General features: G+C 34.0%; 9 protein-coding genes and 1 pseudogene across 14 annotated transcripts in view; 7 read left to right on the top strand and 3 right to left on the bottom strand.

The window, feature by feature from the left end:
- LOC143539358 (putative receptor-like protein kinase At1g80640) overlaps positions 1-1,774 on the top strand; it is a 3,192-nt gene extending 1,418 nt beyond the window's left edge. Inside the window, exons 3-10 of the mRNA XM_077032697.1 lie at positions 1-201; positions 291-423; positions 612-675; positions 769-865; positions 945-1,044; positions 1,150-1,268; positions 1,360-1,449; positions 1,529-1,774. The exon at positions 1-201 is cut by the window's left edge and continues 47 nt beyond it. Of these exons, the coding sequence (XP_076888812.1) occupies positions 1-201; positions 291-423; positions 612-675; positions 769-865; positions 945-1,044; positions 1,150-1,268; positions 1,360-1,449; positions 1,529-1,651 (927 nt within the window). The 3' untranslated portion in view covers positions 1,652-1,774. The remainder of the gene's footprint in view (positions 202-290; positions 424-611; positions 676-768; positions 866-944; positions 1,045-1,149; positions 1,269-1,359; positions 1,450-1,528) is intronic.
- Positions 1,775-10,270: 8,496 nt separating this feature from the next.
- On the bottom strand, positions 10,271-11,888 carry LOC143539357 (ethylene-responsive transcription factor ERF003-like). The gene is made up of 2 exons (XM_077032696.1): positions 11,449-11,888; positions 10,271-10,721 (listed from the first exon to the last, which is right to left on the bottom strand). The coding sequence occupies exons 1-2, from the start codon at positions 11,529-11,531 to the stop codon at positions 10,313-10,315; spliced, it is 492 nt and encodes a 163-aa protein (XP_076888811.1). The 5' UTR covers positions 11,532-11,888; the 3' UTR covers positions 10,271-10,312.
- Positions 11,889-20,772: 8,884 nt separating this feature from the next.
- LOC143539327 (uncharacterized) lies at positions 20,773-25,162 on the top strand. The gene is made up of 9 exons (XM_077032669.1): positions 20,773-20,897; positions 22,443-22,527; positions 22,655-22,729; positions 22,802-22,838; positions 22,918-23,001; positions 23,114-23,174; positions 23,260-23,366; positions 24,578-24,643; positions 24,748-25,162. Exons 1-9 carry the CDS (start codon positions 20,816-20,818, stop codon positions 24,841-24,843), a joined length of 693 nt encoding a protein of 230 aa, XP_076888784.1. The 5' UTR covers positions 20,773-20,815; the 3' UTR covers positions 24,844-25,162.
- Positions 25,163-27,854: 2,692 nt separating this feature from the next.
- LOC143539326 (deSI-like protein At4g17486) lies at positions 27,855-29,425 on the bottom strand. The gene is made up of 3 exons (XM_077032668.1): positions 29,281-29,425; positions 28,363-28,650; positions 27,855-28,211 (listed from the first exon to the last, which is right to left on the bottom strand). The coding sequence occupies exons 1-3, from the start codon at positions 29,414-29,416 to the stop codon at positions 27,988-27,990; spliced, it is 648 nt and encodes a 215-aa protein (XP_076888783.1). The 5' UTR covers positions 29,417-29,425; the 3' UTR covers positions 27,855-27,987.
- An 8,032-nt stretch (positions 29,426-37,457) lies between these two features.
- Positions 37,458-41,040, top strand: LOC143539325 (uncharacterized). Its single transcript, XM_077032667.1, has 5 exons — positions 37,458-37,519; positions 38,533-38,895; positions 40,076-40,125; positions 40,381-40,433; positions 40,515-41,040. The coding sequence occupies exons 2-5, from the start codon at positions 38,663-38,665 to the stop codon at positions 40,776-40,778; spliced, it is 600 nt and encodes a 199-aa protein (XP_076888782.1). The 5' UTR covers positions 37,458-37,519; positions 38,533-38,662; the 3' UTR covers positions 40,779-41,040.
- A 1,050-nt stretch (positions 41,041-42,090) lies between these two features.
- LOC143539324 (large ribosomal subunit protein uL30z-like) lies at positions 42,091-44,441 on the top strand. 2 transcript variants are annotated; one of them, XM_077032664.1, is made up of 6 exons: positions 42,091-42,160; positions 43,068-43,265; positions 43,408-43,505; positions 43,581-43,718; positions 43,845-43,947; positions 44,176-44,441. In XM_077032664.1, the coding sequence occupies exons 2-6, from the start codon at positions 43,083-43,085 to the stop codon at positions 44,389-44,391; spliced, it is 738 nt and encodes a 245-aa protein (XP_076888779.1). In that variant the 5' UTR covers positions 42,091-42,160; positions 43,068-43,082; the 3' UTR covers positions 44,392-44,441. The 2 variants fall into 2 exon arrangements, with proteins under 2 accessions (XP_076888779.1, XP_076888781.1); XM_077032666.1 differs by having other exon boundaries at positions 42,122-42,164.
- Positions 44,442-47,559: 3,118 nt separating this feature from the next.
- LOC143539356 (putative CCR4-associated factor 1 homolog 7 pseudogene) lies at positions 47,560-49,524 on the top strand (annotated as a pseudogene). Of its 4 annotated transcripts, XR_013136419.1 has the most exons (5): positions 47,568-47,747; positions 47,825-47,879; positions 47,957-48,011; positions 48,142-48,216; positions 48,294-48,333. The product of XR_013136419.1 is annotated as a putative CCR4-associated factor 1 homolog 7 pseudogene, transcript variant X2 (transcript). The 4 variants fall into 4 exon arrangements; XR_013136420.1 differs by lacking the exon at positions 47,825-47,879 and having other exon boundaries at positions 47,560-47,747; XR_013136421.1 differs by lacking the exon at positions 48,142-48,216 and having other exon boundaries at positions 47,560-47,747; positions 48,294-48,322.
- A 903-nt stretch (positions 49,525-50,427) lies between these two features.
- LOC143539355 (uncharacterized) lies at positions 50,428-50,772 on the bottom strand. The gene has a single exon (XM_077032695.1). It carries the CDS (start codon positions 50,770-50,772, stop codon positions 50,428-50,430), a length of 345 nt encoding a protein of 114 aa, XP_076888810.1.
- A 3,321-nt stretch (positions 50,773-54,093) lies between these two features.
- LOC143539323 (small ribosomal subunit protein eS12-like) lies at positions 54,094-55,080 on the top strand. The gene is made up of 4 exons (XM_077032663.1): positions 54,094-54,265; positions 54,359-54,653; positions 54,749-54,814; positions 54,898-55,080. Exons 1-4 carry the CDS (start codon positions 54,258-54,260, stop codon positions 54,955-54,957), a joined length of 429 nt encoding a protein of 142 aa, XP_076888778.1. The 5' UTR covers positions 54,094-54,257; the 3' UTR covers positions 54,958-55,080.
- Positions 55,081-57,492: 2,412 nt separating this feature from the next.
- LOC143539322 (uncharacterized) lies at positions 57,493-61,776 on the top strand. Its single transcript, XM_077032662.1, has 14 exons — positions 57,493-57,645; positions 58,711-58,914; positions 59,014-59,195; positions 59,267-59,393; positions 59,472-59,618; positions 59,709-59,978; positions 60,047-60,120; positions 60,201-60,252; positions 60,324-60,407; positions 60,484-60,545; positions 60,639-60,797; positions 60,906-61,070; positions 61,180-61,338; positions 61,443-61,776. The coding sequence occupies exons 1-14, from the start codon at positions 57,529-57,531 to the stop codon at positions 61,693-61,695; spliced, it is 2,055 nt and encodes a 684-aa protein (XP_076888777.1). The 5' UTR covers positions 57,493-57,528; the 3' UTR covers positions 61,696-61,776.
- The last annotated feature ends 8,157 nt before the right edge of the window (positions 61,777-69,933 follow it).

Below are 69,933 nucleotides of genomic sequence, written 5' to 3'. Positions count from 1 at the left end.
CCAAGAATCACTGGTAGAAAAGGCTCGGTAACCGATATTGACTACGAGTGGTTAAAATCTGCAACCAACTACTTTCATGAAGATAATATCGTCCGAATGGAATCATCTGGGAATATTTACAAAGCTCGGTTTAACGATCATTTTATTGCGGCTGTAAAACGGCTCCATGGTCGAGAACCTGATGCCCAAAAAGGATTCGAGGTCAATTTTGTTAACAGATAATAAACTCTTAATTGCATCACTGGTTCATTACTTAATCTTACCAATTAACTTATGTAACTTGTTTGCAGAATGAAGTAGATTGGTTAGGTAAACTCAAGCATCAAAATATCATCAATCTTTTGGGTTATTGTGTGCACGATGACACTCGGTTTTTGGTATATGAAATGATGCATCAAGGTTCTTTGGAGTTACAACTGCATGGTAATTTTTCTTTAAGTTAAAACTTAAAAGCCACACTTTTGGTAATTTGTAAAGCTGGTTGCTTTTTTCTTTAAGTTTGTTGCTTTTTTTTTAAAAAAAATATATTTTTCTCCTTTTTGCATTTTACATATTTGCACACAAAATCTAAGGTTAAATTATTTCCATTTGTGTTAATATTATACCATTAGGACCGTCTCATGGTACAGCGTTAACCTGGCTTCGGAGAATGAAAGTCGCGCTTGATATTGCTCGGTATAATTCTCTAATAATCATCTGTTATATGATCTTGTATAATTATCTCTTTTTTTTTTAAATTATTTATGTAGATTATTATTTATTTAACAGTGGACTAGAGTATCTTCATGAAAGATGCAATCCACCTGTGATTCACAAAGATCTTAAATCATCAAACATTTATCTAGATTCCAATTTCAATGCTAAAGTAAGAACCTTTATATACCAAGAATCAAATGTGCATTGATTTGAAGTCAATTTACTTAATTGCATTAAACTTATTTCAGATTTCTAATTTTGCACTTGCTACCACTGAGCTCCATGCCAATAACAAAGTTAAGCTTTCGGGTGCTTCCGGTTATTTGGCTCCCGAATACCTTTCCGAAGGTACGCTATAATGCATATTAAAGTCCCCAAAAATGTATTTCCTTTTTATTATTATTATTATTATTATTACCTTTTGTATTCATTTATCATAGTTAAATTTCACAGGTAAACTTACGGATAAAAGTGATGTATATGCGTTTGGAGTAATACTTCTCGAGCTTTTAATCGGGAGAAAACCGGTTGAGAAAATGTCACCGTCTTTATTTCAATCTATCGTCACATGGGTATGCATTTTTATCATTTATAAAATCATAACTCATTTTTTATAAAGTTAAATAAGTTTTTAAAATGCTCATTTCAATATTTCATAAACAGGCAATGCCTCAGCTAACCGACCGGTCAAAGCTTCCAAACATTGTTGATCCCGTGATTAGAGATACAATGGATTTGAAGCACTTATATCAAGTTCGTAACAATTAACTTATAATACTTGTTATTTTATACATTTAAAAATAGTTATTTAAATCATACACTTTTGTGATAGGTTGCTGCGGTAGCCGTGCTTTGTGTGCAACCCGAACCGAGTTACAGACCGTTGATCACAGACGTATTGCATTCGTTTATTCCACTCGTACCCGTTGATCTTGGAGGGTCATTAAGAGCTTAAAAGTCTTCAACTTTAGGTCTTTTTGGTTCTTGTTTTGTGGTTGTAACGTGCGCTTGTATGGTTGTACTTTTCGGGCCGACTGCAAAGGTTAAAATCTAGGTGGGAGATTGTTGATGATTAGTTTTGGAAGAGGAAGTACAATGTACATGAGTTTATCATTAAATGTAAAAAGAAGTGAGTACAAGGTTGAAGGTTCTTGTGTTTGTTTAATGAAAGGACCATCAAAACATCCTACTCATTATGTGAATTTGAAGTAGTAATTAATTAAAATTCTTGAATTTATGAGTTGAAAATGAAAGCTCCATGTTATCATGATTTGATTCAAAAGTTTTTGTCACCAAATTTAGTGTTTGAAAATGTACTTTGTGGTTAGATTTTGTGTTGGGGTTGTTTTCGGACATTGTGATAGATGAGTTGAGGTTGAAAGCAAGTATCCTAACAAATGTGATGATGAATACAAATATTTTGTATTATTGATAAATAAAGTATATGTGAATGGTTAAAGTAAAAGGGGTAACAAAAATGGTTTCGAAATGCTTCAATTTATAGACGCAACACAAAACCCCGGCAAATGTTCTTGACCTTCTACGGTTGCAAATAAGGTCGGTCGGTGGACGTCCAGTCTATGTTGTCTTTTATAAACGTTGTCTATAGTCTTGTCCACTTTTATAAATGTTTTTATATTTTTATAAGATTTGGACTTCTTTTTGACCTTAAAAAGATGTTCATTTGATCCTAGTCCTGTTCAAGAAACTTTTTACCACTTTTGAAAGAGAGACCTTTTGTATACCGGAAAATGGTAAATAAGTTGATTCATTCTTTTATGTCTTGACTTTTTTTTTAATCTTTTTAGGAAAAATTTGTCTTTCGAACCATTAAAAGAAAATCTAGTCGTCTCTTTAGTTTGAAATTCATATCTCCAATTTTCTTTTTTAAATATTTATAAAATCCTTTGCCAAGATATTTGAACATCATTTTGTTATATAAAATCTTAATTTTATAAGATAGCATTTTCTATCAAAACCAATGGATTAGTTAAATTCCAAGCATTGTTATCCCAACATTTATAAAAAAAAATGTATACTTTTGAGGGGAGATTGTAACCGGGTTACACATAATGTGCATCGATACATTATGGATATGGATGCATAGCTACAAAGATATCATTTTCTAGGTTTATAAAGTGTTTAGAAGTAATAATTTTACGTATACAAAGTGTTTAAATTCGTGTTTGTATAAGATTATAGTTATTATACTATACTATATATTAAAAGACAACTTCTAAAGCATTGTCTGTTTGTACTATGTGCTTAGTTTGTTATACAATTCTCTTAACCTTAAGTATGCGACACCTGCATACTTTGAACAGATGAGTCATCATCATATCTCCACGTGTGATATACCCAAAGCTTTCCTGTTTCTTTTTCCTTTTGTAAATAGAGACCATTGTTTGAATGGCTGCCACGGTGACAGCCATTCTGGCTGTCTATTGCTGCGTTGGTGGCTGGTGCTTTATGTTGTTCTTCTTTTATTACTTGAATCTAATGTCTAGGTTATGATGACGCTCCGTTTCGTTATTTGGATGGCAACTTATGTTGCAACCATAACAGAGATCTGAGCCTCAAGCAATTTAAGTTACATTTCAAGTTTCTGAAATCATTTTTGTCTAATTCGATTGTCATTTGAATGTTGCTTAGTCTTGGGTTTGTTATGCTATGGTAATCGTTTACGACCAATCTAAGCACGTGGTCTTCACATTTGGGGGTTTTCAATTCTGCTTAGATGTTTCACTTGATTAACATTTGGTGTATGCTATGACGACTTCCATTATTTTCGCGAGAAAGCGATTGTTCGAATGCGTGTGGACTTCATCTCATTGTTATCGCTTGTTTGTTGGTCTATTTGATGGCTTTGTTTTGAAGACATGTCATATTAGTATATGGCATTCTATGTATTGTGATATGTGTGTCAAAATTGGTGAACTAGAAAAGGATTTTTGCTTACTGGACTCATACCGGAAGCAATAACATATAGTTATTAATAAGTATGGCATGTGGAGCTACTGCTATGTCTTTGAAATTGTGGTAGTTTTGGACATGTTCCTTTTTTATTTAAATGGGGATTATGCCACACGTCACTTATGGTTCAAAAGCAGATGTGCTATGTATAATTTGAATTAAGATGCATATATGAAGTTTGTGCATAAATTGCATAATAAGCTAACCCGATAAGATGCAGAAGCTCTGGCCGTGTCCGCGTGTGACTCAGTGGGGGTGGCTTTCCATCTAGACTATGATGATATTGGTTGCCGACAACTTTTATGACTCATTCTGCTTATGTTGTTTGTACATTGTGTTTATAGCGCTCCGTTATTTGATGTTGCAACCGTATTGGAGATCTGAGCCTTCATTTTATACCATTGATTTATTTTAATTCGTTTATGCTATGATGATTTGAAACTGAACTTTGAAATAGTTAATCATCTTTTGAAGCTGTGATGAGATGATTATCAAAATCCAGAAGATACTCTCGATCACCAAAATATGAGCTTCGCCTATGATTACACAACCCCCGCAACGCGGGGGGTCTTAATCCTAGTTCTGTTTTAATTTTTAAATGTTCTGATAAAATTTCTTTCTAATAATCACATGATTACGCTATCAGATATACGATGTACAATGAGTTATTATTTTTTTTGTCTTTTCAGATGTGGGCTATTTGAGCCCAATAAGATTTTGATCTGGGCTTGAAAACTTTGTTTAAGGTATTAAGATTTGAGTATGAAAATCATATTTTATTAGTATTGTTTATAATTCTAATCATTTTATTAATAGTTTTATCATTGTTATATTCAACGTTTTATTTTGATTGTTTTTTTCTTAAATAACTTGTGTATTTAAAATTTTTATAAAAATATATAAAGACACATTAAGTGTATTGTTGTTGGTTAAACATGAATCTTATCTTATTAATCCTAAATCAAAGCGAGTTTAAGCCAAGAACAAAGGTTTACAAACTTGATCAAAATGAACAAAAGAAACCAAACCATAAATATAATGATCTGGCAAACAAACGAATACAATCAGAATCAACAATTTAATGAAACTTTAAAAACACATGAATAAGAAGACTGCAAGTAATGAATCTTGAGAAATAAGACGAGAGATAACTTATGAGCGTCAAAACCCTACATATCTTCGGCTTTTTAATACACCAAACCTCAATGAATCTATCTAATTATTAATGTCAACATATATACGCGTGAGTGTTCACAAGCCAAGCACATAGTGAATCAAATTCTAGCCGAAGTCTAGCAAGAATAACTGCATTAGGTCAGCCCGGTTTGTTCTCAGTCCATCCGAACGGACCCAACGTACAACATAAACACAATTATATCATAACAAACCACAATATCCTGGGTTCCTATAATAATTATATGTATGAAATATGAATAACATGTATACACACATGACTCATGAGCTAAACATAATTTAGCTAAATATCAAAAGAAACATAAAAGTTTTATATTCTATAGCATTCTTGTTTTTATGTTTATATTAAAAGAAATAAATAAACATGAATTTTTATGTACTTAATATTTTTCTTCACACATTTAACTTATAGCCTTCTTTATTAGAAAACAATAGAATATAATAAAGGGTTTCAAAGTGTGTCTCATATTGTAAAAAAGAGGCCAACAATAGAAGTTGTTCCTTTTGGCTTTTGTCCAAACAATATAAGGTGATGTTACATGTGACCATATTGTATGATACACGAGTCAAAAGAACATACTTTTTTGGTCAAAAGTAAATTGTAAACTCTAAAGATTTAATAAGAATAAAAATATATAATTAAAACTAATAGTTATGATGGTATATTAACCAAGTGATCATTATTCATTATACCCAAACAGCCATTTTAACACCTTTAATTTTATAGAATGTACTTTTTAACTTCTTCATAAGTTTGAGTTACACTTTTTTTCTCACAACTTTTGTGTAATTTTATATTTCAGTTAGGAGATTGTATTCATGATTTTTTTAGTGTATTAAAATTGAGACAATTAAGTATCTATGCATTTTTGGTCTGAATTAAGTCTCATTGTAACAGTAAAAGTTAACAACCAACACCATTAAATGTTTGAATCCACTTTGAAATGCTGACAGTTAATGTCAAAGTTACACACTGCCTTGTTAAAAACGCGTCACTTCGGTCACATGGTTTTCTAAAGCAACAGGTGATAGTTACGATTTTTAAATACTTGATGGGTACAACATAATTGGTGTTCATAGAGTGATGATATTGTGCAAACTAAACAAGTAAATAATATCATGAAATCCGCTAAAAGTTGCAACAAATGTAAGATTTTGTGACAAAATTGGAAAATAACGACACAAGTCTATGGTGTTAGAAAAAACTTGTTTTTTTTTCTCCCGCCTACTCGACATACCAAGAGTTTCACCCCCAAGTTACTTGCTTCTACTATTGCTTTGTTTTCTGGGCGTTTGAGTCTCTGATTCAAGTATAGAAATCAAGGATAGCACCGTTTCACACGAGAAAATAGTAGTAGCTAAGTGAGTATTCTGATATTGTAATTAGGGATGACAATCTTGACCCAAACCATTTCAAATGAGTAAATTTGAGTTGTTTTAAAAGTTAAATGAGTTGATTTGGGTAAGAGGTTTTAAATAAATGGGTCAAAATAAGTCATTTGAAATTCCATCCTTTTATTCTCGAGTCAAAATTGGTCGATAAGTTCAAAGAAATGGGTTGATGTGGGTTAGTGTCCTAAGGAAATGTGACAGGTTTCGGATCGGAACAGTTTTTCGTACAAGACAGGTTTCGGCACGAAACGGGTTTCAGATTGGAACAGGTTCGGTTCAGGTTTCAAGTCAACACGAGTTTTCACCCGTGACGTGTTGGGTTTTGGTTTCTTTCTGGTCGATTCTGAACTCGTTTTTGTTCGTTTTTTCAGTTTTGTTTTTGTTCGGTTTGAATTCTTTTAGTTTCGTTTTGATTGATTTTTTCGATTTCGATTGATGTGGTCCAGTTTTGGCTTTTTGTTTATTTGTTTTATTTTCGTCGATTCTTTCGGTTTCGGTTCGATTCTGGATGTTTTTTTTTGGAACGAGAATGACCTATGAAACATTTTAGTGCTTTTACTTTTTTTGTTTATGATTTATATTTTGAGTTATAATTTTTTTATTATTATTTTTGAATATTTTTTTGAGGGTTTTTGATCTTAATTGAAAACCCCTAAAAAAAATTCAAAAAAAATAATTAAAAAATCATAACTTAAAATATAAGTAAAAAACGAAAAAACCTAAAAAAAATTAAAATGTTTTCGCCGTTATTCTCATTCACAAAAAAAAAAACGGTTTGACCCTAACCTATTTTGACCCAAACCAAAACAACCATTTTTTTAATTGATTCGTTTTGACCCAAACTCATTTTGACTCATACTCGTTTTGACCCATGACTCATTTCAACTCATGACTCGTTCGACCCAACCCAACCCATTTGCCACCTCTAATTGTTACTTATTCATAAAAAGGTAATAGTCTTCTTAATTTTAAGGGGCAATTTCATAGAATAGCAACCATGTTTCAAAAGTATTTCAATTAGGTCACTCAACTTTAAAAAGTGTTCTAATTAGGTCACTCAACTTTCATATTTTATTAAATTAAACGCTTTAACATGTTTTGTGAACGTTTTTATTTTTTGTTTCACATAGGAAATATTTTTATCGTTTTTTTGATGTTGACGTTGAGTGACGACGTGAATTTTATTTTTTGTTTATAAATTTTTATTTTTAATATAATTAACGTTTTTTAACTTTTTAAAAATATAACTACATATATTGCAAATTCCGACCCCCACATCTTATCCTCCATTTCTTACTTAAGGTTGTCCTCTATGGTGAGGGGATTCGAAGCCCTTCCCCAGTGCCACGTCAGCGCCACGTGGGCACTGGGAGCTTCAAAGCCCCAATGCAAAGATAATTTTAGTCGAGCTCGTCAGCGCCACGTGCTCCCACGTGGGCACTGGGAGCCTCAATGGTGAGGGGACTTCGAAGCCCCTTAAACTTTTTTTTTATTTTAATAAACTAACAAATTTATTAAATACAATAATTATCAAATACAAACTAAATTAAAATTAAAAACATATACATAAAAAAATAAACTAATTTTAGTCGAGCTCGAGCCTAGCTGAGCTGCCTCGTTTAGTTTCGAGCTCGAGCTCCAACCCACCGTGGCTCAACTCGTGAACAACCCTAAACCCTTAAAATATTAAATCTACACATGAACTTGGATCAAAATGCTAACAACCCATCTTATTAAACCCCAAAAACCAATTCATTCAAATCACCTGAAGCATCTGCCAAGCCTCCGAGATATCGAGTCTTGAAGCCGAAAAAATCTAAACCAAATTAAACACGAATTATTCAAAAACTATCTTGATCTGGGCATTAATAATACTGAAAAACGGTTGATAAAGTTACCTTCTTGTTGGAATTCATGAGGCATATGCCAACGTTTCTTCTGTACCTTGCTGGAGGTGCTTCCATGGCGGATGATGATGAAAAGAGCCGTTGAAAAGGGGAGGGGCCCACATAATTCACACTTCCGCGCCAGCCGTTTGGACCACCAAATCATCGGCGCCCAACGAAGAACCGCGCCCCACTGCGGTGTTCGGCGCCCGTCGGCTCAGCGTTTGGAGCCCATAGCGACCAGTCTAACAAACAAAAAAATCGGTGAGACTCGATTTAAAGATTTAGTGACCCGATTTGAGAAAAATATGCATGAGTGACCTAATTGAAACCCTTTTGAAAGTTGTTTAATATTCTATGAGATATTCCCTAATTTTAATTACATGGACTATGCTATAATTAGTTTAAAACAGCTAATAACCTTGTGGAAAAAATAGTGTACTAATGTCACAAATCAACAAAACCAATCAAATGAGGTGATGAAAATGGGCCATATGTAACATATTTTCTCATTTGGGTAACGTCTACTTTTCAATTTCATGCTTGGTACGAATCCCCAAATAAACAAAATCATTACATATTATTAATTTTTATCAATCAACTTTGTCGCATTATACAGTTATAGATTTTTTTAATGACGGGTTTATTAGAAAACCAACAACTAGTCTAGCAAGAAGCCCGACTAAAACAACATATAATAGACCTACTTGTAATAGATATTATTAAAACCTTAGATATTATATTAACATGATTTATGAGATCTTTGACAATACATTCTCTTGTATGCTACACGTTTCTTGTAAGAAGTGCGTGCTGCGTTACAAGTTCATGTTTTAAGTCGCTCATTCAACAACGGGTAAAATCCTGACCCAAAAAGATCAAGCATCATGAAAATCACCTTACGTTTCAAAAATCAGCCAATAATTGGCATAGTGCATTTTTTACGTCGAATATTCAATCTTCAGTTATTCCAAAAGTGCTTTGTTACGAATGATATGACTTACATTTCAAAAGGGGAACATTGTGTGTGATGTAAAATCATATTTTACTAATGTTTGTGCCATAAAACTTGCAATGCATTCAAAATTGTGACATTTTGACTAATTTTAGTTGCATCATATTATAAACTAATATCATTGTCTATATAAGAGATGGTTTTACTAAAACTCATTTCATGTTTTATCATTTGAGTTTCATTAATATTAATATAAAAACTTGTTTATTAAAGCTAAAGTTTCTCTAATCTTTTACCAAACTTGTAAATATTGCTTACGTAAAATACAATATGTGACGCAATATATTTACATATTATTAGAGTAAATCGCGGTTTTCATCTCTGTGGTTTATCCAAATTTGTGGTTTTAGTCAAATAGTTTTAAGGTAGCGATTTTCGTCACTGGTGGTTTCATTTCACTTGCAAGTAAACCCAAATTCAGTAACCCCGTTAAGTCTGGTCGTTAGATCCATCAGCATACCCCTCACGTGAGGGGCAATTTTGTCATTTTTCTCCCCAAATAAACCCCAGTCCTAACTCGCAAGCCCCTCACATGTGAGGGGCTGGGGTGTATTTGGGGAAAAAAGGACAAAACTGCCCCTCACGTTAATGGCACGCCGATAGGTTTAACGACCAGACTTAACGAGGTTAGTGAATTTGGGTTTAATTGCAAGTGCAATGAAAGCACATGGACGAAAATCGCAAATTTGAAACTGCTTGACTAAAACCGCATATTTGGAGGTACGTGTGTACATTTTAACCATAAGTGAAGCAAAAAAAGGTTATTTATAAGTTTTACAAGGTACGACGATCTGATAAAACAACTGCTTTTCTTTTCGATGCTAAATAGCCCCATAGAGCATATTACAAGTCACGGAACGCAACGATCCGATAATATGGACCATAAGGTACATATTTAATGATACTCAAGTACTCTATTATTAATCTTTGGTACAAAGAGTGAAGTGAAGTAAATAACCATGATGACAATAACAATATACTTGATACTTCATAGCTCTATTGAATTTATCCTGTCGTTGACTCGTTGCGACGTTTTCAGTATTATCCGAAGATCATGTACTCGGACATTGCTCATATTTACCAACCTTCGACGACAAAAGTTTTACTCCTCGTACGACATGTCGGGCCGAACAAAATAATAATAATAATAAATAGTCTAGTTTTGCATAACAGAACAAAACTCAATTGTCCCATAATGAAGCAACTCTTCAATCATCTGTTCTATATGCTCATCTTCAGGAGACTTATAATACTGCATATTTTCTATTTTAACCGTATTTTCGCAACTGCCATTACGCAAACATGGAGACTGCGGTCGGGTTTGTTTATCTTCTTTGTTGCCTGCAGCGGTTTTGTTTGCGATTCCAAGTGATGTCAAGTGGCATTTATGTAACTTAGCTCTCAACGTTGCGGAAAGTAGCTTTGTGGAAGGTGGATGTGACCCTTCGGCGTCGTAAGTGAAGTTTGTTCGAGCTCTTGTACCGCACATCAGCCTAGCTGCTTCGTCGTATGCGTGTGCTGCGTCCTCTGCTGTCTCGAATGTGCCTAACCATATTCTTGTTTTCCTGTTGGAACAAAGATTAACATAAGATAACGAACTGCTATTAAGACGCTAGAAACTACGGGTGTTAAATGTGTCGTGTTCGTGAATTGGCGGGTCCAACCTGACACGGACCTGAAAATTTGACAAGAATCCTAAGTCCCGAACCCGAAAATCATGGTGTCCCACATATTTGCGGGTTGACCCAAACATGACCAGTTTGACCCGAATGTTTTTATTTTTATATAGCATACACGTATCAATATTTTAATACTAGTGTAAGGATTAAATACAAACGACTTTAATAGTGATGAATGTATAAATAATTAGGGTAATTATGTAAACACGAGTGTAGTTATTATTATTATTAACTAGAACAATTATTATTACAATATTTTATTTATTTTTAATAACATAACAAATTTAGTTCAAACCTATAATTACACCAGTTATTTTTATGGTTAGCAGGTAAATACTATACAACAAAATAATATTAATTTATATAAAAGAGTTAACTTTTAATCACAAAATCTAATAAAAAATTTCTTTTTACTTAAGATTTTGGCACAAGACACCCAATAAATTTAATTTATCACATAAAATAAGTAATTGGGTTAAACCAAACTCGACCCGTTTAGTTAAACAGGTTCAAGGGGTTCGACAAGAACCCGACCAAGAAAACTGTTCACTGCGGCATTTCATCGAACAGTTTACGCGCTTTAACCGAATGACGTTAAAGATTAGAACTTTACAAGAGAGGGTGGCGAATTTCGGAAACCCAAGAGCCCCAATGTCTCTGACGAACTCCTCTGTATCGTTGTTGAGATCTAGCCATGGTGGTTTAACTGATTGCAGGTGCCTTTAATGAGTTGCCTTGAAGGTGTTTGTGAAAATGTCTCAGTGAGAACACTAGTGATGGAGGCTTGGTTTGTGATACTGGCATGTTATATATGTGTGTGTATATATGACCTTTTTTTATATAGGGACTTTGGTGTCACTTCTTTTTAGCTGTAGATTACTTTGGATGGCCAGGTGGGTCCCAAGGCCATGGGCCCTGACTACTTCTACTACTTGTTTACTTTTGCAGTAGTTTTGGAAAAATGGGAATAGTTTTGTTCCTCTTTGCTGCAAATGGGAAAAGTGAATATTATCCAATACTCTCACTTTTGTGTGCTATAAGTTTTATATGTATACTAGTTACGGTGAGCGAAGTAGGCGACAAATGCTCATAAATTGAGGCGATTTTGTGGTGAACACCGCCTCCCAGGCGATAGATGAGGCGATGGGGGGAGGGGGGTTGCTTGTTGTCGTCGGAGAGTTTGTTTGTTATTATTATAATTATATTATGTGTGCGATACACACACACACATATATATAGGCGCTACAACATCATTATACCCCTAAAACAAAAACATATCGTTTGCTGATCGGACGTCACGTGTCGCAAGTTGTCCCATTTTGTAGCTTCTCCACTACACATGGCCTTAGTATGACTAGTATAACATGTCAGATACAACATTATAAGATATTTGAATAGAAAAATCTAAATATGGTCTAAGGTAACTAAGATATATAAACAAGTTTAAACAGGTCATTCACGTGTTTTCACATTTTAATATGTTTTGACACGTATTTAACCGCGTTTACCTGTTCAAGACATAAAACATGTTAAACCCAAATCTAAACTTGTTTAGTTCTGTGTCATTTTCTATCGTGTTAACATGTTCATGTCATAAACTGCTAACTTTAAATAGCATGGACAATGCTACCAGTGATACATTAAAATGTCACAAGTTATTCAAAAATACATGTTTTCTCTTTAATTATGCATCAATCATAAAAACTCTTACATTTTCACGTTATCGCTATACTTTTATATTGTTTTTTATAACCAAGTTATTTATGCTAAACTATTTTCTTTATCTTATATTGCTTAACATAAAATCATAATTTTTTAAAGACATCTATATTATTGAGGTTAACTAACTTATGTTAATATAAGTTGGATGTGTCTCAATGGTAGAGCACTCACTTTACTAGTAAGAGGTAGGGGTTCAAACCTCATTATCACCAACTTATATGGGAGATATAAGGGATGACTCGGGCTTGCCAGGGTTCGAGTCCTGATCTCACCCGGTTTTACCGGCTACTCGCTGTCGTGCCGTTTGGCGGGCATGAGGGTCGGGTTTTATCCGGTGAATCCATCAACAGGTGGACCGCTAGGGGCTCCGTCCGTCCAGACTAGTGGCCGGCTCGGGCTACCTTTAGCCAATGGGGGCCGCGTACGGAGTACCCGACGTTACTTAGTTGGCCGTTCAAAAAAAAACTAACTTATGTTAACACCATAATTGAATAACAAACCAATGCTTCGAAACATTTGGTATCCTAGCCCCGGAGGCTGTGGAATTTGTTTAAAGCATCATTTGTCTGGTCGTTGTTGCTATTTAAAGGAGGGTTGCGACGCAAGTGCACCAACTCGTTGGCCATTTATCTGTCATTTTATTTTAATCTTTTTAATTGAAAGTTATATTTAACATTAAAAAAATAACTGATGAGATTATATAATCAAGTTTCATCTTCTTAAGTCTTAACATTAATTTTTACATTCTTTAGTCAATGGTGTAACATCAGACCAGAATCCACCAATAATGATTATTTCTCAGATATTAAGAGGATGGAAATCAACATACTACCAACTAAAATGTCTCATTTGATCATCTAATAAAAGCATATACATATGTGCTTAGAATAAAAATCAAGAGAATGTGTTGTTCAAACCAACCATCGGACATATATGATTTGTTAACATGATACATGCATCACGTTAAACTTCCTAATTATAGGAAACAACCCATGTGCTTAATTGATAAGGTCAAGCTACTAAACTATACCATATTCGATGCACATTGGATTTTTTTTTATTATAATACTTTTTGTTACATTTCTAAACATAAATAGTGCAAGTATTATCATCTTTAAATAAAATTTCTTTCTAGTTAAATGATCTCTTTCTAGGTGCTCCGAAACAGTTAGGAACATCTTTAGGCGACAACATGCTATTGGGTGGTAGTCCCGCTTTTGGTCAAATCAAGACGCTCTAATATTTGAATATCAATCTCATTTCAAAATCATCACAAACCTCCATTTTTCTTTTCTATTGTAATTTATGGATTATTATATGATGATTTTGAAACTTTATATAGAAAAGAAATAGAAAGAGAGCAGTTACCACTTACCACAAAAGATACATATTCTGAAATTAATACTGTAATTAAGCAATCGTTTCTTTCTAATATTAGTTTCTAAATTCCAATAAACAACAGACGGATCTATAGGACATACACAAACACATGCTCCACAAGCAGTGCATTTATCAAATTCACATCACATATCCTGGATCAAGTAAAGACTCTGGGTTTCCGACAAACTACCGCCGCATCCATTTCATTAGGAATTGATGATATTTTAACAATACATTCTAAAAGATGGATAGTTCAAAACGCTGAACAACAAAGTTTAATTTTGGAAAAGCACCATCATTATGGGAATGTACACGAGGTAGAAAATAGTTAAGAAATTTACAGATGGGTCTATACTTCTATCTCATTAATAAACATTTATTTTGTGTTTTTAAAATTCTCCAAAACAAAAATTCAAACTTTAACAAACAAATAGAGGTTAATAACAAAGTTGGTAAAATGATTACCAAATATTCAACTAGTGAACTATGATATTCTTAATAATGTTGTGTAATATAATGTTATGTGTTGGTGTTTATGTAAAAATACTGTATATATAAGCACGTTGTTTTACATACGATGTCCATAAATGATGTCAAATTAACATATAACATGGATGTCGTGCAACACATTATTCTGTATGATATTATTGTCTTGCAAACGATTTAGAACACTGATGCTGTTGAATATATACCATAACTACTGTTTAATAATAAGAAACAAGAGATCTAATATAATAATATTAAAAACTCTTATTGGTCTTTTATTATATAAGATAGTGACATATGAAACAATAATAAGAGGATGGGTCCGAATAATTTAGTTAAAGATACATATGTTGCTAACAATAGCTTAAAGTAGATGTTAATAATTATGATAATTAACCATTTTTTTGCTTTTGTTTTTACTAAAAACACTGGTACTAATTAAGACATAACTATCAATCATAAGGGCACATATCATGTGAAAGTATTAGGGCATGTATAATATATGTAACTATATATGTTATATATGTAAGGATGTTGGTATTTTAAAAGTGATTATGATATTAAAGGTCAAAACTTATTATTAATCAAGTTGTTTTTTATAACGGCTAAATGTTGCAGTTTTATAGAGATTGAACCCTTAACCTACTTTTTTGCACCTTAATAATCTTACCATCTCATTAGAATGGGAACGGCTATAATTAATCAAGCTATAGGGAAGATAGTGTGTGAATGTATTTTATATGGTTTGAAGTGTAATAATTAGACGATCAATTATTAAACACTCTAAATGTGTCTCATTATCAATTATTACTTCAAATACTAATCAATAAAACAAAATCACATGTTAGGGTAACATGGTTTGCTTCGTTTCTCATTTTGATGACATTCTATTATTTTCTTCAATTGCATAATAAGCTACCTTGGATTGTTTAGTTGAGAATTGGGATAACTTTAGTATTGATGTGTATTTTATTTTTAAGATTAAATTTTTCTCAATTACTCATTATAAAGAGGAATATATTTGAGACTAAAATTTAACTTTAAATAAGGTGTTTAAATGTTAGAGACTAAAAAACGAGTCCTAAATACCAAGCATTTGGACTGAAACATAAATCCATAATACTTTACCCACAATCTCTAATATGTTCATTCTATGTTAGAGACATGTGATCAATGACATATATTTAAGAAATTTTTCATTACATATTGGGACTGAAATTCATTCGACAATAAGTTTCCATCAAAACCTTAGAGCATCTTTAATGGTTTGGAGCGGTTTGAAATACAAACATCCTAATCACCCACTCACATTCTCTCTCCTTCACCCTCTTTCACACAATCCAAAAACCGTATTGAAGTTTCAAACTCTTTTCACTTTCTCTCCTCTTTTACTCTATTCTCTCGCTCTCTTTTCCACATATGATTCAAACTACACAAACCCTTAGCAATAAATTATAGTCATATAAAAGTCAGTCCTCTAATGTTTTCAATGGCTGATAGATCAATCCTAAATACTATATATTCGGAACTATTATATCAGCCCTTGATAAATTACTCTCTTATAGTCACTTTTCTTGTAGTTAATAAATGACATTAAGAAATTTAACGAAATGTAATTAAATACTATTGTCAAAGATAAAGTCTTTAAACACTTTAGGATGAGAGAGTTTGAGATGTATCGACTTATTAAGTTCAAGTCCCGCACACGAAATAAATTAAAGGAAACTCGTCATTAAAAAATACGTCTATACAAATAACAATAGATGAATAATGTTATCTTAAGTCATATATACAAATAACAATAAATGAATAATGTTATCTTAAGTCATACCTACTTACAATAAAATGTAATTAATAAATGATGAAAATCACTTGGAATATCATCAAATATATTTTACTAGCACACCAAATACTTTTAAAATTTATATAAACTACTTTCCATCAAAAACCAGTTTGAAACAAAACATGAGATCATTCTTGAATGTCTGACAATGACATCGGACATCTTTCCTTTTCAGTATTCAATTTTCCACACAGTGAGATCGAGTTAGTAGGCGGGCGTGATGCCGCTGTAATGTTTGACCATAACTCATGTTGGAGCTCAATAATAATGTTCACAATCTGTCGTGGACTTCAAATTTTATTACGGGTGCGGGGGGCGAATCTATCCTTGTGGTATAGAGGTTAGCTGTTTTTTTTTTTACTTTTTCATGTCGCGTGTAAATTTGTGATTAAATTTGGATTTCTTCTATCAAATAATAATGATTTTAAATATTTACAGGAAATAATTAATTATCTAGGGGTATTTTGAAACGCACCTGAAAGAAAAAAGTTAACGTCCGTCCAATATATGTACTTTTTTTTCAATTGAAACACGATTACAACAATTAAAGTGAATTACAGAATGTCAATGATCAAATTTCATGTTTAAGCTTTTTTTTTTTTTTTTTGGAAAGGCGGTATTTTATATATTAAAAAAAACAGTCCTAGCAAGTAGCTAGAACAAAAAAAACACAAAACATTACAAATACAATAGAGGATTCTTAAGCCACTCAATCCTAGAAATATTACATTTACGATTTTTGCTACTGTACCATAATAACGAGAAATGTAAAATTTCATCAAATATCGTTTTTTTGTTATGCCGAGTCTTCTCAAATACCAAGTCATTTCTGAATCTCCAAATAATCCACCAAGTGACAAAAATAATCATCCCGATCAAATATTTCTTATGAGTTTGAACTTTGAACTCTTAATGTGTCCCACCAAGTCATCAGTTTAATCGGAACCAAAGAGGAAGACAAAGGAAGTCTACATGAAAATTAAGTTAAATGGATTATTTAAACTCAAAAGAGTGGATTATTTAAAATTTAAGTTAAATGGATAGGAAGTCTACATGAAAATTTTATTTTTTACAAATAAAAAAGAAAAAGTTAAGATCACGCGGCTATGAGAATCCTATTTTTCATCTTTTATATTACAAAAGAAATAAGGGGTAAATCGTAAAAGAATCAAAAATACCTTGCTTCAACTTCACTCAAACTCAATGACCAAATATGATATAATTATTGCTAACTAATAGGTATACGAAGACATTCTCCTATTGAAACTGTTAGAAGCATTAAACCGAAACAATCAACCAGTTTGGGAATTGCACACGTTGGTTGATGTCTAACTTTGTTGAAAAAATGGTTTTAGTGGCTTGGTTCATGAATGGTGAAGCAAACACTTATATTTTCTACCGTGTCTTCAGACCATAGACATTTCTTCGTACAACTGGTGTGCAACACAGCAAACAAACATAATGACCAACCTAGGTCGGAATGCAACAATAGGAAGACATACTTACCAATGACAAACTTAGATCAGGGCCCAATTTCTGACGCCATGACCTGCGAAACAATAAGGAATCGTTACAACTGAAATAACGCAAACCAGCGGAGAGGAAAAGACGATGTTTTGTCAGATATCAAAGAAAGAGAGAAGATGAAATCTTGGAGTATACATAAAACTGAGATAAATAGACATGTAGCAAACATGATGGACACTTGGCTAGGTAGAATGACGGAGAGGAATGTACAAACAACAAAACGCCTGGTACAACTCTCCCGTAAATGTATGTATGTATGTATATAAATTATACAATGCATATTAATTAATTCAAATAAAAATAAACATAGCATTGTATAAGTAATCAAAATAAAAAGATATTAAAAGTAGTTTCTTTATTAATTAGAACCTAAGAAAATCAAAATAAAAAACTTTAATATTTCGATCATAAATTACTATTTCCGTATAATTTATTTCAGATCCTTAACAATTACTTTTCTTAATCATAAAAACTCCTTTAAACACTTCTAATTGAGAAAAGAGACTTGAGTCAAATTAAAATAAATAGTGACCGCAATGAATATGGAATGTTAAAATGACCAATACATTTTGAGCATTGAACTCTAAAACATCACATTTAGAACGAGCCCCGATCAAAATTATTGCATCCGGATACGCGGGCATGTCAAGGACCATGAACGAGTCCCTGATTGTATGAAGCACCTTCGAAAATACTAATAAACATATCAATAAATCATATATCCAAAGTAACAAACCTTGAATGTCCGCGACTATGCATCATGATTAAAGGTGTGACACAACTTGACAACTAATATGTGGCTAAAAAGGTAGCACCTTACCATCGACTAACATTGTGAACCAATAGTGAAGAAACGTGGATCGACTTACTGGTAGACGATCAACTTTCCTCGGGTATGAGTGTACTATATCACCGATGGTTTTCCGGAGTATGAATTCTTCCACCTACAAAACGAGCAGCACCGTGAACTTACCCCTCAGAAAGGGACAGAGGGGTCCTCTTTGGGGTAACCCTCCGGTGTGAGAATAAGATATTGTAGGAGAAGATAATAATAATCTAAAAGTGAGTAAGGATTTAGAGTGTATTTTCTTGCTTACCTCGGTGGTGTGGTATTTATAGTGTTAGGGTTTCCAATGATTGGGCTCAGACCCAATTAGGGTCTTTTTGGCCTCCTCCTATTGCTTCGCGCCACGTGTCCTTAGGACACCTGGTGCTTTTTCATTGATTATTCTCTGACCAAGGTATTTCACCTGACTCATGTGCAATCACGTGGTAGCACATGGGTTTTGCTGAGTTGTCCACCCTTCATTGGCAGCTGTCAACATCAGCATATTCTTTATTCCTTAAAGGATACCTTCTGGAAGGTTGTCTGATGAGCACAATCATGGTTGTCCTTATCCTGATTTGGATAAGGACGTGGTTGATTATGTGCATGTGTGATATGCGTCTATCCTGGGGATGCGCGAGGTCTTCTCTTTATTCTCACGCGCAGATGTTTCATGCGCAGATGTGATATGCGCAAGCATATGTAATATGCGTGAGCATGTGATATGCGCCACGCGCAGATGCGCCACGCGCAGATGTGATATGCGTGAGCATATATGATGCGTGAGCATATGTGATATGCGCCACACGCAGATGCGCCACGCGCAGATGTGATATGCGTGAGCATATGTGATATGCGTGAGCATATGTGATATGCGCCATGCGCATAGGTTTTGGCTTTGTGTCTTCATGACATCCAAGCCTCTTGTCTATATCTTGTGGGTTGACCCGCCCCGCTCGATGTTAAGGCGGGTGCATACCTCTTCAAATAGCAAAGCCTCAATATGGTATAGCCCAAAGGAATGATACAAAATTTCTGAAGATACAATATAACAGTCTTGGGATTACATGTCACCCTAACAGAAAAGTCCAAAACTGTTCACTATGAATATACTATCCAAACGGTTAAACCTAACAGTTAGAAATTCTCTCCATTCCACCCTCTTAAAACTAAATATGCACGCATTCTCTCTCACACTGAAATCAAGTCACTAACAGAATCTCTTTTTTCACAACGACAAGGCTAACAAGTGCTACAATGTATCGAATTGAAAAGCACACATCTTATCAACAAGCTATCCATGTCGTTCATCACATAAAAAAAGCCTCGTAAAGTAAAAATGTTTAGTTCTCGAAATATAAATAGTTAAAACTTTGATGACCAAATAAAATAACAAATAATAATACAAATTTTAAAAACTTAAATCATAAATGATATATACATGATAAATATATTTTACAGAGTAAACTACGGTTTTTGTTCTTTCGGGTTGTCCAAATTTGCAGTATTAGTCAAATAGTTTCAAATTTGTGATTTTCATTCATGTGGTTTCATTTCACTTGCAGTTAAACCCGAATTTATTAACCCTGTTAAGTCTGGTCGTTAAAACCATATGCGTGCCCCTCACGTGACGGGCAGTTTTGTCTCTTTTCTCCCCAAAATAAACGCCAGTCATAATTCGCAAGCCCCCTCACGTGAGGGGCTTGGGTGTATTTGGGAACAAAAGGAAAAAAAAAGACCCTCACGTGAAAGGCACGCTGATGGTTTTAACGACCAGACTTACAGGGTTAATGAATTCGAGTTTAATTGCAAGTGAAATGATACCACATAGACGAAAAACACATATTTAAAACTATTGAAACCAAAACAATAAAATTATACAAAACATAAAGACGAAAACCATAATACACTATATTTTAAATTTTATACTTATCATAATAAATCCTCGTATGAATCAAATACAAAAATAATAAAAGAAAAAAGTTAAAAAAAAAAATAAAAAAAAATTGTTGAAACACTAATTAATTAATTAATTAATTATTCTATCAAGGAATCCATCATTCCATCCAACTCAAAGCTCTTTAACAAATAACAACACATTAACCGACCATCCATCCAGTCAACCTGCTTATCTTTTATACGACATCAACAAACAACCTTAACCTTAAATCAATCGATTCATCATCGGATCTGAAGATGCGCCGTGGCTCGTCGAAGAAAGGCTCGGCTAATTCGACGACCTGCACTAATTCTTCCGCCATGGATCTCTTTCGCTCTGGTATTCAATTCCAATCAATTTTATTTATTTATTTATTTATTTGTTGATTGATTTTAATTTTGGTTATATTAATTAAGTTTGTTAGCTTAGTTTAGGTTTTACCGTTTTAGGGTTTACTTTAATTCTTCGATTTGATGTATAATTAATTGTGATTTAGGTAAAGCTTGTTAATTTAGTTAAATTGGTGGGATCAATCAATGTTTATATGCTACAAAGACTTAGCTAGTTAGGTTTTTAAAAAGCGAGAGGCGTAAAGCGACACGGTCTAAAACCGAAGCGTAGAAGTGGTATGTGAGGAGCAAAGTTTTTGTATAATTATTTTTATATATTTTATAGGTTTTTAGCATCCCTTACCTATGGTTGTTAATAGCGGACGATAGCGATATGTTATTACGATGAAATAGTGGGAGCTAGTTTATGTATAGCGATACACTAGAAGAAAATTTTTAGAAACAGTTTATACTTTATATGTATGTTATATCCCGAATATGATGTTTTTTATGTGTATATTTATGAAAATCCTAAAATTCCGCTATTTTTATAAAAACAAGACTTAGATGGTTATTAGGTTTTGAAAAGCGAGTAGTGCAGAAAAGCGACAGGGTTTAAAACGGAAGTCTAGAAGCGTGCTGAGTTTTGTATGTGAGGCGCAAAGTTTTTGTATTTTTTTTATTATACGTGTTATGGGTTTTTAGCATCTCTGACCTGTAGTTGTTAATAGCGAATAGCAGGTGCTATTTTATGTTTAGTGATTCACTAGAAGAAGATTTTAGAAATAATTTATATGTATGTTATTGCTATATTCGAATACGGTGTTTTTTTGTGTGTATATATTAAAATACTTAGAATCCTGCTATTTTATACGTATATTTTATCACTATATGTATTAAAATAATAAATGAAAACAAAAAAAACTTAAAATCCTGCTATTTTTACGTGGTGGAGGTGCAAAAACGAGATAGCGATGAATCAGTGCTTCGCTACGCTATTCGCTATAGCTCCTGCTATGAGCGCTATTAACAACTATGCCCGAAGTTAGCTATTAACAACCTAAAGAGCCAGTTGTAAATTACTCTATTTCATAAAAACCCTCGGTGTACAAAAAGTCTGCACATTTTGGACTGTGTACGCCTTAGGTGGTCAAAAGCAACGGGTTTTGCGCCTTAGCGTGCCTTGCACCTTTTCTTTTTTTTTTTTTACTGATTTTCCAGCTAGATATGAGACGAAGTTTATTATTTTTAACATATGTAACCTGCAGATGAAATATAAAGCTAGGTTTCTGTTGAGATTTTAATCAACATGGTTTATTTTAACTAAATTTAATGCTAAAAGAGTCATATTATCAACATACACTGAATATTGATCACTTGTAAATTGTAATACATGCAGTATCAGGTAACCATCAAGAATGTAAATTTTGAACATGTATCTTAAGTGTATTCATGTTGTCGAATCAATATTCTCTTCATGATTGGAGTAATATATATTATTATTGTTAAAAACAACACAGTATGCAGCCGTTATAGAGTTAACCTTCTTTTTCAGCTTCAGGAAAGGCTGCAACCAAGGAGTTGGAACGTATTGATCAATTATTCTTTAATTATTCAAATGAGTCTTCCAGTATGATTGAGTAAGTGCATTCCTTTTGTTTTGGTAGTAGAATATTTGCTTTTTTGAGTTCTTTCTTTATTATTATTATTATTATTATTATTAAGTTTTTATTTTGCTTCTTCATACATTATTATTTATGTGAACAGCCCGGAAGGAATAGAGTATCTTTGCTCTGACCTCGAAGTTGAACACACGGATGTACGGATATTAATGCTTGCTTGGTATGTTCCATTTTGTTTTTTAAAATTCATATTTTGTGTCGTTTTCGTTACTGATTGGTTCATATTTTCCAGGAAAATGCAGGCTGAAAAACAGGGATACTTCACCCTGGTAATAAAACGAGTCTCGTTACATGGCACATTTATCTATAGTCCTATAAATCCGTGTTAATTAATTCATCTTTTTACAGGAAGAGTGGCGAAAGGGCCTGAAAGCGTTACATGCTGATACCATAGCTAAATTAAAAAAGGCACTTCCCGAGCTGGAGAACGAGGTATTTTGCATACGGTTTCATTTTGTATAAACATTCTTAATAACATAATAATGATGAAGATGTCTGTGTAACTGTGATGCTAAACTGTGTGTTATTTTATGTTCTTTAAAAGGTTCGCAGGCCCTCGAATTATGTCGATTTCTATTCTTATGCATTTCGGTATTGCCTAACAGGTACAACAAACCTATGTTATAGCTTTGAAATTTTACGGTTTACTCATTTTAATCGCTAACTATTACTTTTTTTACGGTTATATAGACGAAAAGCAAAAAAGCATAGATATTGAGAGCATATGCGAGTTATTGGAGCTTGTTTTGGGGTCTCAGTTTCCGCAGCAGGTGGATTTATTCATTCAGTATCTAAAGGTGAGTCAATTATGTATCTTCTTAGTCCTGTAAAATTTTTTTTGTTTTTTTGTTTTTTTTTGTGTTAAGTCAACTTAAATCGAACAAATAATCGAGCACGAACAATTAAACGAACGGGGTCTTCTTGTTTATGTTCGTTCGTTAATAAAATGAGTGTGTTCGTGTTCGTTTATGCTCGTTTGTTAATATTGTAGACGAATGGTTCACGAACGTAAACAAATGAACATAGATGAAAAACATAATTGAGTGAGCAAAAATTTAAAGTAAAAATGTGCATAAATCTGTTGGGCCTAAAAATTTATTAAAACTACACTAAATATAATTGGTAATCATGAAAGTAAACTAAATTGTAACGGGCCTAAAATTTGAACTTAAAACAATCATAAACTAGCAGACATAAATGAACGTAAATGAACAAATATGAATGAACGAATGTAAACAAGCGTTTATGAACATAAATGAACGAACGACACTTGTGTTCATATTCGTTCGTTAACTAAAACTATCCTCCCGTCGAACTGTTTACTAACAGTTCACTGAACGGTCGGTTCGTTTACAGGCCTGTATTTTCTAGTTCCATTATTATATTTATTATATATAACAATTTAAAGGTTTGGTGCCGCTGGCTCTTGATTGGTCCATGTGGCACCAATCCCATGCGGCCACCTCAGTGGGTTTTATTTTTGGTCCGTTACGAACGTAACGAAAACGACTGAATGTGAATTGTTGTTTTGTTTTTGTTCCGGTATCTTATTGAACGTGAAAGGAACCGACTGAATTCACAGACTCACAACGTTCTGCTTTAGTTCCAGCACCATAACGAAAACCAACCGAATGCCGATTTTTTTAGTTACGGTAACGTAACGAAACGAACGTGACAAAAACCGACCGAATTTGCATAGACGTCGGGTTTTGCCAACGTTCGCGTTTTACCGACTGACGCCACACCATTGGTCCACCTCAATTTTGTAACTTTATCATTTAGTTCCGGTACAATAACGCACGTAACCGAAACAGACCGAACTCTCATCAACTTATTATCTCAACGCTTGAGTTTTACCACCGTTCAGGTTTTACCTCGTTAAAAACACTAGTTTGCTATAAAACAATTATGGATATGATATTATCATTCATGCAATAAACTTATTACAAAGATAATGAAAACAAAAGGAGCAAATATGAAATTATGAATATTTTGGTACATTTTGCAGACACAGATTGATTATAAGGTCATAAACATGGATCAATGGATGGGATTTTATAGATTTTGCAATGAGGTAAGCAAACAGTAGGCTGCCATATGATTATTTTTGCCACATTTAATTTAACAACATTTATCTTTTTCTAGACATTTAATTTTTTATTTTTATTATTTTTACAGATAAGTTTTCCAGATTTCAACAATTATGATGAGGAACTTGCTTGGCCTCTGATTCTGGACAACTTTGTTGACTGGGTGAAGTCAAAACAGAGCTGATCAGATTTAATATTCTTGAGTTTGTTTTTATTATTAATTTTATAGTATTAATGATTCTGCTAAAACATATGTTGCATGAAATACATCCTCATCTGTTTATCAACATTTTATATTTTTGTGTAGAGGAAATGAGTGTTTTTTTTTGTAAGATTTGTGTTTTTACATAAATCCAACAATATTGACTAGAAGTTTGTGTTTAATAGGCCGTACTTATAATTTGGTCGATTCAGATTGTGTTTTATCTTTTGTACATATTATGGTTTAGTTTATAAACGGGTTAGGGTCATTTTCGGTCAACCTAGTGAGTATGCTTAGCTAAATGTGTCGTGTTCGTGTCGGCTCGTCGGGTTTTAAAACTTAAATTCACAGGAACTGGTTAGAAAAAATAAAATTATTAAATTTTTAGATTAAAGAATTAGTATGAAAAAAATATAATAAGTTTCTTGTCATTTGTCAACACGTAAACACACTGGTCACGTTACTTTGAGTTCATATGTGTGTGACAGATTTTCAGGTCTGAGTTAGATTCGACATGTCTTGAATGTTTGTTTAGTTGGTTGACTGGTTCAACCCAATGGTTTTATAATGAGTTCATATGTGTGTGAAAGATTTTCAAGTCCGAGTTAGATTCGACTTGTCAACGCTCTAACGTTTGGTTAGTTGGTTGACTGGTTCAACCCATTGGTTTTCTTATAAAGTATTTAATATTCATTATGCCAAAAGCTTAAATTCACAGGCTCACAAAAATAAAATTATTAAATTTTTGATTTTTAAAGAATTAATATAAAAAAAATATAATAAGTTTTTTTTCAGGGTTAAACTCGTATCCTTGTCAACACATAAATGCCCATGTCGTGTTTGAGTTCATATGTGTGACATATTTTCGGGTCCGAGTCAGATTCAACCTGCCAAGCCTCGAACATTTGTTTAGTCATTTCAAAACCGGTTTACAATGTTGGTTCCTAGTTTATGAATGTACCTACTAAGACCCCATATGATTAATGGGTTGCCATTAATCATGGGTCAAAACTCATATTTAGCAAAAGGAATCCTATGAAGGATGTTCTAACAATCAGACCTAAAGTGGGTCCCAGGTACATGTGTTGTTTGAGCTTTTAAAAGGTAAAAGGAATAAAACTATAAAAAAGTGAGAAATAAAGGAAACATATGGTAGGTAAATAATAATTTATCTTTCTTAAATGTTTTATTATATGCTATTATTGTGTCTTTGGTCCTGACCAGAGGAATAATAATATCATTCATTTTTGAGGATTTTTTTTTCACCAACAGTGGGTGAGATTTATGGCTAGTTGTTAAGCAAAAGCTAAGGTTGTTGTAAAGATATGGTGAAAGATATTAATATTGTTGTGTGATTGGTGAGCTTTTATTTGAGATCCAACTATACATTTTAGTTTATATACTATTTTTTTTCTATATTTTTATTTGTATTTATAGGCTACCGACTGTTTAAGGGTCGTAATGTGACGAGTTTGGGACAAATTATGGTATACTATGAGTCATATATGATTGTAAAACCGTATTCTGAATTTGATCTCATCACCGCCAAGTACCTTAGTAGTTAGTACTCATTAACAATCAACTTCATGTTTTCCATGTTGTTGATCTTGTTTATGATAGTTTGTGTATGTTTCATGAAATTCAATGGAATTAGAATCTGAACTCTATTTTTCATTGTGTTTGGTTTAAAGAATTTATTGGAATTGAATACTAGTTACATACTCTATGTTTTGGTTGTTAAATAAATTGGAATTAATTCAATCAAATGCCAACCTAAATAATTCATTTGGTTTGGTAAGGATAAATGAGTTTGGTACCGGTTCAAATAATCGACGTTGGATGACCAAATAATATCCTTGAACCGGACCTCTAAAAGATTAAAATTCTCATAATTGTCATCGTTCTTGAATCTTGACAACCCAACCCGCTCCCTATTTTCACCATTATATTCGGGTTTTTATGCCATTTTTATTCTATTTCTTTTTGCATAATTGAACGGTCCTACATTTCTTTTCACATCATTAAACAGTGTCTAAGCAATACATCACAATGATAACACTTGACCATATATGTAAATGTATAGTCCAAAGGAGACAAAGCATTTGCCTAAGATTGAAACAGAGTCGTCTCCGAAAATCGTGAAAAACTTTTAGGCCGAAGGCAGAAAAAATTTGGACACTAAATTAGTTGAGTGATTGAGTTTAAACACTAGGAATACATATTTTCTATTAATAAAATATATATAATTTTTTTTTTTAAAAAAAAGTTGTGCCTATCGGGCTGTTGGGCAGGGGTGGATCGACCACTCAGCCCTGCCTCATAGCCAGCAGTTCAGCACTGGCTTGACAATATATATAATATTATAAAATATTGTATAAGGAGCGAGGTATTCTAATGTAGCATGAAAATCCGTCATATTTCAACTACCGCAATAGTATATTCCATCGTGCTCTTCCTGGAAAGTAGTAACTACTTGAGCCAAATAAGATATGTGCCCTTTGAGCTTTGAAGTTACACATCAACTTTAATTCGATATTTAGCTGATTTTTCTTGTGTTTGTACGGTCTTTTGTCTCTTTGATCTTAAGTGGGGCTGTAAACGAGCCGAGTCAAGTTAGGTTGAGCTCAGGCTTGATTCATTTATCTTAATGAGCTGAAATGTTGAGTTCAAGCTTGGTTGGTAAAAAGCTCAAGCCAATTGCTTTTTATATTTTATTTTATTCTAATTTTATTGAGTAAACGTAACAATATTTTTAACATACACGTAATACGCAATTTATAAACTAAAGAATTTATAGTACGTGTGTGTATTAAAATTTAGATTATAAGTTACATTAACATGTTGAAACAAGCCAACAAACGAGCTTACAATAACTTGGCTACAAACAAGTTGATTTTGAACGAGCCGTGAGTTTTTTAAACCGTTACAGAGAGAATGTTTTCAAAACATTTATGAGTTATAATGTTTTTAAGGTTCAACTTGTTAGGTGAGAAACAGTTGCAGAGAATAATAATTACAAAAGCCTTCTATGAGAAGCAAAGCCAGAACATGATGATTACATAAATCTAACAAAAACTTTAATTAAAAAGAAATTAACTCAAAAGTTTGATTACAACTTGTTAGGATTTAAAAGAATCTAGAAGGTGAAGGTGGAGGAAGAGAAGCTGTGACTCTATGACTTCTACTCGCCCCTGCGGAAGACGATTTCTCATATTCCGGTGAAAAACTACATGTCGAAGTCGACATACTCCTCAATTTCCTCGTCTCGCCTTCGTTATGCACTTTGTTACCTTCAATTCCAATTTTAGTTGTACTTATACTCGCGGGAATTATGCAGTTGCACATAAAACCTGTAACATGTCACAATGTCACAGAAAACATATTAGGGCCCACAGACTTATTAGGCCTATATATTGTAAGACCATGTGTAGTGAGAGAGTTATGAAACTGTATTGAATAATAATTAATTCAGTCTTTCTTAATCTTACACTTACTACATACCTATTCTAGCGAGGCGATTGATCCAACTAGGGATCGATTTACGGGTGAGTCTAATGCATACATCATTGCAAAAGTGATTGCAGTTTTTGGTGATGAGATTATATGAAACTCCTTTGTAATCATCGGCTAAATCTTCCATAATTGTTCTTACCTCTCTTAGTGTCTTTTCCGTCCATCCGATCAGGATCTGCTTTCTGAAAGTAAAACCTTCGCATTGCTTTGGTTCTCCCTCGAAAATTCCTGTCGTATCTTGTTCGTGACAACCGAATGCGTACTCAACTCCATGAACTAATTATATCCCAAAAACAAAATTTTAAAAATAAAAAACAAAGTTCGAAATTATTATATCGATCATGTTAAAGGTACACCACCCCATCTGATATCACACTCGGACAGTCGTTTTGACCAAGAAATGACAAACTTTAAAGATTATTGGTCAGAATTCAGAACAGCCGATTGAACAACATCCAGACGGCCATTCTGTTCACTGGAAGTTAAACTTTAAAAATTATTGGTTAGAAACTTAGAATAACCGTTTGAACAATATTCAGACAACTGTTCTAACCATAGACTATCAAACTTTTCGTCAAAACGGTCGTCCAACCTCTATCTAGTATCACGAAAACAAAAATTAAAAAAATAAAATATAACAAGTCCGAAATTATTTTATCGGTCATGCTAAAGGTACACCACCCCATCTGATATCACATGATTAAACCGTCATCCACAAAACACTCAGACAGTCGTTCAAGAAAAGGTCAAACTTTAAAAATTATTGGTCAGAACTCAAAACAACTGTTTGAACAATATTCAGACGATTGTTTTAAAACAATATTCAACCTCTATTTAAACGACAGTTTGAACTGTGTGGAATCAGATGTCAGAAGGTGTGTATATAATAATATAAAACAATCAAACCTTGTACGCCGGAGTGGTATACACCGAGGCCGAGCCAATACGCGTAGCTGTTAGCGGAGGTGAGATCGTATACATTGAGGTATACGGGCACCGATCCTTCCTTTCGGCATTTTGTCGAGTTTCCTCTACACAACATTATTCAGTTGCAACTGATTAATGTTTTGAAAATATGAAATGCATAGGTTGGATTTGAATGCAAATGTTGGTAATGATATTAATATAACATGCCGGAGAGAAAAGAATCGATGGAAGTTGGTGTCTCCGGTAAGATATATAAGTATAGCATCCTCTGCTTTTTGGCGGGCCACCACCACTCTTGTATATATGTATGTAGTAAAATTAAAAGATAAATCTATACATAAATACGATAATTTTAAATAATATATATTTTTTTAACAACATTTTTTCCTTGTCGACTTGTAAAGGAATTCAATTTTCTCCGGTTATTTGACGTTTCATGTCTGTCTCGAAAATCTCTTGTAGATTGCCTACCCTGATGTAGGCATCGAGACTCGAACCAACGACGTCTTCTAAGAAAAGCAACTAGGCTACCACTAAGCTAGAAGACCCGTGGTAATTTAAAAAAAATGTTAATTAATAATGCCTGATATGGGCTTTATATCGGGGTGTAAACAAGACAAGTTGAGCCCCAATCTCAGCTAGGCTTGAGCTCGGCTCGTTTTAACTTATAAGAACTTGAGTTTGAGCTTGGCTTGTTTCGAGCACTTTTTATAGCTTGAATTGGGCTTTGAGTCGTGCTTTTAAGCTCGAGCGCGGCTCGTGAGTTGTGTTTTTAAACTTGGCTCGGACTCAGCTCGTATATAGATTTTGAATTTATATATGTTTTAAAGTATCCGTAAACGAGCCTAAGTGCGGCTCGGGCTCGTGTGCAGTACCCTAACGAGCCAAAATTCAGTTCGAGCTCGGTTGTGCAATGTAAAATTAATAAATAAACGTCCAAAAGAGTTCAAACCTAAAGTACATAAGGCTCATTAAGGCTCGACAAGCCTAAACAATCTTCACATACAAATAAAATGCCTGAGTTCATGGTTTAACTAAACGGGCTTTATTTGAGGCTTGGTCTCAACTTAGGTTTGACAAGGCTCAACTCAGTTCGAGTTTTTTATTGATCCGATCTCAGTCATCTTGACTTGTTGCACCCCTACTTTAATTCTGGGCTAGTAAATTTGCAAAATTAAGCTACAACTAAAATTCACATTTTGTAACGTATTTTAATATTTACATGATAAAAATTTAATGTGAGATTTTTAAATTATAAGGTAAAATAATTATATTATTGATAATTTAGTGAACACAATAAAAAGTGTAAGTGTATTATTTTAAAAGATGTTTAAAGATATTATAAATTATTAATAAATTAATGTGTTTATTAATCAGAAAGTAAGAGGCCGATGATTATGTGTGGTGGAGAAGTGTGATGCTAATCAATGCAGGGTGGAGCTTGAATAATAATAGTGTGTAATGATCTGTGATTACTGATTTGGTTTCTTTTGCTATCTTTCTTGATAAAATTTGTTTATAAAATCACTTTAAATAACCAAGGCATAGCTTCGGAATCGACTCGCTTGTAAATGAGCTTATTTAGAGTAGGGGTGAAGTCGGTCGTCTGATTGTCAAAAGGCCATTTGAAAAGTAGAGGGCTATGATTTGACATCTTAACATGTACCGTCCGTTTGACTAATCGTCAAATGGCCGTTTGATAGAGGGTGTGGGATTTATTTGGGGTAACGTGTCTACAGCATATTAACAGACCCTTTCACTATAACTTACAGAAATAAGCGAGTCGTCTAGCTGAACCACAAACTAACTTAAGCATTTTATAGCCAAGATCGAGCTCAAACTTTAGCTCATTAAGAATAAATGAGTCGCATCAACATGACTCATTTAACTTTGAGCTCGAGCGCAAGCTAAAATTCACTTGATATGGCTCGCTTACTATATATAATTGTTAAGTAGCACCGGGTGCGGTCTCAATTTCTCATTCATGACTAAACTTGTGTCGATGATAGATCAAAAAAGATTTTGTTTGAAGAGTTGTACAATATGTAGGAATGAAACTATTTTCATTTTTAGCTTGTGTAGTATGGTTTAAAAAAATAATAATAATTAAATGATAAATATATAATGTTGCTACAACAAAGAAAGACCATTGATAGTGAAGAGACTGGTTAGGCTAACAAGCTTCAAGGGTTCAGGTTAACCTAACGCAGGTCGTGGTGTCCCTCTACGTTTGCAAAACGTAGAAGGAGGTTCACTAGTTTGTTGTTGATTGTTTGTAGTTCACCGAGGATCCAAAACCGTGATGTTTGGAACCGATTCTTGGATGATGTTCTTGGTGAAGCTATGATATTTATGAAGTAAGAAAGAAATAAGCAAGGAGCCTATTACTCAAGGAAGAAGGGAAGATCAGGGAGAGTATGTTATTTGCCCAGATCTTGTTGTGTTCTTGTTTATGGCTAAGTCCCCTTTTTATAGAAGAAGAGATCAAGCCTTTCGTCCAGTGTACAAACTAATTTATCTCCAGTTTGCATAGAGAGTTGACCTTTGTGAGCGGTAAGCTTTGGACCGTTGGTCCGTGATTAAAATAATAATACTTTATCTGAGCATGTCCCTTGCTCAGAGGGAACAGTGATTTGAGTCTTGAGTTGACATCGTACTGTAGCACGTGGGTACTTGTTTACATAAGTTTGGGCGGGAAATGAAGCTTTTAACCTTTTTAGCGTTAATGTGTTCCAGCCATTTTATTATTTCCTTGAGCTACCCCCGTCATCATATAACAAAAAAAACAAGACAAGAACAGTACAATTTGGTCCCTATGATGTACATTATCATCCGACATCGCCCTTAAATTATGTTAGATTATCTTTTCTTTTAGTTCTTGTATTGGTTATAAAGGTACGACACATGCATTTTGATTTGGTAACCATTAAATGTGTTTCATGCATTTATACTATATGTTTCTTTCTTGTTTATCTTTTAAACCTTTAAAATCAATAGTGGTTGATCTTCGTATCTATGAATTATGATTTGTCAGCTGGGCATACGACCTGTATGGATCTGTAGGCCCGTGCGCCTTAAGTTTGTCAATTTGGCAGTTTTGGTCCAACAACATATAGTTTGACGTATTGACGATTTTAGCCCATCAACATTGACTTTAAATGTATGTTCAATATTTTTAGATGTGACGGCTTTCATTAATATAGCTAGTGGTTCGGTCTATTTTTGTTTAAACCGGTCGAACTAAAGCGTGAATGCCCAAACTAACCATCGCTTATTTTGTACTTATTCAGTTATTTGTATATGGTTTTGTTATACATAACATTTTGAGTATGACACATTGTGGTGAATGGTTGTGTTTCACCACTTTATACATGATGTTCCTTGATGTGTATGTTATATGACATGTTGCTTTTGCACTTTGATTTTATGACACCACGTGGTCTTGATATTCCAATGGTCTCACTTCAATTCTTTGTAATTTTGTTATTGTGTTAGATCGTCTATAGCAACTTAAGTTAAGCAAATTATGCTTGTTCTATAAATTGATAAACATTCAAAACGTTACTGCAAAGTAAACCATCTTACCTGTTTCATGATAAACATTTTATATTTAAAACCATGATTGAAAATTCACACTGTCTTTATAGATTCAAAGCTTTCAAAAAATACTTACTAGAAGTCTTGTTCTGTTAAACTAGGGGTAATGTCAACGAGTCGAGTTGCTCATGAGCTACTCAATATCCGATTGTTAAAAAGCTCAACACAAGCCAAGCTTTTCGAGCTTGAGCCTTATGTACTTATAAGATTGATCTATTTTCTATTTATTACTTTCACCTTACACAGTAAAGCTTCAGGGCCGTTTCCGATAATCGTTAAAATATATTAGCCTAAAGGCTAAAAATGTTTGGGCCTTAAGTAACGATTTAAACAATTACGTTTTTAAATGAGCTTATTTGGTTGTGATTTCATCATCATCATCATCGTACTCAGTATATCCCACCAATAGCAATGCTATGGTAGGGTCTGAGGAGGGTAAGATGTAGACAGCCTTACCTCTATCCCATAGGGATAGAGAGGCTGCTTCCGGTGAGACCCCCGGCTCGATAGTAGTTTTGCATCAAGCCTTGGACATAAGGCACATAGCACTCAATCATCGGGACACCGGCTGATCGGTGCATGTGCCCTTGTCTTTCGGCTATCAACGCCACCACATGATGCCTGATTAACCTTCCGCCACTTTTAACGTTATTTTCACGAGATTAGTAAAATAACGTCAAAATTAGTGCAATTTTACTTTTGCCCACCCGAGGGTTCACACATATATACATTATATGCGCGCACCACAAGCAGGGCGTAAATTTTTTGTATTTATTTATTTTATGAAAACATTTGGTTGTGATTTGAGTTGTGCAATTTTTTGTATTTATTTATTTTATGAAAACATGCTTAAATAAGTTAAGTAATTGAGTTTTGTGACAATCGTCAATTTCAGGTTAACTCCGTTAACTCAACTCCGTCAATTCAAACTTAAAGATCATTGAATCTATAACGCACACTTCATTACATTTAAACTGGGGTTTAAATGACGCTTAACACTTACTACATGTGTAGTCTTTCGGGATTTGCACCGAAACGCAAACGAGTTGACGCAAACGATTGATAAATAAACGAAAAACGTCAACATAATAATTATGTGATAATTATGTGTTAACATATGTGTTACTTGATTATATTGTGTGTAATGCTAAACAAGAAACAAGAACTAAGTTAGTTAAGTTAGAAAAACAACACTTGAAAGTAGAGGGACTTGAGTGTAACTTGTGTGTCTATAAATATAACCTTAAAAATTAAACCCTAACTATTATTATTATTAATCCCAACCTGATCGGCCCCCCCCTCCCCTTTGCTCCTTGCTGCCGTCGACTTCCACACACACATACATCAAGAAATCAAGTGTTTAATCCAAGAACTAGGTGCTAGGAAGGTATAATTGATCATCCTTTACATTCTTGTAGCTTAATTTTGATGTTTGTTGGGTTAACCACAAACCCTAGACCTGCCGATTTTGTGTATGTAGATAGCCAACATGATTGTGGTTGATTGAATGATGATTTGATAAGTAGATTGAATCTTGTTGCATGTTGATTGTTGTGTCTTTGTTTGAGTTAAAACACAAACCCTAATCAAGTATGTAATATGTAAGTGATGTGTATGAATGGTGTTTATGGAGTCTAGAGGATTATATGGATGCATGATAGTTCATAGATTGTTATTATGTTGAGTTTGGATGCAAACAGATTCTGGACAGAATGTGTATACGATGTTTAAGTGACTGTAACGAAGTGTAAACGTGAAAGTTTGTTGAGATTGTGGGTACTGCAGTAAACTAGGTTGAGTCTAGTTTCTATAAAGTATAAGTTTGTAATTTTTGGACAAGTAGAAGTTAACTTTTATGATTTTACAAAAACGTTGTGCAAAGCTGAGCTGTTAGACCTGCTGTTAGGTTATGTTGTAAATGTTATATCTCATGAACTACGAGACCAATTGGGTTGGTTCCACTTCTGGAAGTTGACTCATTGAGTTAGGAACCTAACCCAAGTGGTCTTGCATTTATTGGATTTTTCGTTTAACGGGAATTGCAAATAACATTCTGTTGTGCATGAATCTGACTGTTATGAGTTTGCTGTAATGATTTGATGATTGTGAGAAAACTATGAGGAATAAAAATGTAATAAAATATGTTCTGGAAACCTAAGATATATGTGCTTCTGTGATGATTTTTGGTAAATTAATTTAGATGCTATGATGGGTGAAGTAGTTCAATCTTTCTAGTAGGATTTCTGTCTCGGTGAAACTAGCTGCTGAGTTTTGTGAAAATGCATGAAATATGAAACTTGCTAATTTATTATCGTGTTTTGACCAAATTGCCCTTGAGGGGAATGATTGCAAGATAATTGTCGTGTTTTGACTAAAATGCCCTTGCGGGGAATAACTGCTAATTGATTGTCATAATTTGACCAAAATGCCCTTACGGGAAAAATTGCTAGTAATGTACGTTATGAATACATGACACGTATATGATTGCTTACACATGTGATGTGTCACAAAAACACTTGTTAAAGTCACACACGATTCACGAACGAAACACGAAACATGTTATGTGCATAGGTATTGTGTGCCGGGTCTAGAGACTCGATAATATTCCGACACTTAGAAAAATCTCTTTGTTGTTTTAAAACGTTAGAGAGAGTTTTTCAGTGACGCGCATCTTGGTGATTTATTTTGGGAAATTCTTCGCAAACAGTGAGTTTCACTTTCCCCTCTTTAAACTGTTTTCAAACGCTTTTCACTTGGGGAAGATAACATACTCCACAACGCATTTAAGATTTTGTTACAAATTATATATCACTTGTAAAGGCTAAGTGGCAAACGAAATATTTGAAGTCCTACACATCGAACCGGTTAATATTTAGAATAGCGAGTCACTGTTGAGTAGTACTACTGGGTTTGACAAACCCCACCCAACGCTAAACTCGACTGGAGGTCGAGCGGGTGTAATTTTGGCTAACACGTACCATGGTCTGGAGGACCTGGTGACAAGGCACTTACTAAACGAGTCAGCTTCGGTGTCGAACACTTAGTAATACTTGTTGTATAGACTAACTACCTATCGATATATAATTTGACATAACACTATCTGGTAACGCAAAACGCCGTAACGTGGTTACGCAAAACGCTTAACGTAAAACGCTGAACGCAAACGCTAAACGATTTATTTTATATAACTTGTGAACTCACCAACCTTGTGTTGACACTTTTAGTATGTTATTCTCAGGTAGCCGAGGCGGGCGCGCGGTTTAGGAACATGCATTGATTGAAAACGCTTTTGTCCTGCAAACTTATTTTTAACGGTTATCTTTGGTTTTAAGTCGTCCTGCGTGACGCTACTTTTGATTAAAGGTTTTTACGCTTCCGCATTTAATTACTTGTAAACGTTTTCATGGTTTTGAAACTTTATTTTATGGTTTGATTATAACTGATGATTCCGATCCTGCCAGTTCACACCCTCTGACGGTAAAACTCCGTTAGTGGATTTTGAGGGTGTGACAAGTTTAAACATTCAAAATACATATTTTTTGCATAAAAATATATACAATTTTTTCTTTAAAAAAAATCGAGCCTACTAGATGATCGATCCGGCGGTCGTCAACCACCCAACCCTTCTTCAAACCGGCACTGGTAACCTTGAGTTGAGCTTTGGTCATTTAAAGTACTACACGAGCTCGAGTCAAACTTACACTTGTTCAAGATAATCCTTTCAAAACATACTAGATGGGTGTCCGCGCCATGCAGCGGGAAACGCAGACTACGTAATAAGTTTATGGGTGTTTATTGTTCGGTTTGAAACCGTAAAGCCGTTCATCCTTTGATTTGACGGTTGATTTTTTTTAACTTTTTGCCAATTGTTTTCAACTGTCAAAGGTTCTGTCTTGGTTTTCGACTACAAAAACAATTGTTACAAAAGGTTTGGCTCACGATTTAATTTAAAACTATCATAACCAGACAGAAATACACATATATAAAATGTATTTTTTTAACTGAAAAAACTATGGCAATATCATACTCAAATTAAAGTTAAAATATGCTCGTTTTTATGGTATAAATTTTTAAAAAAATATTAACGTATGAAAAAGTTAATAACGTTTAAAAACCATGAGGGTATTTGGGTTAAAAGTGAAAATTAAAATAAGATTTAGGTAAAAGATTAAGGGTTATTGTTATAATTATTCTTTAAATTAAATTAAAATTGAGGGGTGAATATTGTAACTATAATAAATAAACCGTGAGTTTTGTTTTAACGTGAGAATGACTATTTTGCCCCACTATAAGGTTGTACCATATGCAACATTTACTTGTAAATACCTTCAAAAATAGTGTCTTAATTTGCCTCTCTTTGCTACATTATATACAGTATATCTACAGATAAAAATAATTACAAAACATTTATAAATTAATTAATAAATACTAATCGAGCCGAGTCCGATTCTATGCTTAAAAAAATGACTCACGAGCAAGCTCGAGCTCTCGAAAATCAAAACCAGTATTGTTATTAATATTTAGGGAAATAATTAGGTTTTGTTCACACAATCGTCTTCTTCATCACTTCCGATTATTACCAGACTCGATCCGTTTCCATTAATTTGTTCAAACTCATCAGGTTATTACTTATTAACATTTGCCTCATTTTAGACTAAAGCTTTCAATTCGGTCATTCATTCACGTTTCTAATTGTTACCTGTAAGCTAGGGTTTCAAGTTTTTAATCTTTTAATTCGCATTCTATGTAGCTGTAACATTTTTTTAATATATATCATTTTCAGTTGTCGTATATGTACTAGTGCTGTAATTTGTTCATGTTCGTCGGTTAAACTTTTATCGGATAAACGAACGGTTTACGAACAACTAACCGAACGAAATATAATATTTTAACTATTTTCTATTAATATGTAAACGAAACATAAATAAATGAACACAAACGAACGTTTACAAACATAAATGAACGAACGAATGAAACATGTGTTCATGTTTGCTCGTTTATTAAATAAACGAATTACCTGTCGAATGGTTGACGAACGGTTCACCGAACGTTCGGTCCGTTTAGAGGCTTACTTGTTCGTGTTCGTTTCGAAAGGAAGTGAACTTTTCGGGAACGGTTCATGAACATGATGCTTTATTTGATTTGGCTAATTGAGAGTGGCTAGTGTCAATGGTTCGGTCATGCTACCGAGTTGTGTTGGTGCTTTTTTAGTTTAATGTTTTCATATGTTAATATTACATTTTAGTTAATAATGTAATACTCGTATAGTCGTATATATTTTTGATTTATATTTGTTTTATAGTTAATAATTTTGCTTGAATTTATATGATAAGATTAGAAAAGTCTTTAAAAAGTATTAAAAACATTTAATGATAAAAAAACGGACGTAAACGCAAACATTATCAAACGCTCACGAACATGGCATCTGTTCGTGTTCGTTCATTTTGTTAATCGAACGAAATCAGAAATTTCTTTTTCATGTTCGTTGATTTATTAAACGAACGAGCGTAAACAACCTTTCCGCTTAAAAGTTCACCAACAGTTCGTCGAACATTTGGTTAGTTTACAGTCCAATGTATACCCCTGTCAGTTGATCTATAACAGTACTCAAAAGACTTGATTCGTTGTTTGCAGCAGAGAGCAACAAAAAATACAGGTTGCTTATTTATGTTGATGACGTCATTAATCAAGGCACAGACGAGTTAATGTATGGAGGAATTTTTGAATCTTTTGGTTCGATCTGTCTTTATCTTCTGCTGATGAAATGATGCTGCGAAGGGTTGGCAGGAGAATAGGGATCGTGACATTGGGAAGATTTAGACAACCAGGAGGTAAATGTTTATCTACAGATAAAAAACCTATTGTTGAACCGAATAATAATGGGGAGAAGACTGATGGTTTGACTCATCATGACTCGTATCGAGAGCTGGATAAGCTTGATTTCATGACTGCTGCCAAGATTCTGTTCACCACTCCGCCTAAGAAGAAGAAATTCGGGTATCATTTTTGTTCGTTTTTTTTTTAACTTTTAGGCATTTATTGAGTTATTGGCCAAATTTTGATATGAATCTAGTTTAGCCATTTTATCAGGCACCTTGCATGCAATCAAAAACTACCAACATTTGTCATCTGTTTCTTCACTTTGAAAAAACGTTTTTTCGATCACTTGTGTTTGTAGATTGCATATGACTTGCGTTTTTTTCGATCAATATTTGCTGCTTTACAAGCTTAAAACATGAAACTAATTGATCGTGTGTTTGTATATTAGTAATTACAATGATTAAAAGTATGTTTAGACCTGCACACAATATAATGATTCAATGTTCGTGTCATGACTTGTCTCTAGATGAAAGATGATGGCTTGATGAATGCTCTGACTGCACAGTCTTAACTCTGAATATCTTAAATTACCATTGTTAACCTTCTATATGATTTAGTGCTGAAGCTTAAATGAAAATTTTCTGCTAAATAAGTGTTCTGAATTTTAGAATTTAAAGTTTAAACAAAAAGAAGTTACATGAAACGCATATAACATAGATCGAATAATCCTATCATGTTAACATTATACCTCCCACACAACACGTCAATTTCGACTCACCTTTCTTTTGGAGCAAACCGAAACAATACTATATTAACATTAATAGCGCTGGAAGAACTTAAAATCGAATCCTTTTTGTTTTTGCATCCTTCATTTTTATGTATGTGCAACTGTGTATTGGATAAGAAATGTTTGAGAGATTCTCTATTTCCTAAAGTTATTTTTTCTCTCCAGATTTTAGTTAATAAAAATAAGCGAATCACTAGAGAGCTTCTGTTATGCAACTGATGTTACTTTCTGTGTTAGTTTCTTGCGATTTGTTATCAGTCACTTCGGAGACTAAATATAAGCAAGATTCAACCACTCAGCGCTTAATGGTTGAAGTATTTGATTTAAAAGGTCACATTGTCATACCTTGCAAATGGTTTTAACAATCTACAAGATTGATCATGAACCAAACACCCGCGCCAATAAAAATGTTAAATTACTGCAGACAAAGTTATGGATGCTCTATATAAATTCTTGTTATACAAAGTAGAATGAAAATCATGAAAGCCTATGCTATTAGCTTATCTGGTTTTATGAATCTGTTGTACACTTAATTTAGTGATTTAACACCTTTTAGTGTCTGATTCACAGGCTTGATTTTCATCTGGTTCAGCTCTTCTTTGTTTGCTTGCCTTCACTCGGTACATCTCTCTCTATACATGCACATGCATATAAGCTTTCAAGTTTTGGTTTGTCTCTAACGGGTCAAACTGGTAAAAAAGAGTCAAAACTCATCCAACGAGTATTTTTTAACTCTTTAAACCTTGTAAATCCTTCTATTCCAAAACGTAGATTATAATTTAGTTCAGATAGTTTCTTAAAAGCAAATTGGGAATAAATAATCCCACCCTTTGTGTATTAGCCAATAAATAATGGCTAGTTTTTCCTTGTGACAGCTGTCTATTTGGTTGCTCAATTTGCTCGTCACGAAATGAAGAAAATGGATGCGGTAACCAAACTCTCCTCGTTATACTTTAATAATCTTCACATATTTCATGGTTATTCATCTGCCCATAAAACAATATTGCAGGAACTGGAAAAGAGACGTATTGAAGAAGCCAAGAAGTTAAAGGCAACCGAAGATGAAGTACTAAAATCCAATCCGCATTTATTGGAGGTAAAAGAGAGATTAGACAGCTTGGAAAAAACCGTCAAGGAGATGGTAACAGAATCCAAAAACCAGAGAAACATGAAAGTTTCAGAGCAAAAAGATGACAAGAAACAGCCAGTTGAACACAGCCAAAATAAACAAGACACACAACGGGATGAGAGTCAGACCGGTGATAAGAAGTAAACTGCAAAATGGGCTCGGGTATGAGTCATATAACATGAAGAAATTTTTTGATTAGCCTGATGGAGAATGTTAGAATGAACCAGTGATTTTGGATGTCTAGAGAATGGTAAGCTTTAGTATAAGCATTTTTTTGGGGATATCAAATATGAAATTATTATCCTTTTGAACAATATTTGTAACCGACACTCGGTCATGGTTACGATTTGTGGACCGATATACTCTGGGAATGTATTAGTTTTAGAACATTCTATTGTTACGGTACTGATGTATCATATTAGAGTTGATATGGTTGATTGTCGATGCTCAAGGCGCTTACGAAGATAGATATTACTTAGAAGAAATAATCAAATAAAATTGTTGTAATGTCACATGAACTTAAAAAAGTCTTTCAATGTATGAAGTCTTTTCCTCAAATGTTTCTATTTTGACTAATGCAGTAGTGTTTAAAATCCTGAAGAGTACCAAATGATAATTCATAATTCCCCCTGATTATTATATGGTCTACGGTAGACTTGATTCACTGTGATAAATACATATACCGAGAGTGTTCAAATGGGAACAAAAAAAAAATGTCAGGAACTGTAAGAACCACATAATACATTTGTATCTGTTGCTTTAAGTATTATACAGATGCTGGTTATTGTTATACACTCATCCCACTCGCTCAATAAACTATTAATAAAACAAGTGATTTATACAGTTTTCACAGTTCTGAACATAAAACTCGTTCTGAAAAGAATCTGTCTCGGACTCTGGTCTAGAGGTGCACAAAAAACCAGAACCCAAAACTGGACCCAAAAAAATGGGAACCGGGTTTTTACTACCTGAACCCGTACCCGGAAGCAAACCCGATGTGTACTCGGCAATACCCGAAAACCGGAACCGTTTCCATGCCCGAAACCGGGTTTTTCCTGAAACTGGGTTTTTCAAATGTTAGATCTATACCCAAAATCACCCGAAAAATAGACTAAAAAAGTGCAGCCCTTAAAAATCCCAATCTATACAAGAAAAAAAAAACCGAAAATGCGATTTTTCAAATGCCCGGTTTTAGAATAACCGGTTTTATAGCCGACCCGAACCAGGCGCATAGGGTATGGTTTTTAGAGAAAATACCCGAACACCCGATTTTCCAATACACTGTCATACCTGAACCCGGAACCAGGTATTAAAAAAACCCGATTTGCGGACCTCGTCCTTGGGCCCATTAGTAATGTGTTGTAAATAACATTAATCCAGACTGACGATTGAAATAATGGGCCTTATTTGGGCCGAGTTATAAAATCTACCCAATTTTGAGTGTGCAGACACAAAACCTAATAAACTCTTCTCTCATTCTTGTTCCAGTTCTCGCAGCTTCATCTTTAACCTCTCGAATCCTTACGGTAAGTTATAGATTGAATCATTAGTGATTATAATGTTGTTGAATTGCTATTTTAACTAAATTCTTTATTAAAAGATAGCTATTATATAAAAATTACTGTTTGCAGCCTTTTGATGATACTTTTGATTTAACATCTGATTATTTACTTCATATTATTTTTACTTAATTAAAAAACAATATTATTTACTGTTTTGCAGCCTGTATATTATTTACTGAAGTAGGATAATCAATAAACAAGCAGCTCTTCGCTGTTTCTAGTTCCAGTTGCTTATTTATCCGTATGCGGTATACGGGGTGTGAACGAGCTGAGCCCGAGCTTCGTTTTGACTTATGAGAGCTCGGTTTCGAGCTCGGCTCATTTTGAACTGTTGTTCTAACTTATCAAGCTTGGGCTCGGCTCGTTTATTTATATCAGTTACTTTATATACGTTTTTAATTGTTATTCAACGGGCATAAACACGTTACTATAACAGGGCTCTTCGCTGTTTCTAGTTCCTGTTGCTTATTCAACAAGCCTAAACGCGTTACTATAACAGGGCTCGAGCTTTGTTTGATGTTAGGGCTTGGCTCGAGCTTGAAGAAGCTCGGCTTGTTTCGAGCTTTTTATTGATCGGATCTCGTGTAGCTTGACTTTTTTTCTTCTCTAGATATATTGTTTAACCATAATTAGTTGAGGTGAGAAAAAGACTGTAGCTCATTGTAATTGGTAATAGCGGGACTTGTAAACATTTTGCTTATGATTAGACTATAGATATTTGCATTGACAGTTAAATTTTTATATGTATTTGTGATTAGGAGGTAGAATTTAAATAGGATGTTATAGTGATTTGGTACATTGTTATTCGCTTTATATGTAGACGAATGTAAGTATGTATAACTTTTTTTTTTGCTGTTATGCCTTTTGTTAGGTGTTATCAACTATCATGGCAGATGAGGAACCGCAGGCTCTTAACTATGTATCGGAGATTGTTTTGAAGAAAAGGAAAAACAATGAAGACTGGGCAATTAGAAGAAGAGAGCAGTTGGAACAACGGGTCAAGAAATCAAAAAGTGATAATTTTGTTATCAAGAAACCCGAACAGTTTATCAGAGATTACCGTGACAGGGTAATTAGTTCTACATTTTATTTTGTGATTAATGAACCAATCCTAAGTTGTCAACTAACATTATTTGACAATTGACACCTATTTGCACCAAGTTTTCTTATCTTCTATGGAACTAACAGTTTTTTTTTACATTTTTATTCAGGAGGCTGATCTTATCAAAATGAAACATCGGGCAAAACGACCAATAAAAACGTCTAATTTATCTCAATCAAAGCTTCTTTTTGTTATACGTATACAAGGGTATGTTACTGGTTATATTTTTTTGTTTCTTTTTTTGTTTTTTTCTGTTTCTTATATTACTCTTTTTGTTAATAGTAAAAGCGACATGCATCCTCAAACAAGGAAGCTTTTGTACTCTCTGAGACTAAGGCGGATGTTCACAGGTGTTTTTGTCAAGGCAAATGAAAGAACACTGAGCATCTTACAAAAAGTTGAACCGTATGTCACTTACGGGTAAGGCCATGCATAATCTTTTAGCTTCATCAAATACTGTTTAAAAATTGTCTTCAACGCTTATATCTTTATTTGGTGTCTTATGAAAGACGTATTAATTTTTATTAATTTTTTTTATATTTAAAGGTATCCTAATCTCAAGAGTGTGAATGAGCTGATATACAAGAAGGGGTTGGCAAAAATTAACAAGCAGTTATACCCTTTGACAGATAATAATATCATTGAACAGGTATATTATATGTTTTTATTAGTTAAAACGAGCAAGTTGCGCGGATTGGTAATGGGCCAAAAGTGTAATTTACATGTTACTCAAAACGAGTCGGGTTGAGCTGAAACATTTTTGCCCGAACTAGATATTATACGTCTCCATGTTTCTATTTTTACTAAAAATATTATATGTCTTACTGTTTCTGTTTCTCTTAAATATATATAATATTCACCTTAATGGTTTTTTCAGGCACTTGGTGAGCACAAAATTATATGTATCGAAGACATTGTAAACGAGATTGCGAATGTGGGCCCACATTTCAAGGAAGTTTGCAACTTTTTGTGTCCTTTTAATCTGAACAAGCCCGAAAAGGCGTTGCAGGGTAAGAAGAAGCCGTTCAGGATTGGGGGTGATTCTGGGAACCGTGAAGATCTGATAAATGAGTTGATTAGTAAGATGAATTGATTATATTGTCCAACCATAAGATAGAGACCAATCTTCTGTTGTTAGTTTAAAGCGAAGTGTGAACTGATGGTATGTGAATTTTGAACTCAGACAATGAAACTAGTTTACTTTTTATTTTGGTTTTCCGTGTTTGGTTTCTTGGATTGTAAGAGTTTTGTATCTTATTTTTCCCTGCATTTATTGAAAGTACCGGTACCGATCTTGAAACCTCAAAATGTGTACCTAAAGTACCAGTTCGGTATCTTTTGCTCATTCCTATTTCGGAAGCATTCTAAACAAAATCTGCCCTTGTCATTGCGTTTATTCTTGGCTAGAGTTTATGCAACATCTTGCTTAACTTGTTAGCATGACCAAGCCAGAAACTGTAGCTTCAGTAAGGTGGAAATAATATTTAGTATTTACACACTATTGTTTCTTATGTATGTTACAATAATTTTACTACATAAACTGTACACTTATTCAAGTAAAACTATGTAACAAGACTAGGCCTGTAAACGAACTGAACGTTCGGTAAACTGTTCGGCGGGAGGTTCGTTTATGTTCGTTTATTTAATAAACGAATGAACATGAACACAAAATTTGTGTTCGTTTAACTAAATGAATGAACATGAACAAATGTTCCGTTCGTTCATTTATGTTCATGAACGTTCGTTTATGTATTAATAAAAAATAATTAAATATTATTTAGATATGTCATCTGCTTAAAGGTTTTACATTTGTTAATTTGTGTTCATTTATGTGTTTTCATATTTAAGTTTGTTTATGTTTGTTTGTATTCAATATTCATTCACATTGGTTCGTATATGTTTATTTATGTTCGTTTATCTTTGTTTAGTTATGTTTGTTTAGAATTTAAACAAACGAACATAAACGAACACAAATATCCATTTTTAAATAAACGCACATGAACATAATTATTTGTTCGATTAATTATAAAGTTAAATGAACGAACACGAATATGCCATTTTTCGTGTTCATTCGATTCATTTACGGGCTTTCAATATTCACATTGATGAATACATCGGTCTTATTCTCTAGCCTCTACCGATTTTATTTTTGTTCGTTTGTGTTCGTGAACACATTAATTTTTTTAATGAACGAACATGAACAAGACCTTGTTCGTGTTCGATCGGTTCGTTTACAGCCCTAAACAAGACCCGCCGCATTGCGGTGGTGCAACAGCACGAGTAGGTCGGCATTAGTTAGGTTTGTTACGACAACATTAAGTTTAAAAACTTATTTATTAGAAGACGCCCTATGCATTATTGGCGCTCATATTGCTTACCATAAAAAGCATATTTGAAAGGAACAGTGACTTTATGATGTGGTCCTGGTGTCAAAGCTCTCGCTTGGCTTCTACATCAGCAAGTAACACCACCACCATATAACGCAACCCCTCAATTTTCTTTTTTGACCTTTATTTTGTTAGTTTTCATTTTTAACTAATTATCTCCAACTCATTCCACCTGATTATTATTTTACCTTTTAACTCAATCTTGCATAACGGTTTTTTCACCTCATTTGCCATTTTCACCTCTCTCGTTGTCTCGATTGGGTGGTAAACGCTTTTGCTTTTGCCTTTTGGAGTAAATATCAGGGTTCAAACCTTGAAATAAGAGTAGATTATTTCTGAGTGATTTAAAAGTAGCAGGGATAGATGAATGAGTGTGTAGCCGTTAAAAAAATAAACTCTTTTGTTACACAAAATCAAGTTTTAAAAATACAACACACATATAACGTTTGGTATGTAGGAATGACTTGGTGAATGGAATGACTCATTGTGAAAAAATGAAAAAGCGGTGTTTGGTTGCTCAATGGAATAAAATCAACGATTACATATGGAATCTCATTCATCAAAATCATTTTTTTCCCAGACCTACTTTTTTTTTTTTTAATTTCATTCCTTTTTCATCATACTTTCTCAACATCATCGGATAACTACAAACACCACCACCACCACCACCTAATTGCGACCACCTTAGACACCACTGCCACCACCACTGATACGAATGTCATCACAACCACCTTACCACCAGCGCTACCAACGCGACCACCATCGTCAACGTAAGCCACCACAACATTATCACCCGCTGCTGCCTGACCAACACTACCACCACTATCAAATATAGGTGCCAAAATACCCGGTTTCGGACCTGACCCTCGGGTAAGACCTGGTATAGGATTTCTCTTCTGTGCCGTTTCCGGAACCTAAACGGCTAAACCGACCCAAACCAGCTGGAACCCGAAATACCCGGTCAAAATCCTACCCTACCCGAAACCCAAAAGAAACCCGGTCAAATACCCAATTATATCCAAAACCAGTTCTTATCATACTTGGTTTTGAATTTTGTTGACGATACCCGATTCCGACTCCTGGAAAATACACCGTTTATATACCTCTCTACTGTTAAATAACATAAAATAATAATTCAAATTATTACCTCTAAAGTCTAACCACATGTACCTAGAGGTGGGCAAACAAACTGGTTAACCAAAACGACCCGAAAATTAAACCAAGACCGAACCGGTTTGAAACCGATTATGTAGAAACTGGTTTGGATCCGATTGAAACCGTATGTTCGGAACCAGTTTGTAATTTTCTTCACCAAAACTGGTTTCAAACCGGTTAACCGAACTGAAACCGGCCAAAACCCAAATCGAAACAGATCAAAACCCGAACCGAAACCGATCGTAACATGTTAAGAAACCGGTTTTAACCTGAACCAAAACCAATCATAAATCGGTTTTGAATTTTGTTGACCAAACCAAACTGGTTTTGAGTTTTAAACCGGTTTTCGCACCTCTACAGGTACCTATGAAAGTTCCAAAATTAGGCCCAAAAATATGTGGAAATTAAAAAACACAAGAAAATGAAAGATAAAGATGGTGTGCATGGTGCAATGTATGTATGTTTTTATTTTTAGACATTAGCCACAAAGTCATATCAATTTATAGCTGGTGCTCACTCTCTTTTTCTCTTTCTCTCTCTTTGTTATAATAATAATAATATTATCAAATTCAGTGATGGTGCTGTCCATCTTTTCTCTTTCTTTCTCTCTGTATCTGTAAATCACAGTCAAGAAGGAGGTAGACAGGGAAAAGAAGGCTATACCTCCAATCTTATCCTCTCTCCTCCGTGCAATTCCTCATTTCCTAATTATTTAATTAATTGCCGCTTCTATTAATCGTACGGACGATCCATTCCTCCGAATTATTCAATTTTCGGTGAGAATCTGTTAGGTTTACGTTCGGTTTCAATTGATTTACGTTACGTTAACGAATTACGTTGTGAATTCTCCAGATCTGGATTGATTACGATCTCTACGTTGAATCTCCGTTGCGTTATTCGATTTTCGGTAAGGATTTGCTCGGTTTACGTTCGGTTTTTTATTTAATTACGCTAGGTTAATGAATTATGTTGTGAATTGTCCAGATCTGAATTGATTCCGAACTGTACGTTGAATTTGCGTTACGTAATTCGGTTTTCGGTAAGGATTTGATAGGTTTACGTTCGGTTTTTGATTGAATTACGCTAGGTTAACGATTCACGTTCCGAATTCTGCAGATCTGGATTGATTACGATCTGTACGTTGAATTTCCGTTGCGTATTTCGATTTTCGGTAAGGATTTGTTTGATTTGCGTTCGGTTTTGGTTAATATTACGCTAGGTTAGCGAATTATGCTGCGAGTTTACGTTTGATTTTCGATTAAATTACGTTAGGTTAACGATTCGTGTTGTTAATATTTCAGATCTGGATTGAATTAGAATTGTACGTTGGATTTCCATTGCCTAGCTGCTATCAATCCTTTGTTGTTCGATTTTCGGTAAGAATCTGTTGTGTATATGCTAGGTTTTTGATTGAATTACGTTAGGTAAACGATTCGTGTTGCGAATTTTCCAGATCTGGATTGATTTCGAACGGTAGCTGGTTTTAATCGTTATTAGAAGATCTACGTTTGATTTCTTCTGATTATTCGATTTTCGGTAAGAATTTGTTGTATATTTGTTAGGTTTTTGATTAAGTTACGCGAGATTAACGTTTCATGTTGCGAATTTTTCAGATCTGGATCGTTTCCGAATTGTATGTTTGATTCTCTGATAGAAATTGTATAGTTGTGTTTGAGAAATGTCGCTTCTGTCGAAAGGCGATTCGATTCAGATTCGAGAGGTGTGGAACGACAATCTGGACGAAGAATTTGAACTGATTCGAGGTATTGTTGATGATTACCCTTACATAGCGATGGACACCGAGTTTCCAGGGATTGTTCTTCGCCCTGTTGGTAATTTTAAAAACAGCAATGACTATCATTACCAGACGTTAAAAGACAACGTGGACATGTTGAAATTGATTCAGTTAGGGTTAACATTCTCGGACGACCAAGGGAATTTTCCGATGGACACCGTGACGGATAAACCTTGCATATGGCAATTCAATTTCCGGGAATTCAACGTGAAAGACGACGTTTACGCGAACGATTCGGTCGAGCTTTTGCGAGAGAGCGGTATAGATTTTAACAAGAACAATGAGAAGGGAATAGATGCAGGAAGATTCGGGGAGCTGCTGATGTCATCAGGGATAGTTTTGAATGACAACGTGTATTGGGTGACGTTTCACAGTGGATACGATTTCGGTTATTTGTTGAAGGTTTTGACTTGCAGGAATCTGCCTGATACACAAACTGGCTTCTTTAATTTGATCAATATGTTTTTCCCAACCATTTACGACATTAAGCATCTGATGAAGTTTTGCAACAGTCTTCACGGCGGATTGAACAAGCTTGCGCAATTGTTGGAAGTAGAAAGGATCGGGATATGTCATCAAGCGGGTTCGGACAGTTTGCTTACTTCATGTACCTTCAGGAAGTTGATAGAGAATTTCTTTAGTGGTTCATTGGAGAAGTATGCTGGTGTCTTATATGGTTTGGGTGTTGAAAATTGAAAAAAATGTTAAAAAAAATAAAAAATTAAAAAAAAAAGTGTGAAAAAATGGTAGTTGTATGTTAAGTTACAATGCCTGTTGTAATGGCCATTGGCATCACAGCTTGTACACTTCAGGATAAATTAATTAAAGGTTAACATTTAATGTTAGAACTTGTGCTTAATATTTACTGTAACTAGTTTTAGATCAGCAACATAATGATGCACATGGTTCAATTGATGCATTGTTTTGCCTGTTTCATAATACTTAACTCACCATAAACAAATATTCTAATATTATTGATTTCATAAGATGTACATACCAATAAGTTATCATATTTGATTCATGACCAAGATATATCAATTTATATTACTAAATAATCTTCAGACCATATGTAATCCAGTTTTTTATTGATGCCATGTATGTCATAAGAGTTTGATCATATACCATCAAATTGTCTTTAATAGGCCATGAAGAAGTTCTGCAACGCAACAAAATTGAAACTAAGTCATGAACCTCTTATGACATTTAAAGCTTTGAGTGCGGATGCTTAGCCTCTATTCGTCAATACTTCTACTTCCTAAAGTAAAGGGTGGACCTTGGAGGAAATGAAAAAGGTGGTTGTTGTCTTGTGACCGTGAGATCATGGGTTCAAGGTCATGAACCTTGTGACATTAAAAGCTTTGTGTATTCGTCACAATGACCGCTCGGCTAGGGCGCGACAGAGAAGCTTCGAGTGACTTTTTTCTTTGCTCTTCGACAACCCGTCACTCAAAGCTCTAGAGTGGAGGTACAAAATTGGAGATGCAACAATAGTCGTCAATACGCATCAAGGCTATAGCAGTCTATGGAGCAAATGATAAGGTTGTTTTGTGACACAAAAGTGTAATGTAAAACTGCGTATAGCAGATCCTGGACACCCTGTCCATATGCGGGAGCTAAGTTCAAAACTTTTAGTTAATAAGTTAATAAGTTACAAAAGTGTAACTTATGGAACTTTTTCCACCACAATATAAGCAATCTCAAACACCTTGCTACTTTTTAAAAAGTTTATAAATTATAAGTTGGTAAAAATAAACGATCCCAAACACCCATTAATAATATTATCTAGAACAAATCAAACCATTTCATACACTCGATTTTGCTCCAACTGCTTGGATCTATCACGAACACAAAACTTATTCCATACAGAAATCACAACCACGGCAAATAAAGCACCGGTGACGTCAGCAACGGCGTCTTTAACGGACGCACCGGCGGAGTTGAAGAACCCGAGCTCGTCGGCGATCTCCTTGGCGGCGCCTGCGGTGAGTGAGAGAATGCAGCCTATTGAGATGCTGTGGCGACGGAGGAGAGAGTGTTTGGTGTGTGATGCGATGAAGGAGATGATGATAGTGATGAAGAAGCAGAGAACGAAGTGTTGGAGCTTGTCGTGTGCTAACCAGTCGTCACCGTTGTCCATCGAACACAAAAACTCACATCTTTTTATAAACCGTGTTTGACTTCTGTAGTTGTAGTTCTGTTAGTACAATTCAACAGTGTGTTCCCGAGTTTACTTTAATGAATAACACATGAACTAGCATAAACGGATTTAGGGGGTGTTTGACTTAGCTTTTTAAGCCAAGTTTATATCTTTTTTAGCTTTTTTTTAATAAAATAAGTTTAATTTGATATTTGATTTAGTTTTTCTAGCGTATGCTTATAAGCTTATTAGGGGGGACGGGGCGGTGCGTGACGGAGCCCACATCACGCGTGGTAAGCCTCTCCACAGTTTGTCATGCGGAAAAAGTGGATTTTGCGTGATGGGTGTCACGCGTGATGAAGGGTGATGATGGGGTTCTCGAGGAAAAAACGACCGTTGCGAGATGAAAGTAGCCGTTGGGAGGTGTGGGGGGGGGGGTTCACCGGAAAAAAAAACAGGGAAGAAGGAGGAAGAAGGAGTGCTCTGCATTTTGTTAGTGTTATTATTATTATTATATTTTAAATACAATTTACACATTTAACCCCTTAACTTTCACATTTCTTTTAAACATAATTTAGAATAATTTACGAATTAAACATTAAACTTTTGAATGCTATAAAAATTATATAAAAGTCGGCTAAGTTGGCGGAAACGTGACGAGGTCTATATCAACCATTTTTTTTTCGGTTTTTATTTATTTATTTATCTTTGTAAAATTTAATCTTGCAAAAGAACAAAACAAAACAAAAACAAAAAAAATTCCATCACACACCACCACATCACACCACCACCCCTAGTAAAAAACCATCACATGTGATGGATTTGGGGTTGGTGATGTGGCATCATTTGATTGGTGGGGTGTGTGATGAGTGATAACCACCCCTCCTCCCCCTATAAGCTAATTTAAAGAAGCTTTCTTAAAAATGATTTTTTAGTTTATTTGAAGAAGCTTAGACCATCTCCAATATATTTTGGTTCAAACCAGTCACATCACTGGCACATCAGCTTTCTTAAAAACCATCTTTTTTACTCCAACAATACACTTTCTCAAACTATCTTTACATTTCCACATCATCACTTACTTTCACATTTATTTTAAATAAGAATTTCAAAATACTATAAAATATTTATTTTCTATAACTTTATTTAAATAAATAGCAATATAATAAAATTTAGTAAAAAATAGATTAACAAAAATATAACAAATAGATAAAAAAAAATACATAATTTAAAATGCCCATTAATAAATCGATAATAAAATCGTTAAAAAACTAGTCGTTTTAAAAATTAGCCGTTAAAAAATTTAACCGTTAAACTAGCCGTTATGTAAAAAATACACAAACAAAAAGACATAATTTTTGAAATAAATATAAAAAATATGTATATATGTATAATATTTTAATATATTTTATAAATATAAATAGGGGTATGTATATGTAGGGTGATGTTTAAGGTCCACAATAGGTGGTTTTTGTTGGTTTGAAAAATCAAACCTCAAACATTGGTTTTTGGTTTAAACCAATTACTCTAATGGTTTATGTGGTTTTTGGCTTGCTTTGAATATAAAAAAACTAACCATTGGAGATGGTCTTATTTGGTTAAGGGAGTAAATTACTCCTTTGCCCTCAAATGTTTGTGGATTAATAATATTGAAGCAACTTATTACGGTAACAAATCAAAGAATGATGGATTTAACAAATTATTGACGTATAATCAACTTGTAGAATATAAGCTAATCCAAACACTAAAAAGAGCTTATCAAATAATAGAAAATAAACTATAAACTACTTTAAAATATAAGCATAAGCTAAAAAATAAAAGCTAGGTCAAACACCCCCTCAATCTTTTCATAGTAGAAGGGAAGAGATCCTTTACAATTTACTCTTATTTCCTTGATGAAATTCGAGAACACACGTTTTGTTACTTCCTTCCTTAAATGAAACTCTGGAACACAACAATTCATTTCCCTCACGTGAGGGACTGGGGGAGAGGACAAAACGACCCCTCACGTGAGGGGCACACTAATGAGTTTAACAACCAGACTTAACGTCGTTAGTTAGGTCGTTTTAATTACAAGCGAATCGAAACCACATGAACGAAAATCATAAATTTAAAACTATCTAACCAAACCGCAGATTTAGACAAACCACATGACGAAAAGTCGAAAACCGCAGTTTACTCATATGAAAACGTATATGACATAGAAGGGCTAATTCGCGAAAAAATAAAAGTGTAGGGTACAATGTTAAACAAACCACGGAATTAGGGTTTCGAATCGGTACGCTTTATAGCATCGCAAACTCAGTATCATCTCTGTAGCGAGCAGACACTGATAACTGTTCTTCAACAGGTACTAATAACTGTTTTCTGTTTAATTGATTAATAATGTAACTTTGTGATCATCTGTTTTATAAGATATTGTTATTTTTTGGTATACTTTTTAAACTTATGATGTAATTGACGATTTTGCCCTAACTAGATTGATGTAGTTTTGAAACCTATATTGTTAATTGGCATAACTGTGGTAATTGATTAATCTATTTTATTATTTATTAACCAATCGGTTTTCGGTTAGTCGGTTTGGTTTATTTGGTTAGTTTGTTGGTTTTCAGTTTGGTTCGGTTCGGTTCGGTTATTTTGGTTAATAACCAAAACCAAATTTGGGTTAAAGTTTTTGCTTAGAAATACATGAAATGTAAGGCTGTTTAAAAAGCTTGCGGCTTGCTCGCAGGTGCGTAGGCAGCTTTAGGGGAACGGGTCCGGCCGGACGCTTTTAAATGTTTGTTTTAGTGTTATATATTAGTTTAGTTGGACATCGAACCGCTAGAAATTTCAACATCGAACCCGTAGAAAACCCAAATATAAGTGATAAACAATCGGTCGTCCGTCCCTCGAAATTTTCCGAACCCGTAGGAAAAAATTTCTAGCTAAGCCACTGCTTTCTCGATAAAAGCTTGAATAAAACTAGCTAAATAAACGTGATTTGAAACAACCTGAGCTGAGCTGGCTCATTTTTGTAACCGAGCCAAAATCGATTCAAGCTCGGTTCGGGTGGCTCAATCTTAGGCTTGTTTAACTTCAAAGTTGAGCTCGAGCCTAGCTGAGCTGCTTTGTTTACTTTCGAGCACGAGCTCAAAACCACCTCGGATTGACTCGGGCTCGACTCGTGAGCAGTCAATGTAGGTATAAAACATGAGATACATGAAATGGAGGTATAAAAACTAGAAATATAGGAAACTATGGATGCTTCGGTTCCGTTAGTTTTGGCTAACTGAGGGTACAAAAAAGGTCGAAACTGATTTTGGTTATTTGGTTTTCCATTAATCGGTTTTCGGTTGATTTCCGTTAACGGTATGGTTATTGCTCACCCCAACATAATTGTGATCATTTATCTGTTACTGCAAGTCTGGAATATACATTTTTTTGATTTGTTGTTTTATGGATCTTTTGTGCAGTTTTAACCGACAGTTTAATCAACAATAATCATGGCTGGGTATGTAATCACCTCTCCTTTGATATTAATATCAATACACTACTCAAACCTAATAAGATTGTCTAGTAACATTGAATTGCATTGTTTTTGCAGTGAAGATGTTGTTGTTCCAGTTGAGGCACCTGCACCCGCTCCCGCTCTCGGTGAGCCAATGGACACCATGACTGCGTTGCAGCTTGTGCTCAGGAAGTCACTGGCTCACGGCGGTCTTGTGAGGGGACTTCACGAGGCTGCAAAAGTGATCGAGAAACATGCTGCTTTACTTTGTGTATTGGCTGAGGACTGTAACCAACCGGATTATCAGAAGTTGGTTAAAGCACTTTGTGCTGACCATAATGTGAGCTTGATTACGGTTCCAAGCGCTAAGACTCTTGGCGAGTGGGCTGGCGTAAGTATCCCGTCTCAGATTGTGTTAGTTTATAAATGTATTTTTATATGTTTTTGGTTATAATAATTTGATTTGATTTGATTATTTTCTTGTAGTTATGCAAGATAGATTCAGAAGGCAAGGCGAGAAAGGTTGTGGGCTGCTCGTGCCTTGTTGTAAAGGTATTTTCGACTGCAAAGTGTAAAATAAAAAACGTCGGTTTAATTTATTGTGTTTTCTTAAAGTTTTGTGGAATATTTGGCAGGATTATGGAGAGGAAAGTGAAGGCCTTCACATAGTCCAGGAGTATGTCAAGTCTCACTAGACGTGTACCGAGTGATAAGAGTATTTCATGTGTGATTTATCGATACTTTTTACTTGTATGAACATTTCTTGTAGGAAATTTTGGATCATTATAAACGATGTCTTTATAATTTTAATTTTCAAGTTGTCTTGTGTTACCTGTTCTTCTCTGCAAGATCTTACTGCCGTGTCGAATTAGCTGTTTGTGATGACGACGCTATTGCTCATGTACAACAATGTATCATACTTCATAACAAATAATCTCAACTTATTATATACTAACTAGTTATTGATATGGAATGAATGCAACTGCTTATGTTTAGTTAGATCTTTAGACATAATACTTATGTCGAATCAAGATGGTCTGAACAGGATGTATAAACTGAATGTTTGAAACAACCTTCATTCCGGGTCAATGAAATGGCACACGATCGGGTCATCCAAACCCGGACCGTAAAGTTAAGTGCCCGTGTCCGATCGGTTGGTCAAATAAAGTTAAACGAACGAAACGAACATTCTCCGTCCCTATATGTTTGGTGTTCATAGGACATACTCTAATCCATAAAACAAAAACAAGTAGTATATGTAATCCATCAATGCTGTAAGTATAACATAACATGTAAAAAAATAAACTGACTTTAATATGATTTAACTTCAAATTTGTCATTTTTTTTAAACTGGAACCCGTTTTGACTTTTAGTTCTAACGTGAACCCGTTTCACTGGAACATGTACGGGTTGATAAACAAAAAGTCTCCAAACAGGTCTTATACCGGTTTTCGGCTGGTTCAGTTTTACTGGTTTCGGGGGTGAATTGAGTCTAAACCGGCTTCTCTTACCAGTTCCATGCAGTTTCAGGTCGGGACATGAACCGTTTTTATGGTGCACCTAGGCCTGTAAACGAACCGAACGTTTGGTGGGAATTTAGTTTATTTTCGTTTATTTTAATAAACGAATGAACATGAACACATGTTTCGTTCGTTCATTTATGTTCGTGAAAGTTTTTTTATGTTTGTTCATATGTTCATTTAAGTATGTTCACTTATGTCTGTCTATCTTTGTTCAATTATGTTCATTTATGTTCGTGAATTATTCGTTGAGATTTTAAATAAACGAACATGAACACCAAATATTTGCTCGATTAAGTGTTCGTGTTCGTGTTCGTTTAAAGTTAAATGAACAAACACGAACATAACCTCGTTCATGTTCGTTTGGTTCGTTTACAGATAGGGTTGTTCACGAGCCAAGCCAAACCGAACAACGGCTTGCTCTTTGCTTGGCTCGTTTGAAACCGAACCTAATCGAACGGCAGAAAGATTTCAATCGAATCAAGCATCAAGAGATTTTCGATCATTACTTATTTCTTTTTTCACTCTAAAAATGTCAATAAGAAACAAGTTTGAAAGCTATAAATAACATATTTTGTAAACAAATTAGTAGTTTTTAGATAAACGTGTAATATGTTGTAAATTTTTAGAAGAAAAAAGTTTGAAGTGATATATAATGAAAATGTAAACAAAGTTCTAGTATTCTGAAAACTTGAATCGAACTAATGAAGCTATAAAATTGATAAAATAAGAAAAAATTGAAAGGGTTTAAGCACTTATATTTTATGTGTGTTGTCAATATATTTATATATTTGTTCATATATAATTATTATATATAACAAATGTGAAGTTTGGCGCCGCATGATCGTGAATGGTCTATGTGGCGCCGTATTATTGGATCAAACTATTTTTTTTGTTTCTTTTTTTGAAATTTGATAACTAAACAGTTATTCATGTCGACTTGTCGTCTCAACGTCCGGGACCGACAACGTTTGAGTTTTACCAACGATCAGGTTTTACCAACCCTTTTGTTTTAGTTTTGGTACTGTCACAAATGTAATTAAAACGACCAAATTCGCATAGACTCGCCACATTTTGTTTTAGTTCCAAACCGTAACAAAAACCGACCGGATGCCGAATTTTATTTATGGTATCGTAACGAAATGGAAACCGACCGAATTTGCGTAGACTCACTGCCCGAAATCTACAATAGTCAGTTTTACCAGCACCCGAGTTTTATAACGCACGTAACCAAAACCGACTGAATTCGCATCGGCGTACCGGATTCAACGCTTGAGTTTACCACTGTCTGGGTTTTACCAACCTACCCCGGCGCATCGCGCCAAGTAAAACACTAGTTATACATAAAACAAGTTAAAAATATTCGAACCGAACCAAGTAGACCTTTGCTCGTTGCTTGGTTGTTTACAAACCGAGCTGAGCATAGCGACTTGTTTACAATCGAGCAAGCAATTTTTGAGCAAGCAATGAACGAGTTCGAGCAACGAGCGGCTTGAACGATATACCCACCATTAAGCTAAAAAAAGGCCATTTTGAATAAGTTATCATCAGATTGAAACACACCTACCTATTTTAGCTTCAACTCCCAACACAAATTTCTCAAATCCAATTATTTAAATTACGATACAGATACAAAAACCACCACCAATTAAACCAAACATTTCATTTCAACTTTTTAAACCCCAAGGGTTTGTTTGTTTGTTTGTTTGCTTGTTTGCATTCGAGTCTGATTGAATTCAAATCAAAATGGATTCGGTTAGTCCGGTTAACGAAGAGCTGGAGCAGCAGCTTAAAGAAGCCGGTGAACACCTCGCATCGCCTCATTCTTCTTCTTCCGTCAATAACCTTATTAACCTCATTGATGTAAGCCATTACTAACCTATTATTATTATTATTATTATTGTTACATGTTACATTTACGGTTTCAGGTTTAAATTAGTTGATTAAACTTTCATTTTGTGTGTTATTGTGAGTGATTAATCGTAATTTCAATGTACTAGATTGTTTGTTTGTTTCTGTAAAGTGTAAACCCTAATTTTGTGGTAAATAGTGAATTCAGTGCAGTGTAAAGTGTAAGCCCTAATTTGTAGGCGTAGGGCATGTTTGTGTTTGTTTATTTAGCTTTAAGTGAACACGAGTATATAATTGAACAGCGTTTGTGTTCGTGACTTCGTTTGTTTAAAATCTAAACGAACAGTTCACTAACGTAAACGAAAATGAATAAGCAAAGTTAAACGGAAATAGCTGGACAAACGTAAACGAAGACAAATGAACATTATTGACCAAACATGTATGTGTGTGTTTGCATATACATATATAGGGTTAGAATTTAGAAATATTCTTCTAATATGATGGAACATATTCTTAAACGAGCCCATTTTATGTTTATATTTATATAATTATAACTACCTTTTTGTTTATAAAAATTTAAACGAACATAAATGAACAAACATAAACGGACGTTGTGTGTTCATGTTCGTTCGTTTATCAAATTAACCAACGTAAACGAACTGAAATGAATATAATTGACCAAACAATCAAACATAAATATAAGTATATATAGGGTTAGAAATTTTCTTTTTATCAGATGGACCGTATACCTAAACTAGCTCCTTTTATGTTTATAATTATATAAATATAACTACCTTTTTTGTTTATTAAGGATTAAACAAACGTAAAGGAATGAATATAAACGTGCGTTCATGAGCATAGTTGAACGAGCAAAACTTGTGTTCATGTTTATTCGTTTATTAAATTAACGAACATACCATGAACGTTCGGCTCATTTACAGGCCTACTAATTTGTGATAAATCATAAATTCATGATTATGTATGTGTGCATATTACCTAACAGGAAATGGTCACTCATTAGGGTTTTTTTACCATGATATTTCTATGATACTTGCTATTTCTAAATTGTTCTTCAAGAAAACCAAGCAATTGCTGGCTCGTGTTGGTCAAGCACCATCTATCTCGATGCAAAAGGCACTTGTGCCCTCAATGGGAGCCCTAATTGCTGATGAACTGATAAAACATTCAGAAACTGATGTTAAGATATCAGTGGCATCATGTCTTTGTGAAGTAGTTCGAATAACTGCACCGGACCAAACTTATGAGGATGAAGTTATGAAGGTATTATTTCATCAACCAAATTGTTTTCAACAAAATATCTGATTGGTTGTTTGCGGCTATCTGTTAATGATTTATTGTTGTTTTTTTTATTCATTACAGAAAATCTTCAAGTTATATGTGTTGGCTTTTGAACAATTGTCAAATGTGACCGGTCAAAGTTATCATAAAGTTATTCACATTCTTCAGTCGGTTGCTAAAGTTAAATCCTTCTTGTTGATGCTGGATTTAGAGTGTGATGCATTGGTTTTTGAAATGTTTGAGCAATTTTTAAGTAAAATTAGGTGAGAGATTTTGATAAATCCATGTTAAAAAGGTTATTTCAAAATTAATATTTTCTTTTGATGAAATTTAGGATAGATCACCCTAGGACAGTATTCTCAGACATTGAAACCATCATGTCAATGATCATTGAAGAAAGTGACGAGATTTCCATCGAGCTTTTATCCCTTCTAATCTCTCGTGCTAAAAAAGAAAATCAGGTACAAATATTTTCATTTTTAAGCATTTATTTATAATTATAATATTCCAGTCAGATTTAATTATTATTTTACTTTCAGATGGTTTCCCCTGCTTCTTGGAAACTAGCAGAAAAGGTCCTGAAAAGGTGCAATACGCTAATAAAGGAACTCATAAATGCAAATCTTGATGATTATGCTGAAGTGGTCACGCTCATATGCCAAAATGGCCATGAAAATGAACACCTGGTGCGTTTATATGTGCAATTATATATCTATCATAAAGTTTCATTTTTCTAGTGCTTTATATTTATTCCAAAATTTAAATCATTATAACAGGGAACCAGATCAACCTCAAGAATTAACAGTACTCATAAGAGAGATCTTATCACTTTGGACAATGATAGATCCACTAAGAAGCAAAAGTATACTGATAATAACCGGTTTAAAACTCCCAAACGGGGTCGACCAAAGAAAAATGATATTCCTAGTTTAGGTCTAAATTCACAAAAAGGGACAGCGAGAACTCGAGTACTGGACCAAAGGCAATCGAGTAAAACAAAGGGCAATACCAAGAATTCTGGTTCAGATAACGGTGCTGATGACAAGGTAGCTTTAAACTTTATGATTTCTTGTTCTTGCTGGTTCGGACTGTTATTCACTTGTTTTTAATACAGGATGATATTCCAAAGAAATGGAAGGAAGATTTGGCAGGACACATGATAAAAGTTTGGTGGCCATTAGATAAAGTGTAAGTATCATTGTATGTGACAGATGCCTTTATAATTTATTGAATTATATATCCAGTTTTTATAAGTTTCTTTCGGGCAGGTATTATGAAGGTGTTGTTGCTTCTTATGATCCTTTAAATGGCAAGTACAAGGTGAGAGTATATATTTTTTATGATTTTTTTTTTATATAGAACGTAACCTTTTGATTTGTTTTTCGTTGCAGGTATTATATGCTGATGGTGATGAAGAACTGCTGGATTTAAATGAAGAAAAGTGGAGGATGGTTGACAAGACTTCAGTTGATCAAGTTAGTTGCTTGTTTTTTTCTTTATTTCAGTTGTTTCTGTTATTTGTATATTAAGTTTCTATTATATCATATTTAGAAGGCAAAAAGAAACCGAGAATCCTCAAGAACACAAGAAGATAACTCCACTTCACCAAAAAGGTTAGTTAACACTTAACAGTTAACTTATATTAGAAAAACAATTTACTTGATTCTTATATGTTTGGTCAATGTGGTCAACTGTCTTAATAACAGGACTAACAGCACACCACCTGCTGACTCATCTAAAACCGAGGATGTTATCTGCAATGTTGATAACAAGGATAATCTCGCTCCAACGCCTGCCGTTTCTCATGAGCTTATAATAACTGAAAAGATAACTGATAATGTGGAGAAAAATGATGAGTCAAAAAGGTTGGTTAACAGCTAACCCGTATTAATAAACAATTTACTTGATTCTTATGTGTTTGGTCAACGACTTGTTAAATCGTAATCTAAAGTGGTAAACTGTCTAAATAGCAGGATTAACAGCCCACCGCCTGCCGACATATCTAAAACTGAGGATGTTATCTGCAATGTTGATAACAAGGATAATCCCGCTCCAACACCGGCTGCTGCCGTTTCTCACGAGTTTACAATAACTGAAAAGATAACTGATAATGTGGAGAAAAATGGCGAGTCAAAAAGGTTGGTTAACAGTTAGCTCGGATTAATAAACAATTTACTTGATTCTTATGTGTTTTGGTCAACAACCTGTTGAATCGTCATCTAAAGTGGTTGACTGTCTAAATAACAGGATTAACAGCCCACCACCTGTTGACTCATCTAAAACCGACAATGTTGTCTGCAATGTTGATAACAAGAATAATCCCGCTCCAGCACCTGCCATTTCTCACGAGCTTACAATAACTGAAACCATAAATGATAATGTGGAGAAAAATGGCGAGTCAAAAAGGTTGGTCAACAGTTAACCCGGATTAACAATTTACTTGATTCGTTTGTGTTTGGTCAATGACTTGTTGAATCGTCATCTAAAGTGGTCAACTGTCTAAATAACAGGATATACAGTCCACCACCTGCCGACTCATCTAAAACCGGGGATGTTATCAGCAATGCTGATAATCAGAAGGATAATCCCGCCTCAACGCCTGCCATTTCTGACGGGCTTACACTTGCCGAAAAGACAATCGATAACATGGAGAAAAATGGTGAGTCAAACCCGAGTGGAGAATTGCAAGAAAAGAGTCTGCTTGAATCGAGTGAGGCGACACAAGGGTTGGAAAAAACCGACAGTTTAGTTTCTGAAAGTTAAGGATAAAAAAACCCGCGGAAAGATATAGATGAAGGATTCTTCTAACATTATCTAGATCTTGTTTTGGTGCGGAGATTATGAAGAGTATTTTAATATTTATGCATCATCATCATATGGGCTTTGGTAAAACCTACAGGAAAATAAAAAAAATGTGAATCAAGTAAAACTTATTTTGTGTGATGTCTTAATAACAAACACTATAAAAACCAAAAAGTCCAATGGTTATCTTGGGTGGGGTGTGAGAGCCATCTATGGTTGTATACATGCTGTTTTGGTAGTTGTGACTTAAGAGGCAGACTAAGTAGATACACGAAATCTATTTTAGGGAACTCTTGTTGAATATAAGACCCAAACATGAGCGGCTTTATGGGAGTGAAATAAAGCAAGGGGTTTCGGGTCCACATAGCCATAGAGCCCACAAACTTGAAAAAAATAATATTGTTTATAGGTAATTGAGTCTTTTGTATTGTTGGCGGAGTTTGCGGTCTACGATTATGCATACACACAAATGATATAGAGATCATAGGATCAAAAGCAAAAAGTAATTATTTATTTTCCTTATGAAAGGCTTCAAATTTTTATTTGCTTTGAGCCCGAAAAATAAGCTACTGGTTACCCTGTAACGTGTAGTTCTATTTTCATGTAGAACTAAAACACCTAATTAAATATTAGCTAACCCAACTTTATTTTAAAACTAGTTCTTAGTCCTGCGCGTTGCCACGGAGACGTAAAGACGTGAAAAAACAACCAACATTGAAACGTAAAATGCATGAAAAAAAACCAACGTTGAAACGTTAAAGATGGTCTTTGGATTAACGATGGTGAATATACGGTCAGTTCTCTAGTTTGTAAATGACGATAAAAATAATAACAATATGACATGCAATAAAGTAACTAAATCATTTTCCAAAACCGGTTAATCTCCCTCTTGCCTTTCCTTTTCAACCATGCCACCTCAAGAGTTGCTTTTGTTTGCTTCGTTATGTACAAACCTTCTAGTGAAGTCATCCAAGTCAAATTCCAACTCACCAGTCATGAAACAAATATGAAACATTGCCTAATATGATTGTACAGGTAGCTTCAGCAGCAGTACATTGATGAATAGTATTTTCTCCTTACAACCAAATGATACTTTTTAATATATATATATAACTAGTATTTACACCTTCCGCAATATAGTTAAGGACTAAGGATTCTTGATGATTGAGAGTCGATGTTAAGAGTTTATCTCAGATTATCAAATAAAATAAAACTCTCTAAAATACGTTATGCAATCAATGAATCCCAAAGCTTCGTTTATAGTATGGTTGGCTTGCTATTCAAAAGAGGGTGGCGACGCAGCTTGTTGTCCGTTTGCCTGTCACTTTATTATAATCGATTAATCGTTTTCAGCTTAATGAGAAATTGATTAAACACAAAAATTAAAATAAAATAATAAAAAAATCCTAGAGATAAAAATTTAGACATAATACGAACGTGCATTCTTAAATTCTATCCTTACCTTCCTACCGAGAAAGATACAATACAACGAATAATATAAAAAAGCAAAAAAAAAAAAAAAAAACCCAAACTTTTAAATCATTTATTGTTTCCCAATATTAATTTCATATTTGAGGTGATGTTGCACAAAAAAAATCAAATCAACTACCCTCACAAAGCAAACACATTATAGCATTCACATTCGAGTCTCTTTTCTATATAATATAGAGAAAAATTAGAGAAAACAACTAAAACATTATGACATTGGATTCTATAAAATAAAGAAAAGTTTAGAGAAAACTAAAGTTTTTAGAGGAAAATTTGTTGTGAGCGTATAAGAAGAGGAAAATTTATAAAATAGTATTTTTAAGTAAGATTAAGATAGAGATAGATGGTTGGACATAGGAGATTTTTAAGAAGTGAATTATAAAGATATGTTTTGAACTATGTTTTTAAGAAGTAAATTTAAAGAAAAATATGTTTTGAACTAAATTATAAAGATAGAAATGAAGACTATAATACGAATGCTTTTACACATATTATATATTATGACTATGATTTTCCTTTATCACATGTATAGCCAATTCATTAATAAGTTGTCTTATTCATGTCCCGGCAATAGCAAACCTCATTGTAAATGCATGTTAATTGATTTTTATTTGAGTCTCGTAATCTTACATGTACTCATGATGTTAATTATGTAATATGCCAAATTATGTATTTGTGATGTGACGTATTACAAATTGTAATAAATTATGTATGTGTAATATGAGGTATTGTATATATGTAATTCATAAAACATAATATAATGTTTACAATAATATTAATACTTACAATAAAAGTTTTAAACATAAGGTTGTGATTCGTATAGAGCATTTGATCAATGTTAATGTGTATCATTTAATAAACAAATGTTAGTGGCTAATCACATACAGCCTCCATGGATACGATACTTGCCCTATCGATTATACATTATAAACATTAAGACTCTATTTCAGACTAGTATTTCGACACCAGTCGATGTTGAATTCAGATATTTAGTTTGAAAGTCACAAAGTCAAATTCAATTCTAAAAGCACAATATGAAATAGAACCGGTTGCTAACCCGATTTGATAATTCAAAACTTGAAATTTGAATTAAGTTTGATTCGAACTCAACTATTTTAAGTCCAGTTTAACTAAGGGTGGCAAACCCAACCTAAATGGATTGTTTTGGGTCAAGATGGATAATCTTTAAAAGTAAAATGGGTTATGATGGATCATAAAAATTCTTCAAGTGGGTCAGGATGGGTTGGAAATATACAAGTGAATTTCATTTATAGGTTAAAATGGGTCAAAACAAAATATCCAAGTTATCCAAAATTCATGTATTTCAAAATACCCAAACTATCACGTGCGAAACAAAACTCATCCGAAACCCGAAAAACGATAAAAAAGAAACAAAAACCCCGAACTGACTAAAACGAAACAAAAATGAAACTGAACCAAAATAGAAAAACGACCAAAACGAAACAAAAAAACGGGATTGAAACCGAAAAACTGACCAAAACGAAACAAAAAAAAAAGCGAAATGCAACCGAAAAGCTAACCAAAACTAAACAAAAACACCGAATCGACCAAACCGAAACAAAACTGAATCGAAATAAAAAAACGACCAAAACGAAACAAAAAAACCGATATGAAACCGAAAAGTTGACCAAAACGAAACAAAAAAAAGTGAAATGCAACTGAAAAGCGGACCAAAACAAAACAAAAACACCGAACCGACCAAAACGAAACAAAAAAACCGAAACGAAACTGAATTGAAATAGAGAAACGACCAAAACAAAACAAAAAAACCGATATGAAACCAAAAGGCTGACCAAAACGAAACAAAAAAAGCGAAATGCAACTGAAAAGCTTAAATCAATACAAAACAAAAACACCGAATCGACCGAAACAAAACAAAAAAAAAAACAAAACGAAACTTAACCGAAATAGAAAAACGACCAAAACGAAACAAAAAAAGCGAATGCAACTGAAAAGCTGACCAAACAAAACAAAAACAATGAACATACCAAAGCGAAACAAAAAAACAGAAACGAACTAAACCGAAATAGAAAAATGACCGAAACGAAACATAAAAACCGAATTGAAACTGAAAAACTGACCAAAAGGAAACTTAAAAAAAAACTAAATGCAGTTTAAAAACCGGACCAAAACGAATCAAAAACACCGAACCGACCAAACGAAACAAAAAAACTGAAACGAAACTGAACCGAAATAGAAAAACTGACCAAAACGAAACAAAAAAAGCGAAATGCAATCAAAAAGCTTACCAAAATGAAACAAAAAAACTGAAACGTAGCCGACCAAAATAAAACAAATGAATCGAAACGAAACAAGAAAAACGAAATGAAACCGAAAAAACTGACTAAAAGAAAACAACACTGAAACCGAAAAAATCAAGAAATCGAAACCGAACTCATTGAATCCGAACAGATACCGAAACCGACCGAAATGAAAAAAACAAAGTCGAACCGAAAAATCCCCCGAAAAACTTGAACCTGAACCGGTACGAAACAGTTTTTTTTATTTATTTTTTATTATTTTTATGAACGAGGATGATGGGGGAAACATTTTAGTTATTTTACATTTTGCGTTTTTTATTTATATTTTGAGTTATTATTTTTTAATAGTTTTTTTGAATATTTTTTAGAGTGGTTTTTAAAATCCTTTGTATGTCAACCTTCATTTGGGTCAAGATGGGTTAGTTTTACCCATCTTGACCCATATCCATCCTAACCCTCTATTTTAAATACCCATCCTGACTCATCATCCAAATCCATCCCAACCCACTCCCATTACCACATCTAAGTTTAACCATTGAATGCTAATCTTTGGCTCCCTTGACACATATTAGTTTACTCTCATGTGTATTGGCACAATTTATTTATATTTATGTATTTTTTATTATATTATATTATTTTATATAGGGATTACTCTATAAGCTCGTTACATCACCTAAAAGCTCGTTTAAGCGATTTTTCAGTTCGTTTCAGCACCTAATAGCTCCTTTAAGCGATTTTTCAGCTCGTTTCAGCACCTAACAGCTCGTTTAAGCGATTTTTCAGCTCGTTTCATCACCCAACAACCCGTTTAAGCTATTTTCAGCTCGTTTCAGCACCTAACATCTCGTTTAAGCGATTTTCAGCTCGTTTCAGCACCTAACAGCTCGTTTAAGCGATTTTTCAGTTTGTTCCGACCCTAAACCCGTTTCTAAATCATTGTTAGGTGCTGAAACGAACTGAAAAATCGCTTAAACGAGCTGTTAGGTGATGAAATTACCTGAAAACTTGCTTAAACGAGCTGTTTGGTGCTGAAACGAGCTGAAAAGTCGCTTAAACGAGCTGTTAGGTGCTGAAACAAGCTGAAAAATCGCTTAAACGAGCTTTTAGGTGCTGAAACGAACTGAAAAATCGCTTTAAACGAGCTGTTAGGTGCTTAAACGAGCGGAAAATCGCTTAAACGAGCTGTTAGGTGCTGAAACGAGCTGAAAATCGCTTAAACGAGCTCTTAGGTGCTGAAACGAGCTGAAAATCGCTTAAACGAGCTGTTAGGTGCTGAAACGAGCTGAAAAATCGCTTAAACGAGCTGTTAGGTACTGAAACGAGCAGAAAATCGCTTAAACGAGCTGTTAGGTGCTGAAACGAGCTGAAAATCGCTTAAACGAGCTGTTAGGTGCTGAAACGAGCTAAAAAATTGTGCTTAAATGAGCTGTTAGGTGCTGAAACAAGCTGAAAAATTGCTTAAATGAGCTGTTAGGTGCTGAAACGAGCTGAAAAATCGCTTAAAAGAGCTGAAAAATCGCTTAAACGAGCTGTTAAGGGCTAAAACGAGCCAAAAAACCGCTTAAACAAGCTTTTGCTGTTAAAACGAGCTGTAACGTGTTGAAAACGTGCTGATTCGTTGGTCCACAAAAAAAAACTGACCCAAAAACCCGTTTTGACCCAAAAACGAGCTGTAACGTGTTGAAAACGTGCTGATTTTTTTAAAATTTTTGTAATTTATTGCAACTTTCAAACTTTTTATTTTTACAAATTTTCGGAATTTTAAAATTATATTTCACATTTTTACTAATTTCCGTAACCTTTAAAAGTTATTATGCAAAGTAAAAACATTTAAAAGTTAAAAAAAACATAGATTACCTGCTATCCAGGTAAAATATTTAGGATTGGAACAAAAATGAAAGTTCAATGATCTGATTTTGTAATTTATTGCAACTTTCAAACTTTTTATTTTTACAAATTTTCGGAATTTTAAAATTATATTTCGCATTTTTACTAATTTCCGTAACCTTTAAAAGTTATTATGCAAAGTAAAAACATTGAAAAGTTAAAAAAACATAGATTACCTGTTATCCAGGTAAAATATTTAGGATTGGAACAAAAATGAAAGTTTAATGATCTAATTGGAACAAAAGTTTTTATCAGTGACCTGATTGAAACAACTTTCAAAGTTTGTTACTATTCTATGAAGTAATCCCTTTTATATATGCCGGTTTAGGTTTTGTTGAATGTGTAGGCATGTCATATTAATTTGACTTGTTTTAGTTGGCTGGCATATAAGGTTTCGTGTGTTCTTTCATGTTACATTTATTTTCTTTATCACTTGTCTACTGAATAAATTTTTATACTTATTAAGTTATTCAATTTAATATGATCACTCAAAGGTTTGTTTTCTTAAATAAAACTGAAGTTACAATAGCAAGTTATATTTTTTTTTCAAACAACAAATTTCGTTTAATTCTTGTCGTTTATAGGACTTTAATCCAAGACCACCGAAGTACCAAACTCATATGCTTTAAAAAGGCTTTGTCTATGTTAGTGGGCCACCAACCCCGTTAGTAGTTATACATAGAGGTGCACAAAAAACCCGAACCCGGAACCTTGACCCGAAATAAATACCTGGAACCGGTTTTTCTAATACCCGAACCTGTACACGACCCTACCCGTAGGGTACGGATATGGTATGCATTTTGGCACTAAAACCCGAATCCGAACCGAACCCGATTTGTACCCGGTAATACCCGAAAACCCGATTTGTACCCGGTAATACCCGAACCCGAAACCGAGGTTTTCCAATACCCGAAACCGGGTATTTCAAATACCCGATGTATACCCGAAAAATACCTTAAAAATACCCGAATAATACCCCTAAAAAGTGTAAACTTTTAAAAAATCCAATCTATACCAAAAAAATACCGGAAAAAAACCCGTAAATAGGGTTTTTTTCAATACCCGATAATAGGGTATTCAAATACCCGGTTTTAGAATACCCGGTTCTATACCCGACCCGAACCCGATGCATAGGGTATGGTTTTTAGAGACAATACCCTACCCGAACCCGGTCATACCCGAACCTGTAACTATACCCGAACCCGGGTATTTAAAAAACCCGATTTGTGCACCTCTAGTTATACACTTATTTAAGCATATATCTATAATATATATAAACGAAGATCCAAAAATCCTAAGTGTCGCGATTTGGTCGCTCCTCCTTGTTTTGGAGTCACCAGATTTGCTTGATTTTTAAATGAAGATTTTTCATGCATTTGACCTGAATTCATGGGTATGGATCTTACCAAACCCAGATATTCCTTAAACGGGTTATAATATCTCATTAAAAAAACTAATCTCACCAGATATTTGATATAAAAATCCTATAAAATAGGATATAATAAAAATTAATATCTTAATTATTTTAAAAAAAGATATATATATATATATATTATTTAAATTAAAAAAACCAATTTTATTGGTAAAAAAATAAACGGGTCTTGGGTCTCATCAAACCATAAGTATATTATTAACTTTCATAAATATTATTTATAATTAAAAAAACTAATTTTATAGTAAAAAAATAAACGGGTCTTGGGTCTCATCAAAACATATAGCTTTTAAACCGGGTTATTAACAACTCATTTATTTGTGAAACAATTTATCACCAAACCATAAGTATATTATTAACTTTGATACAATAAGAAAAATATAAATTCAAAAAATAAATAAATAAATATTAGAACAAACAATATAAAACAACCCCCGTAATACGGGGGATAAAACCTAGTCATCTATATATATATATATATATATATATATATATATATATATTTGTTAAAACCATACAATTCCGTATCTTTTATCAAAACAGCCAAATTTACATGTTACATTAAACCTTATAATAGGTTGATCGTCTCTATAATAGTGAATCTAAAAATTTTTGTGGTAATGTAGAAATAGGGCTGAAGAAACATAAAATGAATCTGACCTGATCCAAGACGATGTTCCTCGGTGTTCGAGATAAACGAACCACGACTTCATCTTCTTCTCCGGTAGTTCGAGACCTGCCATAGAAATATGGGGGGTGTGGAGGTGACTGCTAAGAAATCTCGAGGATCTCTTGCTTACAGACACAAAAATGGTTATGTTGGTGGCTCTTATTGAGAACAACAACCCTTAATAAGGAGGTGGAGACCTCCTTATATAGGGAGCCTCATGGCCACCATCATGGTACCCTAATGGGCCTAGCCCAGTTAGGGTTACCTCCACAAAACCCCTCAGCCCAATAATATTGCATTAGTCCATATAATAAAATAAGCCAGATATAATAAATTAAGGTCGTAAGCCGGGTTTAGTACCATATCCATAACATAAATCACTTTGGTTAACCTGGGCAAATCAACATAATAATAAACTTAGTAATGCATGATTACATTTT

The sequence above is a fragment of the Bidens hawaiensis genome, unplaced genomic scaffold (genome assembly GCF_021521415.1).
Source record: "Bidens hawaiensis isolate Kalapana, Puna unplaced genomic scaffold, B.hawaiensis_p1.1 tig00011861_1, whole genome shotgun sequence".
NCBI lineage: Eukaryota > Viridiplantae > Streptophyta > Magnoliopsida > Asterales > Asteraceae > Bidens > Bidens hawaiensis.
Note: the sequence above shows the minus strand (reverse complement) of the source record. Positions and strands in the feature narration are given on the sequence as shown.

Excerpts from the sequence above, each read along its gene's own strand:
- LOC143539357 (XM_077032696.1), bottom strand. The coding sequence starts at position 11,531 with ATGGCTAGATCTCAACAACGATACAGAGGAGTTCGTCAGAGACATTGG. Across the intron at positions 10,722-11,448 it reads GAAATTCGCCACCCTCTCTT|GAAAACAAGAATATGGTTAG; the intron begins GTAAAGTTCTAA and ends TTGTTCCAACAG.
- LOC143539327 (XM_077032669.1), top strand. The coding sequence starts at position 20,816 with ATGCGCCGTGGCTCGTCGAAGAAAGGCTCGGCTAATTCGACGACCTGC. Across the intron at positions 23,175-23,259 it reads ATTTCGGTATTGCCTAACAG|ACGAAAAGCAAAAAAGCATA; the intron begins GTACAACAAACC and ends ACGGTTATATAG. Across the intron at positions 24,644-24,747 it reads TTTATAGATTTTGCAATGAG|ATAAGTTTTCCAGATTTCAA; the intron begins GTAAGCAAACAG and ends TTATTTTTACAG.
- LOC143539326 (XM_077032668.1), bottom strand. The coding sequence starts at position 29,416 with ATGTTGTGTAGAGGAAACTCGACAAAATGCCGAAAGGAAGGATCGGTG. Across the intron at positions 28,651-29,280 it reads ATACCACTCCGGCGTACAAG|TTCATGGAGTTGAGTACGCA; the intron begins GTTTGATTGTTT and ends GGATATAATTAG. Across the intron at positions 28,212-28,362 it reads CAATCGCCTCGCTAGAATAG|GTTTTATGTGCAACTGCATA; the intron begins GTATGTAGTAAG and ends GACATGTTACAG.
- LOC143539325 (XM_077032667.1), top strand. The coding sequence starts at position 38,663 with ATGATGCTGCGAAGGGTTGGCAGGAGAATAGGGATCGTGACATTGGGA. Across the intron at positions 40,126-40,380 it reads TGTTTGCTTGCCTTCACTCG|CTGTCTATTTGGTTGCTCAA; the intron begins GTACATCTCTCT and ends TCCTTGTGACAG. Across the intron at positions 40,434-40,514 it reads AAATGAAGAAAATGGATGCG|GAACTGGAAAAGAGACGTAT; the intron begins GTAACCAAACTC and ends ACAATATTGCAG.
- LOC143539324 (XM_077032664.1), top strand. The coding sequence starts at position 43,083 with ATGGCAGATGAGGAACCGCAGGCTCTTAACTATGTATCGGAGATTGTT. Across the intron at positions 43,266-43,407 it reads TCAGAGATTACCGTGACAGG|GAGGCTGATCTTATCAAAAT; the intron begins GTAATTAGTTCT and ends ATTTTTATTCAG. Across the intron at positions 43,948-44,175 it reads ATAATAATATCATTGAACAG|GCACTTGGTGAGCACAAAAT; the intron begins GTATATTATATG and ends TGGTTTTTTCAG.
- LOC143539355 (XM_077032695.1), bottom strand. The coding sequence starts at position 50,772 with ATGGACAACGGTGACGACTGGTTAGCACACGACAAGCTCCAACACTTC.
- LOC143539323 (XM_077032663.1), top strand. Across the intron at positions 54,654-54,748 it reads CTCTTGGCGAGTGGGCTGGC|TTATGCAAGATAGATTCAGA; the intron begins GTAAGTATCCCG and ends ATTTTCTTGTAG. Across the intron at positions 54,815-54,897 it reads GCTCGTGCCTTGTTGTAAAG|GATTATGGAGAGGAAAGTGA; the intron begins GTATTTTCGACT and ends AATATTTGGCAG.
- LOC143539322 (XM_077032662.1), top strand. The coding sequence starts at position 57,529 with ATGGATTCGGTTAGTCCGGTTAACGAAGAGCTGGAGCAGCAGCTTAAA. Across the intron at positions 59,196-59,266 it reads CAATTTTTAAGTAAAATTAG|GATAGATCACCCTAGGACAG; the intron begins GTGAGAGATTTT and ends GATGAAATTTAG. Across the intron at positions 59,619-59,708 it reads GCCATGAAAATGAACACCTG|GGAACCAGATCAACCTCAAG; the intron begins GTGCGTTTATAT and ends TCATTATAACAG.